General features: G+C 39.4%; 1 long non-coding RNA gene across 1 annotated transcript; it reads right to left on the bottom strand.

The window, feature by feature from the left end:
- Nucleotides 1-29,785: 29,785 nt before the first annotated feature.
- On the bottom strand, nucleotides 29,786-58,085 carry LOC135325150 (uncharacterized). The gene is made up of 3 exons (XR_010386329.1): nucleotides 57,998-58,085; nucleotides 30,223-30,402; nucleotides 29,786-29,810 (listed from the first exon to the last, which is right to left on the bottom strand). It is a non-coding gene; the product is annotated as an uncharacterized LOC135325150 (long non-coding RNA).
- Between the last annotated feature and the right edge of the window lie 14,004 nt (nucleotides 58,086-72,089).

Here is a 72,089-nt window from a genome sequence, read left to right as displayed (position 1 = left end):
TATTTCCATGTTGTTCCTACCAGTGATTAAATGTAATCCCACTAGAGATTTTTACATCTCCTAATCTTTCAGTTTAAAAAAAAATAGTATTGTACTTGTTTAGGATAGCATTTTCACAGTTTCATCAATAAATGAAGCATTCTGTTTGGAGAATAATTTCAGACCAAAAGCCCCACAAGAATTCTGATGACACATAAGGGAGAATGATTTGGGAGGCATTGTTGCATATTCACAAAATAAGCACAAAACATAGACTTTATACAAAAAAAAGCATATTTAGGTATTTTGGGGGAGGCTGTTCAGTTTGGCTTTTTTTTTTTTTTTTTTTTTTTTTTTTAACCAATGGAAATCTTCAAACAGCAGGTGTAAATACAATGCAGAAAATAGCAGAAAACCCAGACGAATGCAACTGGAAACAATGAAAAGCTAATGTTATTTGCAAAAGAGCTGAATTGCTGTTACTTCAAAGTACTGGAAGCCACACAGTGTACCTACCAGAAAAAAGGCAAATAAAGCCACATTGAAGCAAATAATGCCAAGTGGCTTTCCGTAAAATAAAACATCTCTAAGAGTTCAAAGAAAGGGCAACGGTAGCAAGACTACAATGCTCTCTAGTAGATGAAAGCATTAGACTGGTAATTTAAGAGTGCATGTATTGGTATTTATCTTTTGCAACTTATGTTCTTTTACGCTGTATTAAAACTGTAAGAATGAAATCCTGGAGTTGATTGCTCCCATGAACAACAAGATTTCAGGCAGGCAGACAGGATCAAATACTAATCCCAAAATAGCATCATGATTAACTGTCATATATCAGCCATAAATGCTGTATCTATGGCAATCATCAGTGATTCAATATTTACAAAATTTGAGGAAATAATTTAACATGCAATGTTTGAATATCAGGGCCACAAAAACACAAAAATCATTTGGAATCTTTTTTAAAGAATCTTTTTTGAACTATTAAAGAGTTAGAAAGCACAAAAGGATATGTTAAACTGGTCAGATGAGTTGTGTTTCTGAGGGAAGGCTTTTCAACTTAGTTGGCTGAATTTAACACAACTGAACTCATTTCTCAACTTGTAGAAACAGAAATTGCTTGACAGTGGAACCTAATCCAGAGGTTTGGAGCTGACAGGGAACAGACCCCTGCAATAAAGACTTACAGAACTGCACAGTAGGCAATATTATGGATCAGTCAAGGAAGTTTCATCCTCTACTATTTTCCTATAACAATTGTCTTGTGACCATTATTGTGCGAATATACATCCCTTCTTATACAAATCTTCATGCCACTGGATTTATACTTGTTTGTGTAACATGCTCCCTCTAGCTCCTGCAAAGACGCTCACCTTCTTGATTTCACATACTAGTGTTGCATGTATTAATGCACTATAAAGTATTAATGCACTACATAAAACGTGCTTCCATTGATCAGTTTAAAATTCCAGTCTTGCCTGTAACCATTGAAACAGCAGCAATTCCTTCTACACAAGGTCAAACTCCTTAATATTTCTCATCTACCAAAAATGTGAATCTACTTTTCAATCTTCTTTTATCTACAACTTGAGTCTGGACTAAGTGTCTCCTTTCTTCTGTTGATCCCACAGATGAAACTTCAAAGAGCACTTCAGAAAAGCTTTGGCAGGATCTGTATTTTTCTGAACACATTTTTCAGGACCTCCCTTCTGCTTTTCCGCACATCTCTGATACCAACACATATCTCATCTCTCCACCCAGAGAGAGTAGAAATTTATTGGATGACTCATGCTGTTGGTTACTTTCTCAGTCAGCACATTAGCAGCCATCAGTATTTATACGCATATAAACTCATATAAACTCAGTCACCTGTCCTCTGTGATACATAGGAGCCCATGACTTGGTGCAAACATGCAAGCTCCTAGAGTCACCTATGGAAAATTAACTTTGGCAGTACCTGTCAGAAAATGGGTCCCAAGTACAGCAGTTTGCTGATCTCCCCTATTGTGTTTCCACATCCCTCGTGTGAATCCCTTTTTCAGAAAATCAGGGACACACTCCTCTACAATAATGTTTTGTATGCAATTCCAGCCTATTTCTGTATTTTGGCTTTGATACCTTCAGGGCACACACACACATACACCATTTGGCCAGCAGCATGCCAAACAGTAAACTGGATGTAATCTAGCGCTGCTCTCAAGCAGAAATTAAATGGATGGCTTCACTCGTTCATTGAGTTCACATTTTATCTGGTTAGGCTCTGCTGCTTAACGAAAAACTAAGGCTATTGTAGTTTCTTTAACACATTTTATTGACTGCAGTCCGCTAAAAATTCTCCCCCTCATCAGCAAACGCAGTCGAACTCCCTTGTGGTTACGCAGTGTTGTCAGAGGCTTTTCTCAGCCGTTTCACTTTACAAGATCATTTGTCCCTAGTAATACATATATAATTCACATATGAAATGGAGTAGTTCCCCGAAAGCCATTTATCCCCAGAGGAAACTGCTCTTTAATTGTTTGTTATGCCCTCACAGCAGGGAGCCGCACTTGCACCATACATGTGCATCGGCTTATTTAAATGACATCCTACCTTGCTCCAAAACCTGCCAAAGCTACTTGATCTTGTTCTACCAGGGCCGCTGACTACACAAAGTCCCCCGAGAACAAAGCGGCAGATGAAAAGAAAGTGCTGTTGGTTCAGGCAAGTCCTTTTAGCAAGAGCTGTACCCACAGCAGCATGCAGCAACAAAACACACACACTTGCAAAGCAATCACAATGGCTGCATCTGCCTATCTTCATTTAAGGTCGACATTTTAGGATTGTTTCCCGTCACTTGGCACAGAGAACTGCAAACCCTTGAGCGTTAACTGCAGTCCTCCAAAATCTGCTTTTCTCCCATCACCTTTCTTGATCATGCTCTCTGCTTAGGGACCCCCCCAAAAGCATCGCCCGGGAAAGCGGTGAGGGCGACGTCCCACAGCAGCGTGTCTCCCAGCCACTTCTGCTGTCACCTGCCCTTCCTGCCTTCCCTCTGCACCTCGGTCCCCTCGCTGCATCGCTGGCCACCTCCAGTTGCACTGTGGCTCCTTTCCAGCAGGATTTTCCACCAGGGGGTTCCCCAGGCCCAGCGTTAACACCAGCATGAAGCCACACGACAGCACAACGCCATCTTCGTGCCTTGCAAGAGAAGAGCACCTTGCGTGGAGCGGCGCAAAAGCTGAACAAAATTAGCCGTTTGGCTTGACAGATGTTTAAACAAACCGTCTCTTCACTTTTAATATTTGGGAAGTTGTTGCCTGAGGTTTGCTTTGATTTTCATGCTCAAATGAAGCATAAAAAAAAGAAAAAAGAAAATACCCCCAAAGCAAAGCAGAATTGCTGAGTTTCACTGGGTTTTGCATCTTAAGCCTTAAGATCACCCTAAGGTTTCTCAAGAAGCTTTATGAAACCTAAAAAAAAAGAAAAGAAAAAAAAAAAGGCAGGGAGAACCTTTCCCTGAACACAGGCTAAGTTTCAAGTCTGTAATGTAACGCAAAACTAGGCAATTTTTAGGTTGTTTTGGGTTTCATAATAAGCTGTAGTCAATAGGTTAGATTCAACCCTAACATAATGAGTAAGTACATGGGTTTATTATTTATTATGAGCCTATATCTCTTATGATGATAAAACTCATCATTAATAAGAAAGATTATGCAGTTTTTATTTCAGCATTTTCCCCAAATATTGCCTACTTTATGGAGTCTGAAAATAACAACACACAGATTTGACATACGCTTCTAAGGCCGTTCCCTGCAGGTTCTTGAGCAGGATTATTGAACAAGCAAAGCATTCCTCTTGAGGAATCGGGTTGCATGAGCAGAGGAAACACCGAGGCAGAAATTCAGGAGGGTGGTTTTACACTTCCCCTGGCAGTGCAACCACTATTGGGAAAGGTCAGAGCCGCATATGTCGGTGTCTCCATGCAGCGCTGGTCGGAGGGACTTGTCACAGCCGGCTGCACCAGCACCCTCCCCTTCAGAGGCTGGCCAAGGTGCCGAGGTGTTAAGTGCCCGCTACCAGTCGGCACTGTTAAAGCCGCCGGTCGCCGCGCCAAGAGCAACGCCGGTTCCATGACTTCCCCCCGCGCCAACAGGAAGCCCCGGAAACATGGCACGGATGAATCGTCCTGGCAGCAGCTGGCAAAGACCTTGGAAAAGGATATGCACAACCCCAATTCCCCATTATGCTATTATTGTCATTCCCAACAAGTCTGGAAGGCCAAAACACCCCTGCCAGACAGGCAAAGGATAGCATACGTTCATCAGGTCTTCCAGTTTTATAAAAGGCACGGATTTATTTTTTGCATTTATAAGCCAGTTTCTTCTTTGCAGACCAGTGACAGCCCACAGAGCTCTATGCAGATTTGCCAAAAATAATTACTCTGGTCACTTAGCAAAGCAGAAGACCTGTCATCTAGAAATCTATTGCCTAGCAACAATTCACTTATCCTTCTTTCCTTGCTCTGAAGCAAGTGTTACGTGCCCTCCCCACAATCCTTTTGATTTTATTGGCTTTCTGGCTGCTGGCGGAAACAACTGCTCACCTGAACAGGGTTCAGCTTTACATCCCAGCCCCACTGGGGAGCATTAACACTCCTGAGAACCAGGTGTAAAACCCCTCAGGGCACCGATGGGGGTATTTTCTTCGCTGTTTAGGTCCCAGTTGCACATCCCATGTCCAGGAGATGCCTGGGATAGTCCCAGAAAATACTAGCTGTCCAACGAAAGTGCAGCTCCTGCCTTTCGTGAAATAGCCTGACGCTAAACATAGATCAAAGTGACTTCAAACAAAATCCTCAACGTGACAATTCTGGGCAAACAACATTCGGGGGGGGGGTGAAAAGGAGGAAATAAAGCCAGTTATATCAGACAGGAAATTATAACAGCAGTGTGAGAACACACCCACAGCCATAGGACATCTAATTTTCCTCAAAGGTTTTTGATTAGTGCAAATTTTCTTATTACCATAATGTCATAGAGCTGTAAACTGCTTTTTAATTTTGTTTCATATGAAATTATTTAGACAGTGATTTATGGATTTATCACTGTACTGCTCCTCCTTCCTCTACACAGGCAGCAGAATTTGCTTTTTAGCACGTGATTGTCATTGGCGTAAAGGGTTTTTTTTTTGTTTTGGGGGGGTTTTTTTGTTCTCAAAGCAGTACTTTGGATATTTGAATGATTTCTTTTGCTAATAACTTTGTATAAGATTCTATGAACGTTTTGGCCATCTGAAAGCTTTCCCCAAAGATTAATTTAGCACGGTACAACTTTTGCCGCCTTCTGCACCACCCACTTCTCACTGCCACGTTACATGGGGCAAGCCGCAGACCTGACAGCTGTTCTTACTCTCACTAGCAGCACAGCTGTTAAGTGCCAGCTCCTCCATAGCTGTATCTACATAAGTGATGCTTATCTAAGATGATACAAATACCCTATATTCACCCTATAGCACATCTGTGCTGCTGCACAGAGTAAAATTACACATAAGCTGCATCTATATTTGTCACTGCTTGACGTGCATGTAATAATAGGTACGTTCTGAAAGTTATTTCAGGTTTAAGAATGTCAAAAGATCCTCACACTAAACATTTTTTTCAGCTAGACAGAAATGACTTAAAACAACCATAAACACATGGAAACTTCCATACATCTTTTGAATTGTGCCAGTACTCAATCCCTAATGTCCAACCCCCAAAACACTATATACCAGAAATCAATCTTTGTTTTAAGCACTGTCATATGCCCATCTTGAAATATACAACCTTGAGATGAGATTTTAAATTGAGTTACTTTTGAGTGATTTAATATCTAGCATCTCAATCACCCAGTAAAGAAAGGAGATAAACAAGAAAAACATAAATAATCTATATATTAACATTTGGCTACTCTGATTAATGGAGTGTCCTTTGAATAACAGCACAATGCCCTTGAAGCCATTAGCTATTATGTTTTAGTCTATGCTCACATTTCTTGGAAATTGTTTCAAATTCAAATTTTAGGGGATGCTATCAACTGATTTCAATATAGTTGTTACTTTATTGTTTGTCATAAAATGCTTCTGTCTGAAATAAAATATCTTTCCCTAACACTCTTGTCCCTACCCACTTGGCAACAATTTTATCTTTTGTTTTTAACACCGCAAAAAGCTAACATACTGTCCTTGTTCGTGTGCCAGCATCTTTGATTATTTCAGCTGGAATACGAACAGCTTGGGGAACAGCGTTTCGTAGTTAGCTACTACTGAAAAACCTGGAAAGTAAAAAGAAGAGTACAAATACTTGCTTTAGAATAGGTCCTGTCATTATATGGCACCTGTTTTTTTTTACTTTGCTTGTTTGTCTTTCCTTCAAAAACAAAATGGAAGTTCATTAACTAAAGCGTTGCAGAAAATCCTTAGAATACTCTCTGTTAGGTTATAACCACTATAATAGATATTAATTTCAGGTCCTAAAAGCTGACATTTTCTAATTCTAAACTACTTGGCACATGCATTGAAGACATACTATATATATGTATATATATACACACACATATACATACATACGTGTATATATATATATATTATACACGCACACACAAAACATAAAAGCAAATGCTTCTAGAAGAGACTATCATTAAATATTACCATGGCTCCTCCATCCCAGGAATTGAAGCTGTTTTTATAAGATCTTGTGTCTCTATGTTTCCTAGTTAAATTGTTTACTTATAAAAATAATATTACAGGTAATAGGCATCTACCTACAGGTTTAAGGATGTCTTCTTAAATGTACTTTGGTTTCCACATCAACATCTAATGTATGTAACATGCATTACATTAAGTGCAAATACACATCATAATGCATTCATTATCTCAGATGTTAGTAAGATAAGGCTTGATCCAGCACCACAGACACCTATAGGAGCTCTGCTATTGCTTCAAAAAGAAACAGAAACATACTCATATTCAATTATCGAGTCTATATACAGACAGGAAATCTGAAACGTTTTGAACACATTGCCATACAGAAGAACATTAAACTGGAAGAAGTGAGGTTCACATTCAGAATACAAAATGAACAGATGACATGGGTATTAAAACAGGGTAAAGACAGGGCAAACTGAGCATGCATATTGGCAGGAACAAATCCTATTTCGCAAAGCTCTACCTTATCAGGCACCCCAATGTACACAGCTCTAGGGACATGAAGTAGCAGAAACAAACAAAACGCAGATCGCACAAAACTTCAAAAACAAGTGCTCTTAGATGGCACAAGAAACGTGCATGAAACAAAATACAGAGGTGTTCTATTTCCCTGCTTCGTGTTTCTCACTAACCTCAAGTGCCCTCTAGATTTAGGTCACAGACTTTAAAGGAATTCAGGATAATTTCTCTTCCACCAGCACAGTTTCTCCTCTCAAGCATGCGGTCTCTTCTCACTTTTGCTGCCATGCCATACTCTAGTATTGAACTCCAGTCCAATCTTTCTGGTTTTCAGGCTGAGACACACTCTTAACTGATAAACTTCAAATTCATGTGACTCACCAGTCAGCTTCATCATCATCAGGTAATCCAAGTCTCCATTTGACTGATTTCTTATTGTGTTATTACCCAGGCAGTTCAAACCTGAAGAAAAGAAAAGGGTGAGCCTTAGGTAGCTGGAGTTTTTTCATTCAGTACTGCTCCATTTGACCAGATCTCAACAACTTTGTTAAGGACCATGTTACCACTTATTAAGAGATTTTCATTATTAACCCACATTGCTCTCATCTCCAACTCAAAAACTCCAGTGTCAGAACCCAAACTCTGCTGGACCTAGACCCCATAACCAGCAGCACAGAACTGCCCCAGACTGCTGTGCACCCAGCTCTGCGCCAACACCTACAATGGGCATCGACGTGGACCGGCCCACTCTCACCACCAGGAATCAGCACTCAACACTGATGGAGCAGAAGAGGACTTGTTTGGTCTCTCTGAGGGCTACCAACATCACTGGTGCCTGCACCAGTTTCCAACAATGGAAACATTTCTGAAAATTTTCAGCGCAGGCAAAGCGTAACAGGGTTGAGTATATCCACATCCAAGCTCAGTGCATTGCTTAACTGCTTGTTCCTGCCCTTTGTTCCAAAGGCAGACACTACATGAACAGCAACTGATTTTGTTCATTTTCAGAAATTTTTGTAACCCAAACAACCTTCAGCTTATTGTATTAAGTTAGCTTTTGTTTTGAGCCTCACGCTTGCTTCTAATAGCGATCAGTCCACACAGTGAATGAGAAGCAGCAGTGAAGAGAGAAAAGAGCCTGCCAAAAATAAGAGGCTTAGGCCATATGGAGACATCAAGGGATATCTCTGATGTGCATGCTGCCAGCATAGCTTCTTCCTCACTGCCTGCCATTTCTGAGAGCCACCTTACACTTCAGAAACTCTCCCAGGCTTTGCTGGAGAGCACAGAGGACCGTTCTCCAGTAAATGAGACATCAGAGAGCTCCATCTTTTCCAAAACACCTGGAGAGCTCAATGAAAAATAAAAAGCAGACCTAGGGTTCTCCCGCAACTGCCAAACAGCCGATTCCAATGGCAGACTCAGATGCCTGCGTAGCCTCTCTGAAATTAGTGGGACAACTGGGAAGGGGAACACATGAAATAGGGGTAAGTGGCTACAGCAGGCACAAGAAACCAGAGCAGAATTACGATCAGAGCAGTGACTCCCTGTACAAAAAATTTTACCATTCCTGAGACTGGGTATTTAAATCCATGCTCATTTGGCATCTATGCTCTAATCAAAAGTTATGATCAACTCGCAAACAGCCATGATGCCATCCCAACGAACAGGCACGGCTGAGAGACTGAGAAATTGCATGTGGAAGAAAACTAGAGTAACGGAGTTTCAAATGGAAATGTCCAAACAACTACCCATTCCCATCTGATTTCCTATGGGTAAAGAAACATGCCACTGCTAATCCAGGTCTTGGAAGCCTTAGCTTAGAAATATAACATAGCATAGCCACAGCTGCAAGGCTTTTTTTTTTTTTTCCCCTGGTCCTTGGTGAGCCAAGCAGATGGGTGGGGGAAACACCTCCCACAATAATTTTTCGTCTGAGTGCTAGTCTCCCACAGAACTGAACAATACAAAGTTATGTGCCCCAGATGGCTTTGGGTTTAATTAGTTGGCAGAGAGCGGTACAATTTCTGCGGGATTACGTGTTCATGACAGGCACAACATTTTGCTTGAATTGATTTCTTGACAACTGATTAAATGCTGAAAGATCAAAAGTTCATTTTGGAAAGTATTACATTTACTTAAACAAAAGTTTTCTTAACCAGGTGTTTGCTCTGTAGTCCTGACTCCTATTGAGCCTGTAAATGCTCGCTTGTAACACTGTGTACAGATCTGCTGCTGTATCCATTATTACCTACAGTAATGCTACTTGTAACATTATTTAATGTTCATATTAAAGCATTATTGCTAGGATTGGATTCTCACTGCTAAGTGCTGTGCAAATACACTGAAAATGATCTGTCCCTTTGGGAAGGGAGCACAGAAATGGGAAAGCTGGGAGATACAGGTTCTCTTGCTGAATTTACCATACAACTTTAACCTTTCTATAGCTAGATACACCATTGTTGACAACTATTCAAGGCATAACTCACATATATCATGGAAAAAAGTGAAGAAAGAGTGTCTCAGAGTCTCGCAATCACTGTTTATTCCAGCAAAAATGCGTCTTTGCAGCCCAGCAGGTGGAAGTAACTTCAGTACATAAATGCTGTTATTTTCAGCATTGCGGGTATATAGCTAGTCACACCAAACCTTTCCAGGTATGTCTCTGATAAAAACGCTCCCCACCGTACAGAGGAAATGAAATCCTTGCATTAGGAATAGCCATCCATCTTTTTGCAAAGTAAAACTTTACTCTTGCATGTGAATATGAAATTTAAAGTTGTGATAAAAAATAACATACATTTTATCCTACATAGAAGAGTAATATAGGAATCTGTTTAAAAGTATAGAGTTTCTAATAAGTCCAACAGAGGAGGCAAAGAGGTCTGACTACTGTAAAAACTAACAACTCTGAAATACTCCTTTTCTTTAGCTGCTTAAAAACCCTTGCCTATTTACTGTAATATTTTTCACTTGAGCACAGTCAAAGAACGCCAAGCATGGGTTAGTGCCTCTTTGTATGGCATGCAAACAATTACCTGGACAGAGGGAAAGAATAGCACCATAGAAATTACTGCTAGACTTTTCCGTCTCCAGTAACCACAGAACAGCATCTCTACACACTAAACTGGCAAACAAAGGCACAAATCCTGACTGTAAGCAAGTGCTTTAATACTTCTTCCATTTCATCCTTTTGAATTCAGTAACACCAACTCTTTTATGATTTATTTTTTTTGCCTAAGGTGATCAGGAAGCTTATTTTTGGCCAGCTGCCTTTAAAACAGAAGGGTTGCCATTAAAACACTTCTTCGGTGAACTTCTGCAAACCTACAAACAGATAATGAGATGAATTTTCAGTGCAGAAGACACACATTGCAACCAGAACTCCTGCATGCAGTAAGGTCTTCTTCCCCATGAAGGAAGAGTTTCTCTGCAAAATCCACTTTCCAGCCATACGGTAGGAAAGCAGGCAAGCCCATTTCCATGCACACTGGAGCGCTGCCAGCAGAGACAGCTACTCCACTCACAGAGGTGCATAAGACATAATTCAGGGTTTAGGCACTGTTGAGACATATAAGTTGATACAGAAATGTAAAGCCGTGCAATTTGCCTCCACTCTGCCTGAACAGGCACAGACAGAACGAAGCCTCAGGACACATGCTCCTTCGTGTTGAATTTCAAGTCCAGAAGAACAGAAGGGAGGAAAGCAGGTTTCTGTGCAATCCCTCAGTGCCGGCCCCATGGCTGCCACGCATCCCGCAGTCTCTCGCAGAACCAGCACACGGAAACGAGTATCAGATCTGAGATGCTTTGCCTGAAAGAGTCTGATGCTCTGCGGAAAAATATTACGGGACACACAGTCAACCGATCTTCAGATGAGCCTACAGTCAGCAGTGCAAATGTCTGGTGATTCCCTGCTAAGCATTATCATTAAAATACTTCTGAGGTGTTAAAGCACTTATAAGGTGTTCTGTGAAGATATTCATTAGACCATCCAGAGCATTAAACATCCCTGGACTTTGGAAAGTGAGAGGTTTGAGGGCTTCATTCATTTTTGCTGCATGGTTTGTGGGTGGACCAGCTGATTTTTATTACCCCACAAGGTACGAAGAAAACCTTAAAATAGCCATCGCTTCCTGGGCAGAAGTCTGAAGGATCCTAGAAAAGAAACTGCCGAACTGCAACCTGGTCCAAATATTTATATATTCAGGAAACATTAGTCTTCAGATGTATGCTACAGAGTCTGTACAGATGCTTTCTTTGGCAGCAGTGTTGCATGCTGTAATTTCTCATTAGCAGCAAAGTTCTCAACTACAGTCCAGCTCAAGAAAACTGTAAATAAATTTTAAATTAGGCATTTTGTTCCTCAATTATTTTCACATGTTGCTAATAAAGCTTCCTGCTGTGAGGACCTTTGAACAGGAATATGTCCAAGAAAAGAGAATGTGCTCTTGCTTGATTTTCCACAGAAAATGAATGACCACATCTAATTGTGGCTATGATGAGCAATGATGTTTTAAAAGAATATTATGTCATGTAATTTGAATGATAGATTGCCATTATGTAGTGAAGCAGTTAAATAGGCTCTTTGACAGGTCAATGAGGCTGAAACTTTAGATTTTTAAAGAACAGAGTTTTATAAATTCTCCATTTTTAGTACACTAATACTGATAAACAATGCTGGTGATTGTTAACATCCACACTGTTATTTACTTTGTTGCTGCTTCTCTGCCAGAAGCATTTAGCCACTTGGGGATTATGGGTGGACTGCAGAAGTGGAGACAGAGATTAAATTTCTACTATTTCCCACATTCCAGTCCTAACCCGTACTTTTGACCACTTCTAACCTCCACCAGCTCTGATTGCTTTGGACTCTGCTTAGCAGTGCCACTTCTCTTTGAAATGTACATTTACATTAAGAAGCAAAATAGCTCTCTTTCAAGAAAAAATGAGGAAGTAAATCCTATGGAAATATTTCTTAAGAGTATTACTTTGCATGTCATCTTTTCTGCAACAATTATTCCAGCATATAGGTTATATGGAGGTGAAAACAGTGGTTATTAATATATTAGCATAGCCTTGCCACTGCAATCCTCACCATGAATATTTACCACCATGAACCCAAGACCTCCACTCTACTCATTTCTCGGCCAGTTGTCCCATACCCACTCCAGGCAGTGATGCTACACTGTCTGGCAACAGGAGGCAAGAAAATATTTGTTATTTTGGCTTTTATATTAACCTCTGCTTGGTGGTTATTTGATCCTACAAATTTCCTTTCTTTCCTCAGCTGCCTATGCCAACCCTCACTGAAGGCTTTGCACTCCTTGGTACTGCTATTATTGAAATTAACAATGATGGTTTATATAAATATATACAGCCAGAATTTCTTGCATCTCAGCCTATGCTATGAGCAGATCTGAAATTCTTACTTATCCTAATTCCTGCCAAATAACACCAGTCTCCAGTATTCTCAAAGCGATAGCCCTATTTTCTCTAGCAGAGAGGGCAGACTTTATAGGCAAAGTCATCTTTATCAGGTTTGTTGTTAAATATTAATGTGGAAATTAAGCAAGGTTTAAGCACTGGGTTTTAAGATTTATTTTTCATTACCTCTGCTATAACAAACCTTTATTAATATGCTGTGAAATGAGAAATCTACAGCATCACTAATAAAACCTTTTAAGTGGTAATCCTTCAGAATCCTTCCTAGTAATGGCTGAGCATTTGCAGCACTAAACCAATGAAATTCACACATACTGCAATGGAGTGGTGGAGCGATTATTACAACATTTTTTCCAAAGTACCTTAGGCTTTAGATGATTAGAGAATAGTCTTATGTTTTAAACTTTCTGCCAACAGAGAGGCTTTAAGTTGAGTTGGATTGTGGATAAATTGTAGTATAATGTATGTTGACAGTTTAATAACATGGGTTACTATCCTTAGTTTGCTTTATGATGTAATACATCTTTATAGGAGTCCCTGGAGATTTCTACTATGATTTTCAAGGCAGAGAGAACTCAATAAACTAAAATACTCTGAGTAAGGTTTCTATTTCCTGTATACTTTGGAAATTTTCCTGAAAAATAAATAGGTGCTACAACTTTTAAAAGTTTTTCTGACATGACTTTTTGTTTTTCTTGTCATGTAATAGATTTTAAAGGTACATTTCTTATATATTTATACTTTTTTTAAAAAAATAGTTCCTTTTTATAATAAATGGTTTATTTTTCAGATCTCTAGGGGAATTTCCTTTTCTATAAAACACTGTAATTGGTTTTCTTTTCCCCTCTTTCAATTCTCATTATATATGTATTTAGATCATATAATTTGCAAATGTTTTCTGGTAAAGGTCACATACATTTGGACTAATTATTCCTCAGGTTTTGACAAATATATGCACTGTAGTGGTTAAGTATCTAGAGGCATAGATACAAATAATAAAATCAAATATAAAAATTCTTCAATTGCTTTCATTTCATTTTTTACAGGTGATCAAGAAAAGAAACTAATAAGAATGGAAACAAAATACTGATTTTGATCAAATATTAGACTAATTGAAAACAGCTAAAAATCTTCAATCCACTTTAACATTAAATCTTTGGGATTCGATTGTAAATTTTGACGATATTTCCGCAGTACTAGAATTCAGAAACTACTTAAAAGGAAATTTACTTATTTAATATATTTCTGTCCAGGCTGTACACAAAGAGACATTAATTTTTGAAGCGTGATTGTTCTTTTTTTCAGAATTATGCCTACAGACATGTGCAAATGCATTTCAGTCTGCAAGCACATGATTTGCTGTGATCACGGGGCCTCAAACATTTGCCTAAACGGTTGGTTATCTAAATAATACAGTATTCTTTCCTATTGCAAACAGGCTGACCACACAGAAAGTTTCCAAGACAGTTTTACAAAGCACTCGTAGTGTGGCCAATTCGTATGAGTTACACTGCTATATGCACCCAGGTATCTGTGACACACACTTTCCACACATACTGCGTCAACAAAAACCTGCTCGTTGGAATGTTTGCAGAAAGCGCATAAACATAGGCATAAGAAACACTGAAATAAATGAGCACTGTTTGTCAAACAAACGTTAGCAAATACTTCCTTAAAGTACTCACGAGCTCTAGTTTCCTGTTAAAATAAACCTATTGTAAAACACGCCTCATTAGGAAATTCCTGAAGGACACATGGTAAGACCACCAGTACAGCGAAGGTCGACCGGTGTGATTACGGGCACTCAAAAGAGACAAAAAGCAGAAGCTAGAGGATGTGACCTAAAAGGTCTCTTCGCTATCATTTAATCTTTTCCCTTTCATCATCCTTTTGCTGAATCAGGATAAGTGCCGCAGCCAGCGAGCTCCCTGAAGCCTGCCATGCCCCTGACAGGAGAGCGCTCAGCTCAGCTTCCGCGTGGTCAGGGCTCCGCTGGCCTCCTGCCAAGAGCCCGCCGGCCATGCCTAATTGACGTTCACATCTACATACAGTTTTATCCCCGAAAATACAAGCGCACACACGACCGTGACATTTGCTTAGGCTAGTACCACTGACGAGAGATAATCCTCATTGTCTGAATTCCCCGAAAGGCACTGCGTTTGCCTTCGCCCTGTGTAAGAGACCATTAAGGACATGCGAGCTGTTAACGTCTCGAACATTGTCACAAGGCAAATTTTTGCAAACAAGTTCTGCGTGGCAGTGACGAACCATAAAGGAAGCGTGCAAAAAAACACGGCACAGGGCCACCCACGCCTGGGAGAAGCTTCTGGAACCCGGCGGTGCAGCGCAGTGCCATCGGGCAACATGGGAGGGGGTGCACCGGAGGGCGCGCAGTCCCGCTTTCTGATTGGCCCTTACATCGCAACGGGGGGGGGGCACAGAGACCACCAGAGACCCCAAGAAGCCCCTAGACCTTTCTGGAAGGTTCCAGGAGGGTGGACTGCACATGACAGCCAATTTGCATGAGAAGCAAGGAAGCGCCCTCCCAGAGATGGGGCAAGAGCCTATAAAACCTGTGTGCCCACCTCCAGAGGACTGCCATGCCTGTTATCCACATCACGGGATCCAAGGGTGGTAACTCTCTATCTCTCACTCCTTTCTCTGTTTCTTCTTATAAACATTTCAATAGGACCCAAACCAACCATTTACACTTTCCAGGTTCACGTTGCCTCCAAGGCAACGTTGTTTCTAAGTCCATGTTAACAAATACAGCACGTAACCAACCGTTCGGTGTCGTTTCACCTATTTCAGCCCAAGGGAATCACAAAACCTGGATCTCTACAACCCCAGATCATAACACCCTGCCTCTGCTGTGCACCCCACGGCATTTGACCATCCTGTGGGCCAAGCGTTGAGCAAGAAACTTCCACAGCACCAGACCCACCCAGGGCCAGATATCCGAAGGCACCTAGAAAGCTAGGCATGCAGATGGGCACCAAGGGGAGTTTGAAAAGCAGGTTGTTCAACCCCACCAACCGCTGTTAACACACGGTATTGTTAAAAATCTGGTTCTGTAACCCAGAAATCTTAGAAGCCTACTGCAGCTTCCTAGTTCTGCTCCTTTTTTAACCTGTTACAGAAACACCAATCCTGCCTAGTCCCATGCTAGATGTAAATGAGATGTGTCCCAGTGGCATCAATGGGTTTGTTGAATGACAGGCAGCCTTCATTATTATTTCTGTGACTGATCATATTTCTCACTAAGCCTGCAGATCCCAAGAAGGATGCCAAAAAAGCATGCTATGGTGAAGGCAAATTTAGCTGGGAGAGATGGCAGGCTTTATACTGGAAATTATTATTGTTATAAATGCCGTTTTTACTGACAAGCAGCCAGTGCATAGGCATGCATGCACACTTCCCCCCTACTTTTATTACTGTATTAGACATATGCTTTCAGACTTACGTGCATCGCATGTGTGACCAACTCCCTCTTGATCAACACATAGGCACCCACCAGGGCTAGGGCCGCAACTTATTACCACTTCAGCTCCAAGGCTATCTGGGAAGAGGCAGTAACACCTCGCTCCTTCTGTGAATCATTACAGCGAAGAACTGCAGGACTCAGTTGATCAGTCACCACTAGGCTACACACCACATATCTCATTTTCCCTCGCCAATATTATGAATACGTACTCCAGGATCAGCTCTTGGTTTCCGGATCAGGAAAAGAAAAAAGCCTTGCTTTCAATACAAGGTAGAAACTGAAAAAGAAGGCAACCAATTAAAAATTAATCTTGGAAACAAGACGGAGCTGTTGCAATTAAACTGTTCATTCCATTTCATAATATTTATAGCGAGCTTAGAGGAAAATAAATGTACATTATTAAGCAGTAGGCTACTTTAAACCTTCATAGGGACTTTTTTTTTTTAAGACTATTTCAAAGTACAGTATGAACTCAAATCTCACAACAGCCCATTTAAACTTGGAGCACAGAGAGGTTAAATGTTCAGAATCACAGACTAGCACAGTTCAAAACTAAAGCTAAATCTTGCCTTCCAGCTTCTTCCTATCCCCTGCCACAAACACCAACTTTGTAGCTGAAACCATATATAACTGCTAACACCAGCATTTGAGCTGGTTTAATATTTTTATTAGATAACAATTTCAATTAAAAATTAGACTTTTCACAGAAGAAAATCCTGTTTGTAAACAAATTCTCTAGCTTGTGCTACATAAAAAATGATTGGAGGCAGGGAAACTGTCAAATTTCAAATTTTAACATAAATATGGTGCATTTTTCAGTTACTATCTTTCACTAAAATAATTTGGAAAATTACAATTTTTTTTATTTCTTTCTGATTCTTATTGTCAGAGGAAATCTAAATCAAACAACCAAACATTGTTTTTAAACTGACCATTGTGTATTTAGCATGCAAAAGCTTTTTATAGATATGCTGATATAGGTAGACATATTGAAAAGATCATACTCAATGTCTAAACAAAAACATTTTTGAAGCACATTGATTTGATGCAAATTACTTCTACAAAAAAGGTGGACAACTGTTTTATAAATTGTATTTCAAAATATCACATTAAAAGTATGTATCAATCACATACAAGCATTCTACCAATAGATTACTCTAGCACCAAGATTTTTGAGCTTACTACAGTCTTTAGAATATGGCATAGAATATCATTAAAAACATTTAACACCTATAGACAGGATAGACTATTCTAAATACATCTATATTCTATTCTTTGCTTTTTTATCTCTTTGAAGATGTTATCTATGAAAGGTATTAATTGTTGGATATGTTTGGAGGTGTTAATTGCAGGAGCTGCTTATTTTGGGTTTGTTTTTTTAAGGATATTTTATGGGCCAGATTTTTTCTGCTACCAATTTTACTGTATGGCAAACAGAGATTCTCCTAATACACATGAGCCTAAGTAATAGGAGCTTCAGACTCTGCAATGTGCAATTTCTCTTGGTAAATATTCTCAGCCTTGTCCCTGGAGCTGAGAGTGAGTTTTCTGCAGACACAGTGAATCAATGCCAAACACCTGACCCACTGATCTTTACTCTTCTTTTTCCATTACTAATAACAGCTGATAAATCCGCTTTGTTGAGAAGAAATAAAAAGCAAACAGCACAGGACTCTCTCATTCGAAATATTTGTTTGGTCCACAGAAGCTACCACTGTCACTGACTCTGAGCCGTGGCAAACCATGATCCTGTTTCAGCCAGCACATGGGACAAGTACAGCAAGTAAGGGTTACATTCATGAGACTGAGAAGTTCAGTCAGTCTCATTGTAAACTGAAGCCCCCAAACAAACAAACTGGGACTGTAGGTGGGAGCCATTTGGGCCTCCAACTATTGCTATCTAATCTAAATACATTATTGCAGGAAAATAGGTAGATACTGGAGAATTGAGTAATAGGGCTGCAGAGAAAAGGTTGTCTATAAATACTTGGGTCACACAAAACAATACTGTTTAGAATAAGATGTTGATGCATTGAATATGTAAATGATTAGATTACAATTATAAAAGTCATTGTGAAGCATTAAAGACATAATTGGCAGAGTTCCTACCAGTTAAAACTGCTAATCTCCAATACACGTCAGCTCTAGCTTGGCTTGGCTTGTTAGGTAAACAAAATGTGTCTTGACTGTCATTGCCATAAAATATTAATGCCCTGGAAGTCTCTAAACCTTGCTAAGCATAAGGCCTATTATCACACTTAAGAGCAAAGCAATCTAATAAATCGCTGGCTGTATAAAAACTAAGTCAGCTGGCAGAGACAGTAATCTCCCTAAGGGATAGTAAGAGCCTAATCTTCAACTACAGCAGCTGCAGTTCCAGAGAAATTACGTTTCTGCTGCTCAGTAGAAATACATTTGTGCTGAATTCTGTTATTTAAACTCTAATGGAATCATTAGGAGTATCCATACATTATCGGCAATACAAAATTAACTAACAAAATCATCTGTGGCATAGGCTTATTACAGCCATTTTTTTTATTATTATTATGCTTCATTTTTGTTGTTGTTGGTTAGGTCCAAACTAAAGCTAAACCGGATGCTCCTAATACACATTTTCTAAAAACATCAAGCCCTAGCTCATACATAAATAATCTTGTGTGTTTACTGAGCACTGAGATGATGTCCTTAATTGAAAACAACTTACTTGTTTGGCACTGGTATGAGGTCCTTGAGGCTGTATTTAACCATAAACACAATATTGTCATATACTTTGTAATAGAACAGATAACATCATGATTATGTTATTTTTATGGTGTACTTAAGGAACATACTGTGGGATCCAAGAGAAACAAATCACTAGAGACGTACAAGACTGCACATAGAGAAAGCACTTAACAGACAAAATATCTTAGCCAGGATATTATCAAAATTATTTATTTGTTACCTTTGGAATTAATAGGAAATTAGTCTAGAATGGCACTTAAATTGCATGAATTATGTCTTTAGACAATACTAAAAGACTTCAGAGTAAAAATGTGTACTGAAAAAAGAATCTTAAAATATTCTAGAAGCAAACATAGGTTGTTCCTGAAGAGGGTTTTGATAAATGGTTATACGTCAAAATAAATTACTTCATATTGCATTTGATTGCACATTCTCTATTAAATTCTACTTTAAATGGATATTAGTTACTTAGTTGGTAAGCAGGTTACATTTTTTAGTCTAAATACTATGAAATCAAAATCATTCTTTTCTTGAACACCGGAGTCCACTTAAGTGGGCCCCACATAAAACCATAGAATAGTTGAGGTTGGAAAGGATCCAGGGATGTATTTAGCTCAACACCTGCTCAAAGCAGATCCAGTTAGACCAGGTTGCTCAGTGCTGTGTCCTGGTGAGTTCTGAGCATCATCACGGACAGAGATCTTACAATCTCACCAAGCAATCTAGTCCAATATTTGATTGTCCTCATGGCGAAGAAGCTTCCTTCCTTCTAAAATAGAAGTCCTCATTTTCCAATTTCTGTCTGTTGCCTCTTTCCCTATCACTCTGCACCTCCAAGAAAAGTCCTACTCCATCCTATATCCTCCCATTTGGTAGCTGTAAAAGGCAGTAAAGTCTCCCATCAACCTCCTCTTCCTATGACTGCACAAACCCAGCTCGCTCAGCTTCTCCCCATACATCACATGTTTCAGCCCCCTGACCGTTTTGGTGGCCCTCCGCAAGACGCATTCCAGCATGTCAATGTCAATGCCTATCTTGTAGCAGGGAACCAAAACTGGACACAGAGCTCCAGGTGTGGTCTCACAAGTCCTGAATAGGTGGGAATTACCAGTTTCCTCAACCTGCTGGCTACATTTTGCTAATACATCTTTTTTTAAAACCTAAACTCCAGCAGCTAAAGTCATCTAGGAGTTCTGAATTTGGAAGCCATGTGAGATTGTGCTAGGATGGACTCCTAAAATTAAGGTGACTGTTCATGTAAAACCAAGTTTTATTTTTAAAATTACCGATATTATAAAGTGCAAAAGGCAGGTAGAAGAATAGAAGAGTGCATGGATGTGCAGTGAAAACCCTGGGAATGATGAAAAGATAACATTAATGTAACTATAATATTTAAAATTCCCTGGCACTGTTCTGTTACATTTTTCAGTTGTAAAACATATTTCCAGGATTTCTTCCCCTTATAGGGAGACTGCAAAAGGTACTCTTCTTTCTTCAGAATGCATTTTTCCCTTTCTTAGTGCTGGCATAATATTTTTTCTGTGGTATCCTGACCAGTTCATCAGCTTTCTGTCTTGAACTTAATTTTAAGTTTCCCAGAAAGGCTCAGAGACTGCAAAAAGAGCTATTTATCCACTTAGGGACATCAGCTCATAAAACTACAAGAGAAACTGAGAAAGTTGGAGCTGCTTAGATTCAAAATAAAACAGATGCATATAAAAGCATCTTTGGAACAGAAAGCATACATCAAGCGGCTCCTACGTGGCGGCATTCCTCATAAGAACAAAGGGGTATGAAAAGACAGAAAGGCAGCAAATTTTAAACTGATAAAAGGAAACACTTCTCTTACAAAACTCTACCTGTAAAAATCATTGGCATAACGTATCACTGGGAATGAGCTCTTAGCAGGATGCCAGATTAGGCATTACAGTAATACTAGCTATGATTACTTACATTTAAAGTTCCTTAAGGTTGCAAAACCAAGCACTCAACTGTTAGGAAAAAACGGGATGCAAAGCTACTTAAGCAACCTTAATTGGCTCCCTCGTGCATGTGCATTATGATACAACCTTCATGATTACCTACCTACATGATTACCAGGTATTGCCTCAAATACTGATAATTCATAACTTTCAAGTGCTTGACTTTTCACCCCTAGTAATGACTTTAATTGGTTTCCTTTCCTTTAAATTGAAAAATAAAATCTCAATATGAAAACCTAAAGGAACTTCAGGATGCTGGAACACTTATTTCCACCACATGAGCACGCAGCACTGAAACTAATGATGTAACTGGCTACAATAGGAGGTGGTACACTACTAAATCAACTCGTAAAAAAGGGACCACACTTCTTGTCACCGAGTTTCACAACTGTTTGCAACGCCAAAGAGAAGGTGAAGCCTCTGGTTCTAGACTCAAGTGTACAGCACTGACCAGCCACGTCTCTTAATTGTAGCAGTAATCCTCTCTATCTCACGGCTCTGTACTACATCCTTACCTTCAGCCTCCCTATTCTGTGCCTCTCTCCAGCTTATCCCTACACCTACTCTGCCCATTCCAGCCCTCATTAAATTTTGGGTTACTTTCTCCCACCGTCTTCTGACACCTTCCCTTTCCACCAGCTCTGTTGGTCCCCACAGATCAATATAAATTTTGCTTTCTAGTCAAGAGAAAATTTCCTGGAAGGATCCCAATGCCATTATCTGAATCTTTTGGGGTTTGCTTATGTTGTAAATCAGATACAGAATTAAGTGGCTCCCTGAGCCTGGTAAAATGTGGCAACTCGTGGCTCTCCCAGGCGAACTATTAGAACAGATATGCCTGAGTACAAATGACTGCAGCGATTACCATGCAGATCAGGCGTGCTGTGTAGCATCACTCTCACTGCAGCTGGTATGGTCACAATGAAGGATGACTCAATGAACTCTCTCCTTCCATAATAACCATGCTTTTCTTAGGTATCTAGTTAAATATGTGGACCAGACAAAGGCAGTATAATAGAGGTGAGGCAGAAGAATGATTTGTAATAATACTGTAGCTCCATGAACAGCCTTCTCTGTTACAGTCCAGACACAAGTCTTTATATATTTCCTGTCAAGTCTGACCCATGATTTGCAAGTGATGTTCATTTATTCATATAGATGCCTAGATAATCAAAAGCATCAAGTTATTAAGCAGCTTTTTACTGAAAAGTGACCTGGAAACAAACAGAGCTTCTGGGCTTTCATTACTGAGTAGTTTTATCAAGGTTGAGACACACCAGACTACATTCTGATCTTGTTTACAGAGGCATAATAAACTCATCAGTTTCAGCCCAGTGAGAAAGATGAGAATCTGGCCCATGAAGTTGAGTCACTGAACGATTGCTTAATTATGTTTGTTTAAAGTAATAGCAAAACGGTGGCACCTGCCTCCACAAGGAAACAGGGAGACTAAAAGGAGACATTATTAATGTAACACTCTGCTAAAGTGCTATTTGTGTTAGGCCAGCTGAATGGAATCAATTTGTCAGAGACCCTGTCCTACTAGTTAGTATTTCTTTTCCATCAAAGGGGAGAAACTACTCCCAGCTGCATTTTATTCCCAGGGGTGTGAGGGATATAATCCTGACACAGCAAGTTCACTCTCTGATTCAGCCTCTCTTAAATACACAGACCAGAACAGTGGTACAGACTTCTTTAGTGCTCTGAGGTCTCATTTATTTGGGGAGTAGGTGTTGATGATGCATTTCTTTAAGATTTACTGAGTCACATGTGTAACTTGAATGCAGATATGCTTACTAAACAAAGAAAGTGTCTAATATCAGTTATTGTCTTGATGTTAACTATAGTACCTTGCTGGCCACACTCAATCTTGTTTATGAATTCTAGTATTTGCTGTCAACCACACAGTTCTGATCAAGAAGAAAAGAAATTTAAACAATTGCACTTACCTTGCCTTCACCCATAAACTAACCAATCATTTGAAACAGCTTCCTAAATACATTCAAGCTGGTTTTGTCCATCTTTTCCATAGACAAGTAACACCAGCTGGTTATTTTTAACACCATAATCTGGTATTTTCTTGGATCATACTCTTAACAAGTCTTTCACATAGCTGTGTAGAAGCAATTGAAAGAACGTATGGAATAGTCTGTGATACTGACTCTTTAAAATCAGGAACTGGATTTAGAGGAGGTATTTGTTGCAGCTAGCATAATCATCAATCTTCCTTCCAAGTACTATGGTTTTTCAAAAGTCTTTGTACATTCAGGACAACTTTATTGATTTCATATCACCCATATTAGATTTCCTGCAAAGATTTATCTATTCCCAAAAGATTATGTCAACAATGCTAACACAGGATAATCTAAGTGCAATGACTTCCACTCCAATTCAGATGCTGAAGTGATATATGTCCTTCTCGCGGTGATACAGCCAAACTTAAACACAGGTAAGTGGAGCTATCCCATTTCTAATATGGGCAATATAGCCTTAATTGCTCCTTACTAAAGATGTCAAGTTATCCTCATTCTATTTACTACTGTATCAGTACCCTTTTGCCTCTAGAATTCCACATTTTGTGCCAAATTTGGGAAGGCTGACTATTGTAGCAGTTAATATAATGAAACAGCTGATAGTGCTCAGCCCCTTAGCATAACGGAGAGCCATCAACTGTTCAGTAGTAATGGTCCCAAGTTCAAAGGTTTCAGGTAGTGCTTCTGAAGAAAAAGATTATACATTTGAATAACAACCAGATCTCACTGTCTCTCTTGCAGCCAGGCAGCAGATATCAAGGATCTTGTCAGAAGTGCTCACCTGCTCATCTGCATTCTTGATACAATATTCCTTATTTTTGGAAAAGAAGTTGAATTAATATTAGGTTCATAAGAGTATCTCCACCAAGACCTGAGCCACATCTCCAAAAGCACGTTTGAACCAGCAACTGCAAAAGGGAGAGATAAAGCATTTGGAAGCACAAATAAACAAACAAGTCATAACTTAAGAATTCATTTTTTCCCCCAGAAGGCCAGATGTTCTATCAGGTGGAAAAGTAATTTAGTTGCTTTGCATTAATCTGTGAATCAATTTTGCCTCAAAGAATCCAGAAGAACTGAAGCAACCTCCTGTACTCTGCAGTGTCAGATGGACACCTGTACAAAAAGCTAAATCTCCTGAAAACAACATACACACTGCTAACCAAAGTGTCTCCAGTTTCCTTATGGCACAGGATCAGAATTAAATAGCTGCCTGAAACTGCAGGCTCAGTTTGCAGTAGGTGACATAGTAAGTTTTGCTAGCACCACAGTAAGTCTTACTACCTTCACATCAGTCCATACCCGTTTGCATCTGTTGTGAAGCAGGGAAACAGCACCCACATAAAGGATCTGTCTGAAAACTCTTGTGCGTTCACTCTACTCATTTCCCGCACATCGTTAATAATAGTAAAACTGAAAAGTAGTCTCTGAAGTTTTGCATATGTGATACAGGCAATCCAAGCATGCTTTGGTGGTCTGTAAAGATATTCTGGATACTAAATATTATATGAGGTAGCTAAAAGTGTTCTCAGTAAACAACCTGCATCTAAAAAGTCTGATCTGAACTCCCATCTAATCACATTTTTTAGTGAAATTGCTCTTCCAGTGAGCTATTTTAACCACTAGAAACAATTTTACACTTCACATTACCTACAGTGAGGATGCCAGCTTATCTGATCTAAAGCACCTTGTCTTTAAAGAAGTTTCTTTTCACCATAAGCCAAGAAACGTCAGTCTATTCCAGTCAGTATTGCCACAGTGAGAGCTGCTACCTGTAGCGGACCCCTCACCACCACTGTCCTGGGCACACAACAGGGTGATCCCAGTCCTCTCCTTAAGGTCTTTTGAGCTGCTGTTACTGACATCTCCTGCTTACTGTGCTGCCATAGATATTCCCTATTTAGCTGCATTAGTGAGCAATAGCTCAATTTGTCTAGAAAATCAGGACAGTATTATCAGCAGTAGTCACAGAAAATATATTTAGACATTGCAAAAGCACAGCTTTTTTGACTCCAAAAAGTATTAGTCATTTTCTACCCTTTGTTCAGTTTCCTGCTTCCAGGCTCTTCAAGAAGACACTTCATTCCCATCAGGAAAACCTTTTACATAAAACATGGATGGCCTATCTGAAAAGCCCTTTTCTGCTTGCTCGGTGAAATTGTACACTCCCTTGAAAGCTGGCTGCCAGTTCTGCCCCAGTTTGAAAGTTTTAAAACTGAAGATTTTGCTGTAGGAGAGACACAGTTCCTTTTAAAACTTTATGAAAAAAAATTCTTTATCTTTTATCAGTAAGTTTTCCATGGTTAAGCTATAAGCATAAAGAACTGTTAATGCTCCAAGCAAGTTCAGTCATTAATGCACTGGATGCACTCCCATAACCTAATCACTGCATCATCTGTCTGAGTAACTAATTACAGGATAAGTCTACAGTTCAATGCCGTGGAATAACTTATTACATAAGAAATACATCTGTTTATTTCATTTATTCTGATGTTCCCCATAGCATTCCAAAGCATATTACAATCTATACAGATGCTGCCATACACATGCATTAAAAAAGAAAAAACTCCACGTGCTAAGTATAAAGCTATCCTGGAAATTTAGGATAAATTCCAGTATTACAAGAGTGATGCTCTGCTTCAAGAAACAGGAGTAGATTCATAGCAAAGACAAAAGCTATTCTGCACAATTTTGGAATGAGACCAGGGTAAAACTCAGCAAGTGACACATTTTACAGAAAGGACAGCAAGCAGTACTTGTTAATGCCATGTTTTCAATGGTTGTCTATATCCCCAGTTAATTAAGCAGTTGATATAAATCATCCTATGTTAGAGCTGTGTAGTAGTAAATAAAAAAGCAGATAAACTGACCTGTTTGATGTATATCACAATAAGTTAACCTGTATACTGACCACGTTTGGTGCAAGTAAATTCCCTTTTCTGGTGGAAGTAAGCCTGTGCACATTCTTATAACTCAGACTTTGTATAGGCCGTGACTTTATGCTACTCTTTTATTGAAATATTTTATTTTATAAAGAGATAAGTAATATTTTACTAAATCTTTGTTATGGAAACCTCTTCCCCAACAGAAAGCAAGGTAGTCATTTGTAGATTGAATATTCAATTTCCCTTATATTCTCAAAAGAGACAAAGGATTCGTAGGAGTTTGTTTAGAAAACCTGTTAAGAAATATAGCATATGATATACTTCCTGGGATACATCCAGGCAAAATTTTCTCCTGCCCAGTTTAATTAGATGACAGAGGGTGACTTCCTTCTACCATTTTTTGAAAGTTATTCAATGACAGGTATGAACCTCAGAAGCAGGCAGAGAAAGCGTATTGCTTAGCCAACCCCCTGTCCCCCTGCCGAGCCCCACACTCCAATTTCAGAGCAAATACCAGGCAATTTCAGAGCAAACAGTGGGCAAACACTGTGGATAAAGAACTCTGTCTACAGTTTCCCAAATCCCATATTCTTTAAGCTGACGAGCCCTTTCCAGCCTAGGAAATGTTTTACTACACTCTTTACAACGACGCGTAATCCTGAGTAAATTAATTTTGGTAAGACAAAGCCTCACTGCATGAAATTCTAACATAGTGCATGTGCTCTGACCATTGAAGCAGCTATTTTACAATGCTGAAGGTCTGGTTAGAAAGAAAAAGCATCATACCAAAGTACCAACATTAAAAAGCTGGTTTTAGTTATTTTAACTTTTGAACACAACTGTACTAAATGCAAGCCTGTTTTGCTGACAAAGGGTGTTCCACGTGAAATTGGAATGGAGAAACCTTGGTAAGGCATTAGCTGGCAATTACGTTCAAGTTTTTAGTTACCACTGTTGAACTTAGAGTTGACAAAAAAAAAAATCAAAGAAAACATTCACATGAGAATTTTCAGATTTTCTGTGATTCATGCAAAAAAATCACCCTTTGCTGATTAAAGAAAACTAGTTGTCGATTTCCACAAAGTTCTCAGAATATCTCCCAGTAACCCAGGTGCTACTGTCACCCAAGAGCTAACCTGGGCGGAAGGCCCGGTGAATCATTTTCTCATCTATGAGTTACTGAGAAAATAGCTCAGCACGCTGGGCCTACAGCTTCAAGATGAGATGGTTGCAAGTTGCCCTTTCAGAATGGCTCATCTCCCTCGAGGAGACGTGAATAGAGAGTACTAGGTGTTACTAGAATACCAAGTAGTAGAATACTAGGTAGAGAATACCAAGGTGGTTTTTTGGTTGGTTGGTTGCTTAGGGGCTTTTTGCGCAGTGGAAAAATCGGTTTCCACTGATACTGCTACTCTTTGGTGCATAGTTAAAATGCATGCATTCTTATTCAGAAGATAAGAGTCTGGGATATAAGTTTCCAGAACAATCAGCACAAAAGAACAAGTTATTGCCAGCGATGATTTATTTGCCTCACCTCATTAGCAAAGGAAATCTGGTAGCAAAATGAACCCTGCCACCACCAAGCAATACAAACAGTTGCATGCTGAAAAGCCTTACAAATGAAGTATTTCAATACCATTTTAATACTCTTTTAGTATCATTACAAAAGCTACGCCTACTTTTTGGAGGGGAAGGGATGAGAGGACAGAGAAGAAAACGTTTTGTCAGCAACAAGAGTTTCCATCAAGCATTGAGGCTTCTAGTCTTCTTTGCTACTGCTTGACTATCCGAAGCCAAGCACGGCCCCTTGTGTACATCTGAGAAGTCCAATACCCCAGCTGTAAGAATTACTGCAACCCACTATAACTCTGCCAAAACCTTGCTGTAAGGCCTATTTAGGCTAACATAGGCCTATGCCATTGCTTGGGCTGATGCGTACACTTCTCCATTGCTTACTCATGAGTACCATGAACTCTACAACTCCTGTTTTGCTGACAGCTACAGCTGTGGAGAACAGTTTTGCTGATACACAGGATTTTGCTTGTTGAAATGAAACTGCTGCTGACACAAAAAGCTCTGATACAAAATCAGGAGAGGATGACCTGAAACTAGGATGACTTCACTGCCTTACCAAATATATGTATACTGACAAGATCTATCATGCTTTGATCATCAGGGTGTAGTAGCCCTCCCCATCACCATATTAAAGAAAGAAAAAGAAAAAGAAAAAGAAGAAAGAGAGAGAGAGAGAGAGAGAGAGAGAGAGAGAGAGAGAGAGAGAGAGAACACATGTATGAAGTTCCTATCTCTCCCACTGAAGAGAACAGGATCTGGCTTGTGACTTCTTCAATTCAGGTGACTCAGGGAGCGGGTGTATTAATCAGTGATATATGGTGTCAAACCGCTTATAGCTTCTGATGTTTTGCTATAGTTACGCCCAATATATCCTCACTGGCAAAGATCTGCAGCGTCCTTACTGCTGCCTTCCATTGTCATCTTCATACCAAACAGCGACTCTTGTTGCACTGCCTCATACAGCTTTAAATAACCTGCAGCTACCCATAAACCCACGAGGAGTCCCGAAATTTAGGGGCTGCCAAGGACTTCCTTTTTCCTATGAGGCCAGTTTCTCTTCACAAAGCTGCAAGGAGGTATCATATTTAGGGAGTATCCAAGGAACAACATCTATCTGATCCCAAATATATCTTTGCCCAAAATAAAATCACTAGCCTTGCGACTGATACATGTGGATGAGGAGTAGAACTAAACACACATGCAAAAATTCAGCTTCAGCATTCATCCACTTGAATCTGAACCGTTCTTTAACAGTGTTGCGTTGAAGGATCGAACGACATACTTAGTGCCATCCAGATAATTGAATCCAGAAATAGAGACAGGTCTCTTGCTTTTACAAGTCAGAGTCATTAAAAAAAAACACCCTATGGATATGGAATAGGAGCCGACCTCTCCCTTTTTATTAGTAAGTCATGGTCCTTTGCAATACTGACATTAGTGCAATAACAAGTCATCTTAATATATTTATCTCTATTTTGGTCTGACTAGCATTAGTGCTATTCCTTCATTTTTGGGGGTTTTTTTCTCCCCAATTTTGTTATAGTGAGATCAGTTTCTGAAATCTTACAGTTTTCTATGAATTCCTGCTATAGTACGCACATGAATCATTTGACCCACACTGCTAGACAGCATTCTTCAGAGAGCAAGAATTTCATTTCTGGCAGCTATACATTAACATCAATTTTAACTTGAAAATATTCTTTCACTATTTTCCAGTTAAAATGCAGATAAAATGCATACATATATAGACAATAGAAAGAGGGGAAAAGGGGATATATAGAGACAAAGCATACGACAGAAAGAACTTATTTCAATATCAGGTCAGTAGGTTATAATATAAAATTAAATTCCATGAAGTTACTCTGGAAACTACTCTATAATTTGAGTAAAAATATTCAAAAATAGCAAAAAAAAACTCCCTTCTATTTCTACTTAGCATCTGAGGCAGATAAAGCACAGAAGTCAAGGGTTGCTAGAACCAGTCACAACTTCAGCCTGTTAAAATACTTAAGTATTGCTTGCATTGCAACAAATCACAGCGCACAGATTTAAATCTGAAACAGACTATTTACAGCAGCTCTGAGATTTCTACTTTATACGCAAAACAGCTTCCATTTGCAATATATATTAAAGGTGGTATTAAGAAAATCAAGTCTTTAAAATATATACATCCAAATGGCACATGGAGAAGACTGGGCCTTTTTGACTTTATTCCTGAAACCTGCAGCAGGCCAATAAAATTTGGCATAGACAAGAATATGAAATAATACTTCTATAGTGTAGTTGTCCAAGAGAAACTCCACCAACCAACTCAATTTTATGCTAGTTTTGGTGGAAACTACTTTAGCTGTATATAAAAGGAATCCTCAGAACTCTTACAAGAATCAAATAATGTAAGAGGAGCAGTGTATACAATAACGCAGAGAACTGAGTCAGGAAACAAGTTCTGGACTTACCTCTCCCAGAATGTTGATTTGTGACTTTTGGAGAGACATGTAACTCTTGTGTCACTTGTCTCCTCCTGTGTCAAAAAAGATGTGTCATGCTTACGCATCTTTGTAAAGCGATTTCACTTATAGATCATGTTTAAATGCATACAACTACGTCCTAAGGCATTCAGAATTCATGCATTCTACACTCTTCCCACACTCTCTGCATGGGAGAGAGTTCAATATGTATTAATGACAGCTCAAGAGCACCAGGTTTTCTTTTTTTCCCCCTCTTTAACTATTTTGCACCAAATTACAAAAGAAAAAAAAAAGAACATCTGCTAAAGATAATTGGTAATTAAAAACTTAGGAGTTTTGTCAGTGTCTTTGGGTTTTGTTTGTTCATTTCAGCTCTTTTCCCAGGAGCACTTTGACAAACAATCCCCAAATACACTGATGTTTTTTGTTGTTCTTTAGATGCAGTAACCAGCACCGGCTCCTCACCAGAAGGGACCTGACGTTGGAGAACCGTCAGCAGGGCCCACAGCCACTCGCCTTCCGGAGGGAGTCTCCTGCATCGCGCCCGGGCAGAGAAGTGGAGCACTGCGGTTTTTAACACAGCTGTCTTTCTCCCCATCTGGTTATCCTCATTCCTTCCATCTTTTCTTCATCTTTTTTTCTAGCCTGGACAAAATGAAAGAAAAGAAAGGAGGAAAAATATCAATGGGTATTTTCCAGTTCCAAATAACATACCTCAGAAAGAACATTCCTCAAATGAACAACGCTTCAGGTAGACAAAAGCAGAAAAAAATCTGTTCAGAGACTATTTTCACCACTGTTAATCTTAAAATGGACCCAGCGTCACACTCCATAAAGGACTTCTTAGCAGGTGGCTACTGAGGCATCTGAGTTTCCTGGGGATGTGCCATGCAATGCAGTGAAAGAGTTAATTTCCTCAAAATGGCTTCCAAAATTGCTTGCTTGCTGAAATGGGGCTGCCTCCAGCTAGCCAACAGCAGGAGAAGGAGGAGGAGGAGAGGAGTCTTAAAACCTTGTGCTACAAATGCCCTGCTTACAGGTGACAGTAGATCCCTCACGGGATCCCCTGCCAAAACCACTCCATGAGCGTGGGTGCCCGTCACCTCACTTTCAAAGACTGAAGCAGCACATGCCATTCCTCTCTACCAGGAGGCGAGGAAACGCCTGCCTCTCGTAATGCAGATCCTTAGACATGGGGCTAGAAACTTGCCAAAGAAGCAGATGCTCCGTATTCAGTCTCCACTCGCCAGATGGGGATCCAGGTGGGACCCAGACCCCTTGCTGCAATGCACTCTGTGAGGTTCTTGCTTCCTGGCTTGAAGAGATGCAGTTGCATTATCTCATCTCACTCTGTATGCTGCATATTAGCTCTATATAAGGCACCAGTTTGTCCATGGGGACTATAAAAACTGGACCATAACCAGGCATGGTTGGGGGTAGAGACTGCCCTCCACACTTTTGCTGTTAAATAGTACCTTGTGCAGAAGACTGGTCTGGAGAAGGAAAAGATGACTCTGGGGCCTAATGTATAAAAACACGCTCCTGGAATGGGGGAAACCAGAGGTCGGTCCCTGAAAAAGTGTGGGAGGGGGCTCTGTATTCCTCCGTACAGAGGACACAGCAGGTCTTGCCACTAGACCTTACATAAACAGGAGACCCCTTTCCTCCCCTAACTCTGTTATGATTTGATTTCTCATCGCTGGTGCATTCTGCATAGAAACCAGTCTGCTGACCATTAAGCAGGCTCCAGAAAGCATTTCAAATCAAGACCCACAGCAGACTACAACATAGTCAGGCTCAGATGAGATGCCCAATTAGGCAGGTGATAAACTGCTCAGCCCTGTCAGTATATAGGCTCTGGAAGTAAACCTGAGCACCTCCAGGTCACCCTGCAGGTGACTTCCATGCCGTGCTAGACTGTTGGCATGAAAAAATATTACTATTTTGTTCTAGAAACCACATGAAAAAAGCAGGAGCTTGTGAAACTTGGGCAGCCAGGAACAGTGTCCTTAAGGTCCTGAATCAAGTATTTTCTTTATTTTTAGATCACATGAGTGTTTCAACAGTAAGTACATTAAATTAGAACTTGCTGTTCAAACAAAGTTTTAGTAATTACAAGTGCTGACAACAATTAATATGTTCTTTATTAAAAAGCATTAACAGCAATAGCTCCCTTGGCTGAATGTTTTCCTAGATAATGGATACTAACATGCTCCCTGAAGTAAATTATTGCTGCTGGAGCCCACAGAAATTGCAACAATACTAAACTTCACTTGTGCACAAAGGTCATATATTTAAACATGATGGTATTAGTGTGGTTTGCTTCTCTATTAGCGCGTCAGGGACAAAAATGATACATGAAGAGGCAAAAATAAACAGTGAAATGATACTTTGCTGCCTTAGCCATGAAGCTCAGTCCCGTAAGTCTGTGGTCAGAGGGATCTGTTAAGTGCCATGAAACAGTATCTGTGGAACCACATGCAGATGCAAGCTGCCAAGCAGCAGTGGTGTTCCTGCTCTGACTCAGGCACCCCAAAAAATAAATATGCCCAGGAGACATTTCCTCAAGGTGAGCACAGTAGAAAAGTTACACCACCTCTCTTACTGAACTCTACCAACCATCCATGCAAAAAAAAGAATATTCTTAAAAAAAGAAACCCTTATGCTGCAACAAATCTCAGCATTCGGCTGTTCTATCAGCACCATAGCAAAATTATCTGCCTAACTAATGTTTCTATCCCAAAAGCACAAAAAGCCATATAGATACCAGCCTGAAGGCTTCTGCAGCTAAGTGCGGTGTTTATAACGCTATGTACTTACTGTAGTCAACGTAATTAGAAACTATGCCCTTTTGCAACACCTTCCATAAAGTTCTTGCTTCCCGGCCTAGAGAGCTGTGGCCGTCTTAACGTCTTACTGCATTGTCCATCAACTGCACACAAGGTAGCAACTTCCCCATGGGGACCACAAGGCCTTACGGTTCAGATTCTGGTCGTGTCGAATGTTTGCTCTTTAGCCATGCCTCCAAAGTAGGAATTTTGCCATTACTAGTTATGATCACTACCAGTCAACAATAATGTGCAGTAAACTTTGCTAAAGGCCAAATGGAGTCATTATGAAAATATATTATCTGGCCTTCAACATAGCCAAACCTAGACTTTTACCCAATAACCCCTGCATCAACTCAACAGCCAGGGTCCAACTACAGCGTTTTCTCTCAAACACACCAAACCTTGATTTGAAGACTCCAAGCAACCAAAAACATCCCTCCCCCCAGACTGTTTTGTTGTTAGTTACCTTAGCTATTAAAAATTTTCTTGATGCTCTAGGCAGAAAAAGTGATGCAAAACCTTAGGATAAATCCATACCAAAATTTACCTGCCTGTTTTCAAAAACTTGACAAATGCATCAGAAAATAGCAACTTCACATTGTTCATGTGTTTTCCTTTCTCCTCAGACAGGACTTCCTCAGCTCTCTTTGTCATTTTAAGTAAGGCTAGTCTGTGATCATTTTTTTCTACTTCATAAGAATATAGTTTATTTATCTGTCTTTACAGAAATTTTGTTGTGATCAAACTGCTCTACCATTCTTTTTCCATATGAGTTCACTAAAATCCTCTCTCTATAGGTAATATTTTCACATAATAGTAAAATTGTCCACTAAGTCCTACTGCTTTATCCCTGCTGTTGAGCTATGTATAAACCAGATGGGTAGGTTCTTTCTGGGCTCTCCTCCAAGAAGTTATCAGCTTCATTTCTTGTTGGCCAAGCATATCACCTTCAATTTATAATCACTATCCACTAACCCAAGGACATCAGGACTCTTCCTAAGTCATATGTCCTTATTGCATTTCTGCCAACCACCTGACAAGGAGGGGATCCTTGTTCCCAAGCACAGAGCACTCGTGCAGTCTTTGTGCCATGTTACAGCTGCAGGACATGCACCTGTTTCCATATATGAATAATTTTTAAGAATTTATAAAGATGGAAACAGTTTATGTTTCTCTGATTTTTTTTAAGTGAAATACAGTACTTTTCAAAAGAGGAAAAAAGCAAAATACCAGGTTTTATCAAACAAATCACATTGGCAAGAGCAGCCCAGTGTTGAATTTTGACAGACTAAATAGGAGGAGAGTTAAAGGTGTTTCACTGACAGGGTTTGGTTTCTGCTACAGACACCTCAGCACGTTTGGTTACTGTAACAAACACAGTAGGAAATACATGCCAAAGTTTGTATGTCTTAGTGCATAACAAAAGAAAAAGAATCAAAACATGACAGAATATTTTGATATCAAGCAGCACAAACTTAATCAAAACTTATCAAAGTCTCTTTTTCAGAGAAGATAACTGTTCAAGTCTTTTATTCTGTCAAGCAGTTCTACTGAGGAAAAAAAGAGCTAGTTCTGTTGTTTAATTCTGAGTTATGACTGATAGGTACTTTTCCTGCCTTTGATAAAAAAGTGGGTCTGAAAGCGGAAAAGATCAACATTATAAGAAATAGAAAGATCAACTGCCTGGTTTGGTCAGGCCAACTTCACCAGCTTTTTTTCAGTTTATTCAGTGTTGCATCACCTGTGTCATTGGATGCTGCTGTCACCATAACCTGGGTTTCTGGACCAAGTGAGAAGGAGGGGGAGAAGGAGACAGAGGAGCAAGTGGTGGAGGTTACTACATCTCTCTCTTCTTTTATACCTTTAGCATCAGCATTTTTACAGATACGTCAATATTTAAATTTTTATTTTCCAGTTTGGGGGTAGAAAAAATTGACTTAGAAAGTAGTTGGTAATTGCTACAACAGATACGCAATGCTAGTAGCGGTCATTAATCCTACAGGAACATCAAAAAAGCATACTGCAGGTCTTGTGAGAATGAGTCTTGTGAGAATGAGCTTTACAAAGGTATCTCTGGGGATGGAGAACAAACCTGCTGAATCTGGCCAGCTTCCTGCTCTTTAACTGGATGGTCTCTCTTTGCTTTGTGCCATGCCTTCACATCAGCTTTTTTCCCTGCCCACTCTCCCAAAATTAAATCTTTTAACTGTCATCAAATACCCAGCACAGAAAACTGGCATGAAACTCCAAACCGTCCCAGTATTTTGGCAAACAATTTATTTTGTAAGCGTTCCTGAAGTATTCTCTGATAACAGCCAAAAGCTGAGCTTGCGGTATTTTTAATCTATCACGCACAGCATGTAGGTACAGGTGCATGCTAACATGTGATATGAATACAGAATTGCTCAATGGTCTGGTTCCACGTGTTCAGCTTTACAGTATTGGATAGAAATGTTAAAGGCTCCATTTTGGGGATACAAATCCCATTTTGGGGATGCAAAGGGGAGCATACATGTTTTCACTAAAGATTTTGCCACTCGAGGTAGCACACAAAGCTTACTCCCTAGCCTACACAGCTACACAGCATTAGTCCTAGGGTAAACACATTGGTTCAACAATTCTATAGCACGTGCATATATGAAAATCGCTAAAGTTTAATGTACATTAAATTACAAGGACTAATGTCAATGCGGAAGCACTCCTACTTCCTGCTACATTCAACAGCTGCCGCTGTGCACCACTCTGCACCCTGCCAGGTCTGCTGCCTGTCTCCCCTTTACTGGTCTGTGGTCACCAAGTGGCTTCCTGGTATCTGCTGAATGTTGGTATCCAACCAAGCGAACATGCAAAAACCCCCCGTGAAGAACTACCAGAATAAATCATATACAAAACCAACTTCAAAGAAATGCTAGGAAGAGACCACACCTTGATGGGTTGAACAAACAAGAAGGCACTGAAATGAGTTTAAGGAAAACCACCTTTAAGAACGATTTCACCTTTGGCCACATTTCAATTTCAAAGCACCACAGAAGGATCTTGGTTAAGGATGCCACCTCTGATATTTCATACAGCTCAAAGATCCAGGAGCAAAGAGACTCACAGGAAAGCATCTGCCCTGTAAACCAGATCTCTTCCAAGCACAAAAAGCTAGAAAGAGTCCACAGGCATCCACAAAGCACACATTGTCTGAAAACCCCTCACTGTGATGAAAGCATTTTAATAGTTAGCATTCAGTAATCAATATACATCTGGGGTGTTTATTTTACTATCACTAATTTGCCTGGCTGATATCAGGTGAGATACTGTTCCCCAATTCTTTATTTCACACCCCACATTAAAAATGGTAACCAGAAATTGAGAGAAAGGTTATAAAGCGCATTGTTTCCCTGCGAGTGTGTACGACTCCATTCCTAGCCAGACCGCCACTCACTTTCCATCTTTTTTTTTCTCTTTACCAGTTGAAATCTCTGAGGAGTTTAAAAAACTTCCTTGACACAGGCTCAAGATATTTGTTGGTTTACTCCACACCACTTTGTTTCAGAGCAAGTACGAGCAACAAAAACTAATTTTTATTATATGCTTATTGAGTGCTGTGTAAACTATACAGTATCCATATTAGTTTACCTCGATGTTTGAGTAATGTGTTCCTGGAGTTCCAGACAGCATCAGGTTTTTCTTTGTTCAATAGTGGTTTGGAGTGAGAGGGAGTTAAGCTACATTTACAACACTGGAAAAGATTTTATTACATTTATTATTTTATTGTTGTAGGTTATGGACTGAAGTACAGCAGAAGAGAATAGTTTTCTTTTGAGGAAATATTTCAACAGCATGAACACGTATAACATGTGAAAACGCACAGGGATAATATGGCACCAATGAGACAATAAACTCAGAATTTTGCCCCAAATTCCAAATAATCTTTGCAAAATATTTACAGTGAACTTTGTACGTGTTTACAGGGGATATAAAATGAAATTTAAGACTGACAAAACCCTATTTCAACCCTAATGTTTGAAGGCCAGGCTGCCTTCACTTATCCCAGCATCGTGAGCTATGCCCTTTGGTCCTGTTGCATCTCACAGGGGACCATTTTGGTTACTGACTCATGGGCAATGCTGTTCTTTATGCACTCTGGGCTCCCTGGGCTGGCCTCTGCCTTCTTAAACAAACATGTCTCTTACTTCCCAGGCAAGCAAAGCAATGACACACCCTCCAATATAACAAGCACCTGGAGAAGTGCTGGTACTATATTCCTAGCCTGTTTCCATGCTCTGTACGCCATCTTTCCTGCTTCTCTTTGCTCCTCTCCTTCCGTTCTCCACTGACTCACCTCACCCTCTAAGAGACATGCATGCTTTCCTGCCACTTGGACTTGCTGAGCAATCATGTACTGCCATACACTGCTAATAATTTACCCAAATCATCCAGCCATCCCACAAACTTCCCTGAACTACAAAAAAAAAAAAAAAAGAAAAAGAAAAAAAGAAAATAAAAAAGGAGCTCTGTGCATAAGGGCTCCAAGGCAGATGCTACAGTTCCCCAACCCTGAGAAGAAGCTCTGAGGATGAGATCTCAGTTTTGAGATGGAAAAACATTTTCCTTTTGGTACCATGGCAACTGAACAACAAACAGTAATTGCCCGATGCTCTTCTCACCTCCCATATTCACTGTACCTGCGAGTTGACTTGCTTTTGAGGACTGGACCTTTAGCTACCTCCCAATGCCTGGCAAATACGGGAGAAAAGGAGAGACACAAAAGCAGATATCTTCAGAAAACTCCTAGCAGCCTGAGGAAATAAGGCCACCCCACTCCAGAAAGATGGGAGCTCTCCTGGGTTGAAGAGGAGGAGGACAGGGCCTCCCCATGACTCACAACTTTGGGGAGTAAAGGAAAAGCAAGAAAACGCAGAGGCCAGGAGCAGGCAGACTGTTATACTTGCAAATGTGCTACAGCCATAGTGCTCCTTCTCGCTAAAGCACCTGACTGCAGAGTACAATTTTTCAGGAGACAGACACAGCTGAAAGGCTGCAGTTCTACCCAGCTGTAAACCGATAGTCCAGAAAGGTTACACGCTGCACTTTTAGATAAGAACAGGTTGTCATGATTTTCTGGTGACAGGCTTATGACACGGCTCCACTGGTTTAAGCGCCAGCTCTCCCCTTTTGTTGTTGCTGGTTCAAATATTTACATTTTGGCACAGCTGGATGGAGTTTCACTTGCTATTTAAAAAATACTGAATTTTGTAGAAACGTGACCAGCTGATATAAAACATGATTAAGGAAAAGCATGATTTCATGAAAAGCACACTTCTCAGATGTGAAAGGATACTTCCCAAACAAACATACTGCCATTTCATAAACATTTCATAAAATACTGCATTATTTCATGCGTTTTCATGAAATATATATATGGGCTGAATATTGTATGAAATATTGCAGGAGAATTATATGAATTATAATAAAATATTAAATCCCATATATATTTCATGTATTTTCACAAAATATTGATGTACTACTCCTCAGTGGCTATACCTAACACCATACACAACTTTGATGAAATTAATTTTAAAACTACATGAATACCAGTTTTTATCATCAAAAGGAAAACAATATAAACCTTACCACACATCACCAGGATGGATTTTTTGCTGAGTGTTTTACCAGCTAATCTCAGTAATCTGAAAATGCCTGCACACTTACCATCTCAGTCAGAGTACCTTAGATACTGTGCGAAATGGCACTCCTGTAAAATAAGCCAGGCCCTAGCTTTATCATCAGACAAAAACATGCTTTCTAAGATCAAGTATCGTCAGCCCCAGTAAGCAAGGACTCCCAGAACCTGAGGAAATTTCAGCGCTGCTGAAATTCATATCTTTAGTGCTCATGGAAGCAAATCTCTCTTCATCAGCACTTCTGCACTATGAAAGCTGATTCTAACAGCAGTGCTCACCTCCAATTAATTTTCTGGATAGACAGCCAAATAAAAATAAATAAATAAATAAATAAATAAATAAATGTCGTGCTCCCAAAATGCTGCCGCAGAAGCTGAGCTCTGCACACATCCCCATAAAAGTGTCACTCGCCAACCTAATCTTTCGCAGCCAGTGCTGGTCAGCCCAGGTCTTGAGCTCAATCCTTTCCCATTAGTCAGCATGTGTTGCACAAGCCCAGAAATGGCTGTGCATGGAACAAATCTGATCCAGGGAAATGTCAATCCAGATCATCCTCTTTCTTCTCCTGCTCCTGCTGCTGCTGGCAGGGCAGCTGCTTGTGCTGCTCTCCAAATTTCTGCAAAAAGCTGGTCAACAACGCACCTGCTGACCTGCAAAGCTGGTGTAAGGCAATGGCATCTTTACAAGCCTCTCCATTTCTGACAACCAGTGCAGAGCTCTATCATCAGGCTATCTAGCAACAAAATTTGAAATTTTAGTGTCGTACATATAGAAAACAGATCATAGGATATCAGAGAAAGAATTTATGCATTTGACCCAGATTCCAGAACTGCTCCTTGTTTTTAGGTGACTGCCCCAAGGAAGCCCACAACGCCCTGCAGGCAGAAATCTGCAGGATATAGCCAGCAGTGAGACAGACTTCCTGGTATACCTACACAGACCATTATTTAGGGTGTAGTTAGATACATCTGGCCATGTGGACACATCTCTCAAAGACCATCTCCTCTGCAATAGTTCATATGCCACAGATCATTGCAAAATAAGACCCCTATATAGGCAAAGCTTCAGCTACACACCAGAAAAGCATTCTCTCTCGATTCTAACACAGTTGTCCCTTTCTCTAACAAAGAAGTAATTTTCCGATTTTAGCAATAACAAGAATAATATAGTTTACTCATGCAGGAAGAGATTTCCCACAAAGCAAAGGAAACCTTAACAGATCTACTATTTTGCTATTGTTCATATCTCATATGCTTGACAAAAGCAGCAAGTTCTCACAAATAATAACAGTCTTGTCAAGTTTGTTATTGCAAACTGCTCTAAAATCCCATCCTGTAATCCTCCGTGTATTTTGTGTTCTGTTTCCCTGATATGCTCCATGCCACATTTTGTTTGGCATACCATGTGGAATTTGAGAGCAATTTGAATTCAGTTACTCAATGATCATATCATAAATGTACAACAAATAAAAAACATTACTGATAGGAAGTCTGAGATACATAGATGACAAGGCTGCTTCTGCATCCACCAACAGACAGAATTTTTAAGAATGACAAAAAGCCTTTTAGAAAAAGGCTTTTGACTACTCTATATGGTAATATTTCTTGGCACTGCCCTTCTTGCACTTCTTTTCTCCCATCTATATTTAATGAAGTTCTCCTGGTACTAATAACATACCATTCAGCACCAGTTTTCTTTCTTCTTGGCATAAGACTGAGATATTATGTATTGTTTGCACTACAGCTAGCACTCGGGGACTGCAAACAGCCAGGTGTTGCAAGTTGGAAAGAAACAGATTGCAAAATCTTCTGGGAGGGAAAATACCTACTCCCCCCACCATTAGGCAAAAAGATGCAAGAAAAGGAGGGGTCCTTCTCCTGTTTATTATAAAGGAAGTTGAGACAGAAAAAGATGAAAGCTTGGATTTCTGAGGAGCTAACTAAATCACATGAGCTTAGATTTCTGTCCAGGGATTCAGCCAGGGAGCCCTGTATAGTCGCAGGGAATTTTGCAGCAGAGTCAGGACCAGCAATGCCCGTCATCTTTCCCAGCCTTAATCACTGCAGACCACATCTACATCAAGCAACAGAGCTGCAACGACCAAGAGGAAGGGCATTTTATCTCTAGCATGGTACCATGTTAGTACCTTTATACCAGGTTTGGAAGCCAAGCTCAGTTTTCCATGTTGCATCACACTGTTACGAACGTACCTACTCAGCTTGCGACTGCTTCTTGGAGGCAGCTGCACCACACTCCACCATGCAGTGTAAAACATCTAATAAATGTCACCTGGCTCTAGTGACATTTCAAAGTCAGTAAGACCTTTTCCAGCTCAACAGGAACTGTCCGGAGTTCTTCCAGAAAGAAAAACGGTCCCTTGTAGTTAAACAGTTCCTCTGTGTGAGGGACTTTTCATCACACGTTCAAAAGCCACCTGGTTTGCGTGGGAAAGAGGCACTCCTTTCCATCTTTTTTTTTATTATTATTGTTATTACTTATTTAATTTCATGTTAAAACACTTACTATTGTTAATGCAAGAGGACTTTGCAATATTGCTTCTTTCTCGTCTTTTCTCCAACGAGGAATATTTGAGCAATGATGTGTAACTTGTTAATGCTCCATGCCTCATCTGTGGGCAATCTGTTAGAAATGCTGCAGTTAGCATATCTTGTTTGCTACGCATTTCAAAAAACAACATTCTCCTGGGTGCTAGCGAGGATGATGGAAATTTGCATTCTGGTGACTGTTAAGCAATCTGTAGTAAAAGAAAAAGTGTTTAGTATCACTGTTCAAATTTGCTATTAGGTCTTTCTCAAATTTCTCTCTCAACTTGATTAGTTCCATTAACTGCCTTTTTTTTTTCTCCTCTCCTCTCCTCTCCAAGCTGCCTCTTTTTGTTCTTGTTTTGTATTTGTTTGTTTGTTTTACAGTCAGGACAAATGGTTTTATCCCAGACGAAGAGCTAAGCGCTCTCGGAATAACTGAATCATTTAGTAGTGCTTGGCTTCGTGTGTTTGTCAGCTGCAGATGACATTTAGCACAGGCTTTATCTCAGTTGTGGTAATTACTACACTGACATGAGCTCTCATACACAGCACAGATTGTTTCCAGCAGATGTAACCAAGCAACTCTGCCTTCTCTGGAATAGTTTATCCAGCTTCCGGAGTGCGACAATATTCAGACACACAAACGCGCATGCACACGCGCCCGCTTATAGACAGAGGCACACACGTGCGCACATAAAACTGGTCAATGCCATTTTTATGGCAGTATCTGCTCTTTCTCGGTTCTGAGCCTATTGCATTACCCCATGCAACGATAGTATGGGATCGCCCAGTTGTATACGACTACTGCATTACATGCTGGCTGTGCGTCTTATTATACATGAAGGTTATTGTTATTGTAATGTATCTCAGTGGCATACCAAATGTTACTTTAATTATGTAATTAATATGCTTGGATTTACCATCTGATGCTCTTAGGCACCACTTGCGTTAGCATGTGATACCACCCACTTCAAAGATACTTGGAAACAGCAGCTTTTTGTTAAGGGAGTTGGCAGAGAAAGAAAAAGGATTAATAATATAAGTCACATCCCCTAACAACACTTTAAAAACATTTGTGTCAGATGTGTTCAGCTGACATGAGAACTGAGAGTGATGCTGCCTCTGAAGTTTGTACAATTTGCATTATTTATACATAGTTGAGCTTTTATTATTATTATTTCTGACTGTAAAGAACAGCAGTAAAGTCCTTAGACAAGCTGAGTTTTGGTAGCGACAAATCAACCTTTCTAGATTCTGAACTTTGCAATCAGTTGAACATGTTTTAGGATAGACTGCCTTCAGTATCAAAAAAATGTTAATGATGGCTTGCTTGATAAATTATGCATACAAGCAAGCAAATGTTCTTTTTTTCCCCCCTCCAAATAGCACTTCTTTCCTCTAGATAAGATAATAATTAGCAATAATACACAGTTACCTTAGGGTAGCAGGGCCCACACCTAAAGATGACAGACACACATACAGTAAGGAACTAAGATAGATGCTGAATTACACTCCCTCAGCATGACTATCACTCATTGCCTGCTATCCATATACAACTTTGTTATGACTATTATTATTAGAAAAGCAATTATGAGCTTAAATAAGAAATAGTATAAAGCCTTAGGTATGCTAATAATGAGCAGAATATAAAAGTATCCAAAAATGCAGCATGAAAACCCCAAAATTAAAATGTTTTTCTCAGTCTTTACTCTCCAGCAGAGAGATGTCTCGTGTTCTTAATAACAACAATTTTTTGTATTATTTCCAATTTTACTCTAAGTCACGTTAGAAAGATCCAAAGAATACTTTCCCATTTTCCATACAGAAACCACAGGTTTGTCAAAGAAATAGAAAGTCAGAGAAATGCTAGTACTGAGTTTTGAAATATGCATATCTTAAAAAATAAGGTTGGCTAAGAAGATGAATGCCAATTTAAAAAATTGGAGTCCAAAGAATATGGGAAACTTTACAGTGAAATGTGCTTTCTTCCATTTGATAGATCTATCTAGACAGCTGCTATTGTACTGCCAAATGCTTTGAGTTGACCTTACACAATCTAAACCTTTTGATTAAATAATATTTTAATTGGAAAGTATAATACCAAGAATTTTAATTGCTAAATATCAAATTCATGAATGCCATCACAATTTGTGTTTTCCATGGAAAGAGATATCTACAGGGGGATCTTTTCTTGCAGGAAAATTTATAATGAGTTAAATGCATCTGCCAACTATTTAACATGACATGGAGAATGCAAACAATGTTCTATAAAATTTCTGGATTCAAAATATATTGTTTTGATACTTTTCTTCATCTTCTGAAGTTTCTCTTACAATAGTCCATTTCTTGTGACCACACTTGCTGTTCACAGAGCCAAAGTTTCTTTTAACAAGCAGTGTTGAAATGAGATACCTAGACACTTGAAGTATGCTCTTCTTAGAAATACAGAACGTGCTCAAAGTATTTTTTAATCTTTGCCACTACTGATATTTGATCTCAAGACCACTGCTGTTTTAAAATAAAGAGACACACACGCACACACATATACGAATGCATCACAGCACAGGAGGGAGGCAGGAGCGGCCTTTCGAACTCTTCCCTGGTGAATGTTTTGCCTGTGGATTGGTGCCAACTGACACATTCTCGCAGCACGAATAACTTGAGACTGAGCCCTTGGAGCAGGGCATTCTTTACGTGAAGCATCCATGCTGTTGGAGAAACAGATTTCAAATCTTACGTTCCAGTAGTAAACCTTTCCAAGTAATATTTTAGTACCCTTGCTTTCCTCCACCTTCCCCATACATATCTTTGCACATACATAAAAACATATATATTAAGAGGCAAAGTCCTGTGAGAGGCCAAACACCTAGAACTGCAATTAAAATCAGACTAGCAAGAGTTTGCAGCTGCTTATATATCTCAGCATTTAGACCAAGACGAAGACCAGTGGTGGGGCTGAGGACTTGTATTCTTTACTGAACTCCTCCCACAAACCTCCCACATGCTGCAGCACTACACTTAACCCCTGACATTAAGAGAGCACCTAACAGTGCGAAGAGCTGCAGTTCAACCTACAATCTCATGACAATCAACATTTTTAAAGGATTATTTAACAGCCAAACACAAGCATATTCTATAACCTTGGTGCAAAATAGTCCTGCAAAAGCATCAGTTACGTGATTTTAGAGCTACACGCTTGCCATAAACGGACAAACCATTTTTTGAAGGCATCTCTCATACCAAAACACACTGACGTCTCTCCTAGCTGCACAGAAACAGAGCCTGCGTATTAAAGAAAAAGGCCTACTCAGAACAGAAGCAGAGGGCAAAAGAAGTTTTCTCATGAGAGCCAAATCTTTTATTTTATGCTATATAGATATTGGGTTGCTGGAGTCCCATTTAGGTAAAGTGATCCAGCTAACAACCAGTGGGAAGTCAAACACATGGAGAATGAAATTATGAACCCTCTTCAACTTGTTAAAATCACTCAACACTTCAGAAACTTTGTAACTAATGCTTTCTAGTTATGGATATAAAGCACCCCTTTTTCCCCAGCCCGTATTTTTTGTTGTTTATATAAGTGCTTAATAGCAATAGATAACTGCAATAATAATTTTTTAAACCTTATTCCTACAGGAATTCAAAAATAGCAAGAGGAATACTGCTATGATGGCAAGACTTAAGATGTTAAGTTTCCATTATTTTTATTAAAAAAAAAAAAAAAAGACTCAAAGGCACCACATTACAATGAATATTTACTAGAGAAAGAGCGACTCCAAGCCTCATTTTTAATATTAAAGAATACTTACTACATCAGCATCTATACTTTCTTTCAAGGTATAGTATTTTTAACATAGAGTGGGAAGACTAGAAAGCAAAGCCTGAATAGACTGTATTACTGTCAGTATAGCAATTTATTCAAGAGGCACCAAGAACAGAATAATAATCCAGGTAATCATTAGCTGTTGAAAGGCATGGCAATGAAATTCTACAACAGAACAGGCCAGGCAAAAGAAAAGACACTTGATCATAAATCTAGTTTTTAGGTGGCTATTTGTTTATTCTTCCCTCTGAAGTCCTCCACTTTTCTCCTACAGTCACTCCTAATGAAAGGTAGGGCTGGATGATGACTTAATCTCCCTTTCAAAGAGGCAGAGCAGCTGAAGCAGCCTAGTTAAGGACCACAAATTTTCCTCACTGTCTCCTTTGCCTCAGGAGGGAAATAGTCTGCTTTTGTCAGTGTAAATGTAGGCTAGTAGCTGATTATTCCTCTTTATCTCCCCTTCCTTACATGCCAGCTCAGCAGTACTGTGAGGTGTGCATGTGGGCAAGGAGGAGATATTTTATTCAGAGCATTTTATTCTCTATTACAATACCGAAAACTAGCATTAAGCAGTAAATTCATCTGGGGACCAAACTTTCCTCTCCCACATAGAAATCAATGGCTGCTTTGCTACCGGCTTCACTAAGAACTAGATTGGATATTTTATGCTTTGGGGAAGAAATTTGGAATACATTCTCATAATAAAATACAAATCCCTGAGATCGCAATATTCTCAAAGATATGCAAAGTGCTGCTGAGATTCTCAACTTGCTCCAAAAAGGGATTCAATTTTTAATTTATTTATGCAAGTGCAACAAGAAAAGCGGTTTCACGGACATATTCTTTGTCTCTGTATCCTGCTTCTCTGTTTCTCTTGCCAAGGGCTTCATCACCCTTGAAAATTATAGGGCCCTTCTGCTGTAAAAAAGATTGAATAAAGAAATATGTAGAACAGAAGTTTGGAGAACTTACATGCTTTTAAACATGGATCAGTGGCAATTTCATAGGTGGACAATTTTTAGAGACAAAAACAGTTTTTCTTTTTTTAGGAAAGGTTTTATTGGAGAACTACAAAATTTCTTCTGAACTTACAACTTTTAAATGTGCATTTAAGACCAAAAATTAGTGGAATTAGTAAAAGTATTAAGACAACGTAATTCAACCCACAGTAAGTATAACACGGGCATATTAGCATAAGTGCTACATTTTTGTATTTGCACAGGAGAAGCTTGGGGAAAAGGGAGAAGAGGACAGATGAACAGCGCAGTAAGCACACAGAACTCCGTCCTAAAGAGCTTTTCTTCAGACCTTGCTGTGATAGCCAAATTCATTTTGCTTTGCCTCTTTTAACGCAGAAATTAAAAAGAAGCCTGCAAAACAACCTATTGGTGGGGCCATTAAAGGAATTACCTTGCCCACTGAATACCATTTAGCTTGGAACCGGTGCTAGTACTATTAATTTCTACCTTTTTAATGCACACTTTAGCTAGCACATGACCCATACTGTGTAACAGCAGTTACACCCCAGGGACTAGAGATTAACAGCATGTGCTACGAGTGGTTTATTTTACAATTGCTGTGAAATAAAAGCTGATGGAAATGAGCCACTGGTGAATTACTTTGCCAGCAAAATCAACAATATTTTTATCGCCATGGAAAAAAAAAAAACTTCTTCCGTGTGCCCCCCCTGCCCAAGCCTGGATTCATAGCAGAACACAATAGTTAGGGGAAAGCTGGGGGAGGGGAAAAGCAGAAAAGCAAGATGCTGCACTCAATCCTGCCATTTTCAGTTTTTGTTGCAGCTTATCTGAATAAATTTTACCAGCTAAATCTCTATGTCACAGTTAATTAAAACACAATTTGGGCATGAAAAGCAACAGTCAAATGAAATGAAAATTATTTCCCAGATAAACTCCAGTCAGTCAGCTTTTCATTCTCATTAAAGAAACATTAATGCGGCTGCTATGCCCGTTGTATTTTTGGAGTGCTAAGGAAGAAGAAAATTAATCACACAGCAGGGTATTTTGGGGAGGTTGGTTTTGTTGTTTTTTAACCCACAATATACATTCATTCTGAACTAAAAGAAAGCTGCAAACAAATTCCACTTTTTTCCTCTACAGCTTTTCAACTTCACAGTAAATATGTTTTAACCTGGAACAAAAGATTAACGTAAAACAGTTGTCGAGAAAAACAAAACATTGTTGACAACCGCATAAGCAAGTGTGTGTGCCCTGACCACTAGGATTCTTTCAGCAAGGTGATTAGAGCCCTCCCACACTTAACTGCGTTATTTTCCAGGGGCACAAGGAGGTTCTCCCCCCCAACAGGCTTCCTCCAAAAAGAAACCTATATCACAGAGGAACAATAGCTGATGAGATTTATCTTGTCTAATGTTAAAACATACCAAAATCCCACTTAATAACTGCACCTCCTTAAAGAAATATCTGGGGGAGTAATGGAGAAGACTAATGTTAAGATAGACACCAAAAAAGGTACAAACATAATGGTCATTTTTTCTGCTACCCAAGAAAGTACAAACGTGCACATATATTTTGTCTACATTTAACTGGACTTTTTCTCCCCTTTAGAGAAATTTGCAAGGTGGTTTTTTTTTTTTTTTTTTTTTTTTTTTTTTTTTAGCTTTACACTCTTGCCTACATTTATCTTCAAGGAAATTATTATTCATCTCTGGTCTTACTCCAAGTTTCAGTGCAAATCTGAAATTTTTATTTATCGCCTGGGCGTTGGTCCGTAGCATACAGCAGTTATTACTAAGAGAGACAGCTGACTGCCTTAGCTGCCCCTTTAGCGCCCCAGAGGCTGTGCATACCTTCCTCAAGGATACCAGCTAATGGTATGTGGCACGATTTACATGTACAGAATTCAGAATTCATTGTGAGCCTATTTATAACTGAGAGACAAAGATGATTTAATAGATATAAGGATCCTTTGACAAGGCACGTTAATACCAGAGCCTTTTCAAAAGCATTGCAAACAGAGGTGAGAAGACACAGATCCCCATGCTTGTTTTCAAGTTTGGTTCTTTCTAGTCATTAGCAATTTCCTTTTCAGAATTGGCAATCACATTTTAACTGTAAAATTTTATGTAATGAGCATACTCACTCTTAGGCATTGCTTCATCACAGAGGGCCTGCCATTTAAATCTCCATCCAAAATTTCCCTGACCTATTTAATTGTAAGAATAGACTTAACGGGCAAAGACACCCTGGAGTGGATTAAAAAGAAACTCGATTGGGGCAAACTTCAGCAAAGAACAGGTTTTCTAGTTGAGCCTCCTATCCCTAAGAAACACCTCCTTTCCCTATTCTAGCTCACATGGAAGATATTTTTCAGCATCGTTACTTAAAACGGCCAGCCCCTTTCACCCCAAAAGGAGAGTTTTCCCCAATCGTTCACCCAGCAAAATAGATTCTAATATCAGCCTACGCAACTTGACTGTGTATTCACAAGACCTGCTGAATTTTTCTTATACAGCCATTTCACTATTAATTTTCCCCCCCAAAATACTTAGCTGCACCCAGAATGAAAATCACTCTATAGTTTGATCCCATGATCGTCTGAAGTTACCTTACCTCTGACAAGAAGAGCTAGACAGAGTACATCACTAAGAATGGTCTCCTGTGTTAATAAAGCTATGGTTTATAAGGAATTAAAAAAAATAAATGAACACCTGGAAGGTGAACACATTCAAAGCTATTTCCTGTTAGTTTTACGCAGCCAGGCGAGCTGGCTTGGGGCAAGCCCGCTGTTCGCCATTCACTGGTGAGTAAGTGTTTAATTACGTTTGGGCTTTGTGCTGATATTGCCCATTATTTCCGTACGGCTGTACTCCGGAGTTCATGCAAATCTACCCGAAGGCGCTTATTGAAGTCTAAAATTGGGAGCAGCGTAGAGGAGTTTTTCCCCGCCACGACTTTACACAGCAGGGTCTCAGATACTTGATGGGCGGCATACAGGAGAGGTGGCCCAGACGAAAAGGCAGGTTTCAGCGCCAGCGACTCCGACCTGCAGTAATGAGGACAGGTGTACGGCACAAACAAGGAGCAAGATACATCAAGGTCTGAAGGACGAAGCACAAGCGAAGGGGAAGCACGCATTTGCCTGAGTACTCTGGTCCCTGGTATAACAGAGGCACACAAAAGCTCAAACAGCACACCGTTAATAACCCAAAGAATGTTTTGTTGGTGGGGTTTCTTTTTTTTAAAAAAAAAAGCTTTTTTCCAAAGAAATCAGCTATTTTAAAAAGGGGAAGGCAAGTAAGGAAATAAGCAAAATAAATATAAAGAGAACACAGTGTGTGGGTACACCACTGAGCCTTGTTAAAGCATACAACACTGTCACTTTGCTGTTGCCTGTTTCTCATTATGTTCTGCTTGTATACATCTGAACGTCATTATGCAATTTCAGAAACGCTACGGGGACACGGATAAGCACAAAAGCACTCGGGGCCATGCTAATTTTGTTCTCTACAGGCACTGACAAGGTAGAGCCAAGCCTACTCACCTCAGCTCTTAGATGGTGTAGTTCCAAAAGAGTGTGGCTTTATTAAAAGGAGACACGTATTTCTACTAAAAGCAGACAAGGTCAGTTTTTCTAATTGGCTGAATAAAATAACACTATGGAGAATTTCTGAAAACTCAAACTGTATGTCATAGCATGAGAAACAAGTTTTACAGTGCACGATGATCTACACAAGTGATGGCTGAAAGGTGTCCAGTTATCTTTTATCGCACAGAGGGTGTGCTGGATGAACTGCAACGTGATAGATAATCTTTCAGTAAGGGGAAAGAATGCACACATAGCTTTTAATATGCTATCTTTCGGCACAAAGATACTTGGCACTGGCATGCTTTGCAATTTTGAAGAATACTGCAGGAATCCAAACACGATGGCTTCTACCAAATTCAATGAAAAGCGTGCTCAGTGCAACAACGCTGAAATTTCAACTGCATAAACATCAAAATATGTAGAATTGGAGTAAGGAAGTTACTCTACTCAATCCCTCTAAAACATGAGCTTAGAAAGAAAGCAGCATAGGCCACAGCTAACCTAACCACAGGTATATACAGAGGGAAAACAAGCTAAGGCATAGAAGATTACAGGCCTCACAGTTTCATTCACCAGTGACAGAATTTTATGCTCAGTGAATTAACACTGGTATGGAGCAAAGTTGTCAAATTCCAGTTTTAGAACCTGTGATTGTCACAAGCTACATATAAGATGGATAAGCAACAATTCATGCTTCTTTACGCAACTCCGTTAACACTGAAAATGACAGATAGAATGATAGCACCCTTTACTCTTTGCATTTAAATACTGACACATTCACAATGTTTGGCAATTAATGATTTCTGGCGTGGTGGACTTAGGAGGCAATGTTCCAATGAAGTTGCTCACAGACTACAGATGTGGATATCATCTACAAACTGCATCAGAAAGTCAAAATGTTAATATTATTCATAGGTGATGACTATCACCACTGAAGTGTCATTGAAGGTTTACACATTGAGAGCTACAGCAGACAGCAGAAGCTGAAAAACTTCAAAAATTAAAGAACTCCTCAGCTCAGTTGCTCCGAGACAGGTCCTTAAAATTAAACCCCTGTTGATGTAAACAAGCTATGTAAACATTCGTGTGGCAGAGCCTTAAGCACCTATATTCTCCACTTACCCGTCTTAGAGGCAGTACACATAACTATTCACTACTGCTGATACCCAGGTGGCTACACCTCAGAAGTCCCCTTCCACTGCAAGTTTCGGTATTTGAGATACACAATCATACCAAATTACAACACATCTCTAGGCACTGAAAAACAGTCCTAAAAATATATGGGAATTCCTCTCACCTGGAGACTCGCACAATACGCAGATGTTTCACAGGTGCAGGCACAAGGATTTATTTCATGGGGAACACCTAAAAAGTTGTTTCTTAGAAAGCTGTATGATTTGCAAAAACCTGTTTTATACCAGTTCTGCTTTAAATGTCAGGACTCCAATTTGTTTTTTAAGAGTAAAGAAAGTTGTCACAAAAATCTTATTAGCTAGCAATTAAGGTTTTTATAGTGAATAACATAAAATGCACGCATTGAACATTACAGCTAAATAAGTATTTAGAAATGTCCTGTCAAGGTAATTTACACAAGTCTGGTATTAAAGTTAATCCATTCAGTAAATCAAAATATTGAAATGTGAAAATCTGTCATTCTCCTCTCCTATTAAAATCTGTTCTAATTTACAAGATGTATTACATTGCATATCTCAATATACACATTATGAGTAATTGCATAATTTATACAGTTCCCGATAAGTGTATATTACACCCATCTTCTAATAGAAGATTTCATAAATGCATCTTGTAATGCTGATTTAAAGAGGCAACTGAAATGAATACAGTGAATATTTATGTGTAATTGCTGCAGCAAACAATGTACAAACTAAGGATCATAGTAAGCTCATATAAATTATTTTAAGTTCATCATTACTGTGATTTTATAAGTGGATCTGGATTCCCTCCATCACTCCTTGCTTGCTATTTCTTCCCCTTCGCTTCCCCCTCCCTCTCCTGGGGGAAGGTGAGGCCAGGGACAGTCAGTCAACGCATTATTTTTCCTGTTCCTCGACTGATACAAAGACTTACCTAGGAGGCTTGAGACTGATGCCAAACTGATGCTGGCTTACCCTGTCTTTCTCCCCACGAATCTTCATGATGCTAGCATTCATTTTCTGCCTTTTCAGTTTCAGGTTTGCTGCTGCTTTATTGATGTATGTCCTCTGGTGAGGTTTGGGACCAAAAAGTGGGCATGAGTCTCCCTAGATGCTCCATTAAATTCACATGACCGGTACCCAGAGCCACGCACGAGCCTCCCACTTCTAGCACTTACCTAACCTGGCTTACTGGGGCCTTCCCTTACATAATTGCTGAAAATAAGAGACCCACAAGAAAACAAACAAGAAAAAAATCTAAACAAGAGGTCCGTATTCTCCCCCAAAACACAGATAAGCTTGACTTTTCACCCCTGAACATATTAAGAACAGAATTTCCTGTGGCCAGTCAAGCATCGGAAAACAATTAATTGTAATTGACCTGAATGCACTGAAACTAGATTTTCCTCGAATTCCACAGACCTAAAGTAGTCTTTTGATGATCCAGAACCAATAATGGAGATTGATTATAGTTCTTTGACACCGTGTATATTCTAGAGATCCACTGAAAGCAATGTTCTGCCTGCCACAAGGCAACGGGCTTGTTAAACTTGTGTAGCACAATAACCCTAAATTAAATAGCACCATTAAACACATTGTTACAGCATGCAAGTTGGCGGAGAAAACAATCAGTCATGCATTTGCAGAAACACTGCGGTTCTATTCCATAATAAATCACCTTCTGGACAAAATTACTCAGACAGTATTCCTCACAAAGAAATCAAAACACACATTAAAATTGTTTTGAATAATCCTTATTTTCACTAAACTTCCATTTTTAAAAAAGTCCAAGTCTATCCATTTTTCTCCCTAGTGGATTTTCAAAATTAGCACCTCTTCCAACAATGACATGTCAACACACTTTCTTCAAAACATTCAGGTTGGCTTCCTCAAGGAGCTCTCTGAAAGGCAGCAGCTATCACATTTCTGCTTTATATGCCAGAACCCTAAAGCAGAAACTATTTACAGCCTCCTTTCACACATCTCTCATAAGGAACTTAATCATGTTCCAAAATAATTATACATTCTTGTCTGCAACAAAATTTTGGACCAACTTGCTGTCGTCAGAGAAATTTTTCTGGTGGATCTGAAAGTGCTAGAAGAAGCTTGAACCACTCTAATCATAAAGATAAGGCACACCTCACTATAACTTTATACACACAGAGACAACACAATTATTTCTTACAATGATGGCAGTATTTTCCCACTCCTCACCATCATTTTGTCTCTCTCGCATTTATACCCATTTTCTACCCAGTTCCAGTGATTTGTTAAGATCTATTAGCATTTGCTGAATGTCGTTAGGACTCTCTTTAAACTCCAGTTTCTGTAAGAGATTTATGAGACTACTAAATACTTTCGCATCAGCTATCTAAACCCAGGCTTCTGCACCGATATTGTTTCTGTGAAGCACAGGGAACCTGCTAAGCCACAGGGAGTAAAAGGGTCCCAAAGCGGCTGGGGAACAGCAGGCTTTCATAGTTGTTACTTTAATTTGTTTGGGGGACTTTATTTGTTCAACCCATTTCAAGTCTGGTAAGCTAAGGAGGAAGAGTTTCAGGCAGTAAAGTGAAGTTCAGACTCATGAATTCAAACCACGTCTCCGGGACAGAAATTGTGAAAAAACTTAAGCACATCAGTTCATTCCTTTGTGTCTTAGTATCTTACTCCTAAAAATAGATTTTCTTATGATGCTTTTGTCCTGTTGATTAGTCTGTAAACTCTTTGGGACTGGGATTGCCACCTTTGGTGAAAGTATCAAGCACAAAGTAGAATGAATTTGATTTTAGCCCAAAAATGCAGGAAGAAACGAAATACTACAACAATATTTCAAGTAAAATGCATAGTTGAACTTGTAAAGACTTCCACAAACTGATAGTGGAGGTTTTCAATATTAATTGAAGGTTTTATGTTTTTTAATCTTCTTCACTACACAAAAATAATTCAATCTAATGCACAGTCTGTTGATAAAATGCAATAGCGTCATTGCTGAGCTTATTATCCCTTTCGAAAAGTTTTGCAATAAGCTGGATTAGGTACTTCTGTTGACTATCTTCTTTCCCCCATGCATTCCTAGTATAAATGTTTAATTACTGAAGCAGAAAAAAAAGGAAAAAAAGAAAAGAAAGAGAATGACAATGTTTATTTTTTGAAATGACTGTGCCTATACCATTAAGATGATAGAGTGAATCTGCCAGGTCAACCCGTGGTCCTGCTGGCCTGCGTAAGTCAGGAAATCCCCACACTTTACACAAAGCAAGGATGGCCGCAGTAATACTGCAACAATGGCCAGAAGATTGTTGGGGGCTGCTGGAAGACCGTTTTTCCTAACATCCTCAAGCATAATGTCGCAACCATCCCCCATTTCTCCCTACTCATGGAGAGACGCGTGCTGGTCTCAGCCTTCCCAAGAATTTCCGTCTTGCCACTCACATCATATTTTGTTGTATTCTCCAGGAAATGTCAGGTGCAGCTACAGTTCCTCACTTTGATAAGACCTAGGGGTTTTTTATTTTTTTTACTGCTCATTATTAAATGTTTACCACAATGTATAAACCCATCATCAACCTCACAGACCTAATTAAGGAGCACAAGCTCCTTCAACTGGGCATGGGAAGAAAGTGATACCACTGAGGGCACTTCTGATTCCCGAGTTAGGCAACAGCCAGGTTTGAAATTCAGGTACTCAAAACATTTTTCTCAAGGTACTACTCCAAACTGAATATACTGTGAGCCTCTGATCCTAGATTAAGTGCTTGAAGCAGCAAAAATTCTCTCCTGCATCCTAGGTGCATCTATACTTCAGTAATGAAGAATTAGAATGGACAGAGTAAGAACAAATGCATAACATTACATTTTCTCTAGGTTTTTTTTCCCAAATAGACAATATCATTTTTACTTTTTTCCCCGAAATACATTATATAGAAGAAATATTGTAACTATTACAAATGTAGGTAAATGCTCTTTCAGTTTTATCAAGGAAGCAGAAATAAAAGCCCATATGTTTGAAGGTTTTCATAAAAGCTCTTACAAGCTCCCTGCAGTACGTTTCAATAATCACATCACTTTAAGCAACTTAGTCTCATCCTATGTGTCTGTGATTTATTTTTTTAAGTTATTTTCACAAATAAAACAGCAGCCAGATAAACAGACCTTCATTTGTCATTGGCCTATACAGTTGTTCATGAGACTTGGGGGGGTGAGGGCAGGGGAAGGAGGGAAGTGTCAGCATACATTGGCTTGGAATAAAACTGTATTTCATTTTTATCAGAGACTTTTCCCAGGGGCACAGCCAAGATTCAAGCCAACCATATTTCTCAACCAGCTGCCCAGAACAGCCACCCCTCGTCACACAGCCAACTCATTTCTCTATTGTCATCAATACAAGGAAAAAAGGAGATGCAGCATTCTTTTCAGCTTTTGGAGCTATTTATTGCTTGTGAAAAAAAATGCAGCCTTGCTATTTGAAGATCATGACAGAGATGAAGCCAAGAGTATTTCATAAGGCTGCAAAAGTACAAACAGAGGTTCCTGTAACAGGGAGTGCAACCAGTAATCATACAGGTCTATAATGCAAAAATGTTATGTAGCTTGTAAAATGTATTCTAATAAACTCCAGCATAGTGACAGATACATTAATGTGCAAGCAGAAGCATGTAAGTAATCTCATCCTAAAGATAAAAAAAATTCCTACTTGCAGGAATGTTTAAGCTATGTTCCATAATGTTCATTAAATAAACTTAATGAGGTAATTTGTTAAAAAAAAAAAAATCATACTTGACTCCTACAGACTGCCCTTAAGTTTACTGATATGTTATTGATCTAAATTAACCATTCACTCATTCACGTGCGCAACTGAAAAATGAAATCATAACCTTCTGTTCAGTTCTAGGAATTATTTCCAAGATATTTCAATTTGTTACAACAAGATTTCCCAGTTGCTGAAAAGTTTGTGATTTTGGAATACAGTTTCGTTGGATATTTCATTACATGGGCCATGCAGTAAAATTCTGGGATGGTTTTCAGTCAGCAAGATATGCAAAGAACAGAGATCCTAAAACACTGCCTTACTAAAGCAGTCTTTCTTCTATCATTTGTTTGAAACATTTTGAGCCACAGTTTGCATCCAGACCATTCATTTTGAAACCTCTGAATAGACCTTTCATAAGTTTTTTTTGAAATGACCTTCTAAATCCATTTGTACATTTTACCTAGCTAAGAATTCCTCACTTCAGTAATGAATAGTTTGAAAAAGGACTCGTTCCTTTTAGTTTTAAGTCTCCTGCAGAATAATTTTACTGGACACTGCCTACTTCCTATAATGTGAACACTTGTGAAAAATAATTCCCCATTCACCCTCTCCATACCATTTGTAATTTTATGGACACCTGTCAAAATCACCTTCAGTCATCTCTTCAGTCTACAGTCAAGACTGTTTTGCCACCCGGATTACTTCATATTTATTGACATTAAATATTAGCTGTCACTTCATTAGTCACTGGCTCATTGACAGCTTTCTGCAACTCTTTCCTACCTTGGATAACTTTGCAATGTCAGAAAGCCTTGCCACCTCACTGTTGACACCCCAACTCTGGATCTTTGCTGAAAAAGAGCACTGAACAGCAGTGCTGCCTGCAGAGGCAAGTCAAAGACCTGCACTGCTGGTGTACATTCACTGTGAAAACTTTTCAGTTTTCTTTATTTTACTCTGTAATTAATTCACAAGACCTTCCGTCTCACCCAGGACAAGCAGTTTTTCCTTGAAGAGCCTTTGGTGAGGGACCTCCTCAGCAGCTTTCTGGAAATTCAATACTTTATCAAGCAGCTCCCTTTACCCACATTTGCCAAATTGACTTTGAGCTTTCTAACAGAAACACAAGACTAGACTTCTCTCAACGAGTATCAGGTTGGCATTTCACTATTATTTCTCAGATGTCTAGCTAACTCTGTTCTTTGTTATAGCTTCTAACAGTACAACCAATAAAGTAGTAAGATGCAACGGTCCGCAGATGCCTAGATAGGCTCTGGAGCTCTGGTTGATGCCTAGATACGCTCTGGAGCTCTGGCTGAAAGCTGGTTCGTATTTGTTTGCTTCCTCTCTTCATGTACTGGGACTGAGCCAGCAAGGTTTTACATCACACGGTAGCAATTGCACTCCAGAATTCCGCTCTGACAATTTGTTACTCTCCAGGTCTGCTGCAAAATCTCTTTCAGTGATGTGTCTACCGAAGACAGCTCCTCAGCCTAAACTCCATTAACTGTAAAAGTGCTATCTCAGTGCAGGATCTCCTTTAAATAACTCTCTAATGAGCACAAATATAAAGAAATCATTTAGATTTTCCTGCTATTGCCTTGAGTGCTCAGCTTATAAAGCAGCCTATGGAATCAGAGCCAGCTTCCAGTTTCTGATGTGTTCAGAAACGTTTTTATTAGTTGGTTTTAAGCTTGAAAGAATTTGTTCTTCAAAATCGTGTTTTTGCTTGCCTTATTAGGTGTGATTTCACATTTAGCATACCAGAAATTATATTTCTTGTATTTCCTTTGTTTGGACACAATTTTCAATTTTTTGAAAGATACCTTTTCACTTACAATCACTTTACTCTGCTAATTATGCCTAATGCATCTGTCTCAGAATATGGCTCCCCCCCCCCAAAAAAAAAACAAATTAAAACAAAATTATTCTTTTTTCTTTTCAAATATTTTTTGTCCTTGCAACAACATAAGCACTTTCAAGTTTTTTGTGAGTTTATCCTCCCTCTAGAACTTGTAAGATTCAAATTCAGATGTCTACCTTTGATTCAAAAGCAAGTATTCAAACACCAATTCAAGCTATATTTTGGCAAAAATCAGACACCAACTTGAGAATTTCTGAATTAAAATAAATTTCTCTATAAACATACTTATGGCCAAAATTTATACGCAAACACACACAAGAGAAAAATAGGATGGGGGAGAGACCCCTTCTTTTCTCCAGCGCCCCCCCCCCCTTTTTCTCCTCAGATCTTGAAAAACCTTTTGGCCACACCATAGGGAGCCTTATTATTCCTACTATTATCCAACAGATCCAGGTGACAGGCAATCAAAATGTCAGCTGGTGTGTAAGGGGAGAAATAAGTTGCAGTTTGTATCCTGACACCTTTTAGAAGTGTAACATCTAATTTTTTTTTGCATTGTTCTGTTGTGGTAATTACACAGAAAACATATGATAAACACATGCTAATGAGATAAGGCACCAAGAAGTGTGCCCTCACTAACACAATCATAAGGAGGATGGTGCTGGAGGCACACATAACAGGACTTGTCAAAAAAATGTCAGGACCTAAAAAATAATGAAATGTATTGATGTGTTTTATATATGCCGTAGTGTTGATGCAGGCTTGTTATTTATACAGAGCTCCCAGTAGACAGCGGGGGTAGCACAGTGACTAAACAATAGCTTATGTTCTGATGAGCCATTTCACCATGTAGTTTCAGTTAATCTGGTTTATAAACATGCCAGGTGTTAAATTTACTCTTAGTATCTTGATGTTTTGACAAAAGCAACACAATCACATATGCATATAATAGTCAACAGAAGCGATCAGGAGTATTATTAAATTTCTAATAAATCAGGAAAACTGATTTGAATTGGAATTACTTTACCGACCTGGCTTTGGAGACCTGGAAGGAGTTCTTCCTCACCTAAGTCAGTGGCCCAATTCCACGTGATTTCCGTGATGGAAGAAAAGGATTCTGCTTACAAGAAAGAAACAACAACAACCTCTCAAAAAACTGAAACATTTCAAATATGAAACTATTCTGAGAGCTGAATATGAGCAAAAACCTAAGTAGCTCAGAAAACAGAAAAAATCTGAAAGTCTGATCATTTTACAGTCATCATGTGTCCTGGTGTTATGCTCTATGCATCCTGAGGGAAAATGTTTTAGAACCAGATAGCAGTTTTCTAGCTGAAATGCATTTCACATGATGGATCTTTACCTCAGGAACATCACTGACTCCCAGTCTACATCAGGTAACTGCATTTGAACTTGAGTTAATGACAGACATGAAAGAATGCTTCCGTTTCATCATTTGCACGAATTCAGCTCAAACGACAATCAGCTTTTCAGGTTTCAGTGTCCGGATCTTAACTGTCCTAAACTCCCTGCATAGCCCATGGAGTAAAGAATGGGTCTCCAGATGGTATTTTTCATCCTAGCAGGCTGAATCCTTTCTCTGTTGTCTTTAGAGGAAGGCTCAGGCAAGCCTACTCCTAATCTGGGAGCCTCAATAAAAAAATTTCAAGTCACAGAAGCTGAATTTAGGATTTCATTTGCAGTTGCTACCGGGCACCAATTTGTTTCTTACAAAAGAAGGCAGCTAAAGCTGTCACCAAAATAAACAAATAAATAAATAAATCTTCATTCAACAGATTTTTGTTTTCAAATCTGATTTGCATTTTCTTTTGAGATTTGCTGGCAATCACCAGGAGCTGGACAGTTACTGCCAAAAAGCAGCGCAACTGTATCTTTAACTACAGTCTCCACAAAATGTAAATCTCACCCCATGGATCTTGTTTAGGTATCGCCCTTCAAGAAGCTTGGACTATGGTTTTAAAACCACTGTTAACAGCCTGGATAAAAAGATAAACATCTCTCTCTCTCTTGCTCATAGCTTTTTCCTTCACGTTTTTCATTAGCCTACTGCAATATTACAGAGTAATTGTTATAAACACCTTATTCCAGGTCTCCTTAAACATTACCTAGGAACACTACACTTCTGAGGGACCCCCTGTGCATTTCTATAGGAAAATATATCAGAAACCTCTATCAAAGAAAACGAAGCTTTCAAAACCTGGCCCCCAATAGTAGAACAACACACTGAGGGGCAAACTATGGAAAATACACTCAGTCGAGAATATTTTGAAATCAAAGAATAGTCTGGATTTTCAATTTAACTTTGTAAAGAAAATACTGTTGCAAGCATAACAACCGATGACTAAGACTCTAAAATAAGAAATACCCACAGATTTCACTGATTACGTAGAAAGCAAAGAAAACAATGGAAGAATCCTTGATATTAATATGAGTAGCAGACTTACTTGGCCATAAGTTCGAGAGCAATCTCAAAGTTTTAAGCATAATTATGTTAAGTATTACACTCCCTAGCAAGAATGAGAGTTTTGCTCTTGCAGTTTTTCATTTCATGACAAAACGAGTCACGAAAGCAGCAGCAAAGCCCTTTTCAAAAGCATAAAACTTTAGCAAGCACCTGTCAGTCAAAAAAAAGGAAACCAAGGCACCTTGCAAGCAGAAAGGTTTCACTAGACAGCCCCTTCATAATGCAGGCTGTAATTCACATGCGTGGAACCAAGGGAAATGAGAGCTATCGGATGAGACAAGCTCCAAAGGGTCAATTCTGGAAGGCGCTAGGCACATTTGAAAAAGGCGCTGGCCCACGCATCCTGTATTGAGTGCTGTAGAATGGCTGAATACTTAGTTCTTTAGGGAGTACAGAAAGAGTAGTCTAATTAGCAGCAGGATGCCCAGCTGTACATATAATCTGTGTTCATTTCCAGCAACTGTGGCCTGTAAAGTGTTTAGTCAGACCTGCTGGCAAGAAGGAAGAAAATTAACAACATTCTTAAGCTTCACATATTACAAAATCCTTTGTTTCTGCCAGTTTCCATTCATGGCAGGACCACGAATTTCAGAGAAATTTAGCTGACATTACAAATAAGGTTGCTGTGGAAGAAACTGGTGAAATCCTGACTTCATGGAATTCAGCTTCAAGGCGCCCACGGATTTCAGCACAGAGCAGACTTCTCCCATGGGATCTCCTTAAGGTTCAGTTACATACAGAAGACGGGAAGAGAAAGTCTCTTTGTCCAGGATGCCATCTGGTATCTGGGGAATGGATTTGTTACTTACTAGATGAAATACTGCCCCAGTGAGTAGTTAGAAGTTCTACTTTTTAAGATGCCTTATATTGAATATTGGCAAAATATTCAATATTGAAAAGTGGGCAGTGCCCATAACTGCCACAGTGTGCCTCGAATTCAGGATTGCCAGGAGGACTTTGCGAGCGCCCACCGGGCTGGAGGCTCAGTCACAGGGACATACATGGAGAGAATCCCCCAGACCTCTTAAGACAAATTAGCCCCTGACATACTCAGCTCAGTGAAGGGGATGGTGCTTTTGGGTATTCGCAGAAGAGAATGCAGGATTTATTAGGCCAGAAGGGAATGAAAAGGCCAAGCAGGTTATAACCTAATGCTTAGAGCAACTCTTTACGGATAGGAATACCTTTATTCCTGTCCACACTCTAAGGACCACAGATGCACCTTACATTAAATTATCAGAGAATTTAAAGGTATCTCAGTCCGTTATGGATCTGGATCCATAGGCACCTTTCCAAGGCACCTTCATGATTCCCTCTCACCGGACTTACTATTCAGCTTCCAGCCTAACCCTGACCTAAAGGGTCAACAAAATCCACAATCCACCATTCTCATACTACATTTGCTTGCATGTCTATGCTGTAACACAGCAGCATGATTCTCAAGTGGAACAAAATTCAATTCTGCACAGAGTGAAATCCGACCCAAAATCCAAGATCGATATTCTGGTGGCTTTCTGCTTTGAGGTATGAAAAGATTTCAGAGCTCATGAACCTTTTGATGACCTTTTCCTTCAGGCAGAAAATCCTTAGTAGTAATGTTCAGTTTCTAAAAGTACTTCACAGCTGACAATAAGAATTTCTCCACGAGCCAACCACTAACGCATTCAGATAAGCAGAGCTAACACAACAGTATCTCTAGAAAACTGCCTTGTCATCGCCAGGAAAGGTTATGTTTACAGTGTATACTGCAAGCCAATACAAGCTTGCTCCTGCTGAAATGCTGGGCAGAAACAAGCTTGCTCTGCACAGATGCAGGAAAAGGCCATGTAACTGCATTCAATTGATAGCAAACCCGAAGTAATCACCTAAAAAATCCTACTAATGTGCTGGGGCTCTTAGCTGATCTCATTTAGCACTGTATTAGCACTTCTTTACCTATTGCTATCCTTACCACTTTTGACCCTATGGATTGCACAAGAGTATCAGCCTCTACATTGAATTTCACACTGCTGTTCAGTTCAAGTCAGATGATGCTCTGGGCCCTCATGTTTCCCAACAATATATATTTTCACTCTTCTAAAGAGGGAATAAAACACACTTTAATGTTTCTTCCCTATAAAAGACAAATCAGTTTCCAAAAGGTGGCTTTAGAAAGAAGAGCTGTGCAAGGAAAGAAGGCACATATTTTCTAACATCCCCTACTAGTATAGCCCTTCCCTGCTCATCGCTCATGAAAGGACGATGGCTATTGGGTAGGAATTCAGGAGCTTTGTGGCTCACCCTTATGGCACAGTCATTTTTCTTCCTACAGCGAGCTTCCAAGCTACATAGTTAGTTCTGGATGGATAAAGATAGGCACCACAGTTATTTATTGTCATCTAAACTTGCAGGTTTTTCTTTCTCCCTCAATGAAAGCATTATAATAGAAAAACAAGACAGAAGTAGAAATCTGGACATGAAGACCCCCTTAAAATCAAAAACAGGTATCCAGCGCCATTTGAGATGGCTAAACATAACTTTATCAGCCTTCGACTGCTAACTAGAAAATTAGGCTTCTCCATAGGTCTGATGTCCTATGGGTCATGCTTGTACTGATGTCTCAGATAGCTAAGGGCATCTCAAATGGTGGTAGGCACCTACAAGCGAGCAAGTAAACAGAGTCCAACATGTCAAGGGAGATGGTAAAGGGTCATTTTCAGAACTGATTAAGCTCATGCACTGTCATTTCAAGGCATTATTTACATGCAAGCAGTCAAGAGAACTTTATCTTCATATCCTAGCATCTGCTCAACACCTTTCTGAGTCAATTTCTTATTTTTCTTCTCAGTAACTCATGCTTGTTTCTTTGCACAAAGAGGTATTGTGGGAACAAAACGGTGACTACTGAAAAGGGACAAGCCATACTTTGCAAATAAAAATACATTCTGTACTTTGCCTTTTGAACTGCACTAAAATATCGCAAAAGAGTCCAAAAGCCATGAAACTAATTTTACTTGGCTGCCTTTACCCAGCCAATCAGCCTCTCCCTGTCACCAGGGTCTCATATGGTTGGAAGCCCGTTATTTCAAAACACCAGAACTCTGTAAACATTCAGTACTTCGGTCCATTAAAAGTTTCAAAAATAGTAGACGAGCTAAAATTAAAGCTGTCTGAAACACCCTAGCAATGCTGTGCAATGCAGCTACATTCTACAAGCTACAAGGGAATCGCAGAGAACTTTCCACTCTGGCATCAGACAAGAGAAAAATGCGCAAGAACTGATGAAACAGAACAAGCTGGGACTTTGTAAATGACAGAAGTTAGATATACTCATTTTTATGAGCAGACTCTTAATATTACACAACCATTGTCACCCTAAGTTAAAAATATAAGCATTAGGCAACACACAAGAAAAACGCTTGCCTTAAATAATTGTATTAGTCAGTCACTTTCCACTAACCACGTTCTTAGATGTCAAGCAGCCTAACACAGACACCTGTGCAAGCCACAAAAAAACAAGTCATCCAGACCCCACTGCTTCCAACTGACCAAGTAGTAAACAATAATTTACTCTCCCCACACAAAGCAAACATCAGAAGGCTGAAAGACCTCAATCAGTTTAATTTATTAATTCAGATGTCAATTTAATTTGCTATTCTGAATATTTGGAGATCAATATGGGTTAATGAGCACACACGCCAGAGGTCAGTTGTTTTTCAGTCCTAGCTGGTAAAGCTGTTCAAGAAATAGCCACATCATTTTCTTCTTTAGAAATATACTACCTGTCAAAAATAATATTTTTGTGAAAGTGTCCAGTTGTGAGAAAATTTCCATTCAGAAAGCTTAATTCAAGTCCAAAACGACACTTCAGACCAACAGATGAGTCAGGCATCTCAGAGAAAGAAATGAGGTTGTTTTCAAGACAGCCACTCAAGAAACAAGTTGTTTCATGCATTTCTAATCACCAGCCTACCAAACACCTGAAACCAGAAATCTGACATTCAGTTTTCCTTCTCTCTTTCTCATGCTTTCACCCATTTCGATTTCCACCACCTCAGTTTCCTCATGCCCCAATAGCTGTTTCATATGAAAACATGAGGGAGAAGCATAAAAGCCTGTAGCACTGACAGACCTGCTCAGAAAATGTGATCCTTTTAGCATGGCTTATACAGCAAAACTTACAGGAGCCTGACCAGATTTAGAAGAACGCTGACTCCATCAAACAATCTGTCAACTAATTTGCTTCCTTTTAGGGAAAGTCCTTGTCGTTATTGGAAGAATTTCTAGATGGCTGAGAATTTTGCTCTATATTGAACATATAACTACATGGAAAATACGGTTTGCAAAGCAAAGTGATAAAATTGTTCACCATCACTCAGCTTCCCTGCTGAGAGAAGGAGCTTCTCAAAAAAAGACAAGCACCTAGTAAAGCTGGGCAAGCTAGAGTTACTCCAGCTATGTCTGAAAATACTCTTTTGAAAGAGAAGTAGGCAAACACGCGGTACTACCTATAAGGCAAGCAGCCTCTCTTGTTTGTAATAGCTCAATCATATTTACATAGAAACGTAGCCACTGCTATTCTAAAGCAGAAAAAACACACCACAGCCCCTCCAGAAGACTTGCTCTTAGTCAACAGTAGTTGCCAGGACTTCAAGAGGGACACAAACCCATTATAATACAGCTGCTTGTATACAGCTTGATATACACATCTGTGAAAGCATTTCACTGCTGTCCACAGTAACTGTGTGTGTTTTTCCCTGGAACAGAAATACTACATGCCATGAAGGCAGCTTGTCTGCTGGAAAGCTAGCAACAAAGAACCGTGAGACAATCTCCTCCAGTGCTACAGCCCACTGCGTCATGTTAGACAGCAGTAGCTTATTTGTTCTAGGCTGTGGGTAAGTAGCTGTTTGCTCCAGCAAGACACAATTTGGAAGAGAAAAAACATTTAGGATTGTGTAGGAAAAATGTGTTCCCTTGAAAGCAAGCTTTTCATGCTCTAAAATTATTCTAGAAACTGCTACTGTTTAAAAATACTTGAGCATTACCATAAAGCTAGTTTAGAGATGATCACAGTTAATCCAAACAACAGAAAACATGTACATAACGCTTTTGAGATAAAAGGGAAGAGGTGCCAGAAAACAAACACCTCAGAAGTCAAGTTTCTAACTTGGGATGTGGGAAACCCTGCGTTCAGAAGTCCTGGTTCCCCATCTCAAAAATGGAAATAATTCTTTACCAATCTCATAACAGTGTTCCTGAAAATACTCACTGAAAATACTGTGAGAAGCTCCAGCATCATGGCAATGGATGTCTAAAGGAAGAAACTTTGAGAAGAGAGAAGGGGAAGCAGAAAAATAAGCTTGAATACTGGCAATAATTTTATTGAGGAAAGCAGAAAACATACTTTCTTTCAAAATGGATTAAAACAGTAAAAACAAAAGGAGAATGAAAGCCAGGAGACAGCTAAAAGCAGACAAAAAAAGTGCATACTAGGAGGTTCCTTATAGAGCAGCAAACAAAACTGTTAGGAAAACTGCTTTTAAAAGGAGAATTACTAAATTTCAGAGATGTATGAAAAGCTAGGAGGTTTGTGTTACTTCATGCTCCCAGACATAAGATTATTTTTCCACTTCACTGTATTAAATTAAAACTTGTATTGCAGAGCCTTTAAAAAAAACTTCAAAGAACAGAAAACCTTAAAGATCAAAGACCATCATTTCCCAAGTATATATGCTACTTCCAGAAGTGTGTATCTAGCAAGTTTCAGCAGCCTGGCGACAAAATATTGGCACAAAGTCATCTTTAATTAAGCAAAGACTGCAATCGCCTAATTACACCACTAACCTTAGCCTTGCACTGATTCACTGGGAAGGGATTCAGACATCCGCCAATGGGGAGTTGCTGCCTGTGTCCAGATAAACGCAAACACTTACTCCGTTATTTGTTTCTGTTAGCAAATTAATTTGCAGAGATCAATCATTGCACAAAGTACTTGCTCGCTGGCAAAACAGCATGTGTCCAAACAGGCGGGATTGCACTTGCATTTAAAAGAACATTCACATATTTAAAGATTTCATCAACTGGCTCTTAGAACCATATGAGTCTCATTTGTTTTGGTTCACTTTGGGTTCAGTGATCTCTGCTTTATTCGTTTTCTCCCAAGTCTGCTTTGAATTTCAGATATGAACAAATCAAATTGGCTATCCTTCCATCCTGTGTGACTTCATCCCATTCCTCCCTGCATTTATCCTCCTGCCTTCATATATGTAGACTGATTATAGCCACATTCTGTCTCCATATGACTGTTGGGCTGTTTCAAGGCTCTATAAAATAGAAAAAGTAACCCAGTTACTTTTTTTCCCCCCACAAACCAGGAAAACAGAAACCACCTAAAACTGCACACTTTGGACTAATTCACTGAAAATCAGCAGAGTTCTGTAGAGTTATCCTTGTGCCCTGCTCTTGCATCTAAACATAACACCGTGCCGATCAACATCAGTGGGTAATTTTGCACAGCAGGAGAGATCAGCAGCAGTTGGTACTGAGCATCCAGCACCTGTTATTTGCAGTCTGCAGTTTTTGCTTCAGATTACATTTAATCTGATCCCCTGAATTAGCAATCCCCACCTTGAACACTGTTCAAAGATGTGCGAAGGGTCAATCATCAGTTCTGAACGCCTTTAGAGGGGTACTGTGGCACAGAGCTCCCGGTTTAGCTGTGTCTGAGAAAAATCTAGCACGCATGGACCAGACCGTTCTGCCACCTGCACCAACGCAACATGGGGACAGCTGAAGATCTCACTACAAAACTCCACTACTGCTCCAAACAGAAAGGCTGATCCTCACTCTGGCAAGATAACACAAGAAAACACGAAAATGTAAAGAATCAACCTGAACCTAATTTTTTGTTATACAATGAATTCTGCAACCAGGCATCTCAATGGCTGGTGTCACAAACAAGAGTTTGCACAGCTACTGAACGGCACAGAAGGGAAGGAGACTCTTCACCACCATCACAGGTCTAGTGGCAGGTGGCCCCACAAATCCAGGCTCTGTACAGAGCCCATCTTGTCATCTCAAAATACTTCTCAAGAACGTGCATCAGTTACACTAAAACATCAAAGAAAACTTACCAGAACATCTAACTCAACGGCGTCTTTATTTTGACATTTGTATCATATTAATTTAATTTGAAATTGCAACATTGTTGTTATAATGGTTTCTCTGAGGTTCCCAAACCATTTTTCAGTTTTCATACAATGATAAATTGCCAACTTTTTAAATTCAGTAATTGCCTCCATTCCTGAGTACAGATAATCTCCCTTTCTATACATTACCTCAGAATCCAAACATGAACCATACTTTCAGGGAGCCTTTCTCTCCTCAAAAAAATCCTACTTTTTACTCCTCAAAGCAGAGACTCCCTAAAATAGGCTTCGCAAGGCTGGCTGAATCAACCATCCAGGCTGCTTGCACTGTGTAAAAATGTTGTTCAAAGGAATAATATTCCTACTACAGAGCACAGCTCATTCTGGGCTGCATTGCCACCACCGCGACATACAGGGCACTGAGTCTCGGTTTGTTTTTAAGCCTGAAACACAACTCTTCCAGGGAACATGCCGAAGGATTCACCAGTCAATTGACAGGAGAAGTCACCGCTGTTTGTTCAAGGTACCTGATACCCTGAGAAAATGAAAGGAAACCAAGTGCAGACCGCCAATAGCGTTTTTTAAAAAGCTCAGGGTTGGAGAAATTCTCCATCTATGCAAGCTAGCCAGCAGAAGGAAACCCAAATTCAAAAGGCAATCCAGAACTCCAAATTCCCAGACTGCAATCAGTGCATTTCTATGGAAGCTGAAAGCCTTCGCTTCCTGGGTTGGCTTCACACAGGCAAATATCCGTCAAGGAGCACAGCTGGAGGAACAAAGATCCTTCCTCCTTTACTGCCAAGGAGACGTACTGCTACCAGGTAGCCTGAGTACAAGGGGATTAAGAGACTGTCAGCCAAAAGAATAACGTGCATCAGAGCAGGAACTGAACTCCCTAAGCAAACATTTCACTGCTGCAACAGTGAGGTAATTTAATTGAACATACACCAAACCTACCTGGAAAATATGAGATACCCAAAGCACTAATGCAGTTTGGGTCATAGAGTTCTTTTGAGAAAAAGGGAAGGTTGGCTTGTTTGATGGTTCTGTTTTTCTAAATGAATGTCTTGGGCACATACCCTGAGGACATCAGCATGCTCTTCTCTATGTCCAATAAAATTGGGTATTTCCAAGAATAAACATAAAATATGAAATACCAGTAGTATTGGTATTATTATCCATAAAACACAGACTTATGAGGCAGAAAAATAATATGAAGTAATACTACAAAATTGTAAAGACTACTAGTAGAAGCTCCAAATTTTAAACTTGTGTGGTTAAAATGGGAATGCTTTTTTAAGAATAGGAGGAGATATAGGAGACCAGAAAAATCTTTGTAGGCTATACTGTAGACCTTCAAGTATGTGAGAAGCATAGTATAAACATATTATTTTCCTCATATAAGAGAATTACATTGACCTTTTTGGTAGAAAACCTTTCTGGATAAAAAAAACGCTCTGAAAATTCAAGCAAGCGTTCTCATTTCTGATAACTTTAAAAAATATCTCATTAATATTTCTCATTAACTCATCTCAGTAAATCTTTGCATTTCCCATTTCCTTAATGGGAAACGGGTTTGTTCTGTGCATAAAGATATTCCACCAGCTTACAATCTTCAAGATAAGCTTTCACCTTTTAACTTCCATGAGGGAGAAGGTCTGAGAAAAGCGTAAGACTTTATTTGGCCTCCCACTGAAATCCAGCGTTGTTTGCTGCTCTGCTTCTGGGGGCACTGGGTTAGGCATGTAACTCCCGGCTACGGAGCTAAAGTGTATTATTACGTCCTTAACAATTGACTACATCGGGGAACTGTCAAAAAAGAAATACAGCTTCCTACTGACCAGGAAGCACTGCTAATGATTTTCAGTCAATTAAACAGAGCGTACTTATTACTCTATTGTGTTGGTATGGAAGGTATTCAATAACCACTTCCTTGTTATAAAAGGAATATGCGAGCTAACTTTCATACTACTCTCACACACAAAACATGCACCATTTTGTTCCCCATAGAAGCTACAAAAGGCTAAGTCATCACTCTCACATTTGTTTTTCGTTTTCTTGCAATGAAGGGCAGACTACCAGCATTGCAAACACATGTTCTTTAAGGCAGCAAGCAGCTTGAAAAATATAAGGAAGCAGAAAGAAAGAATACCCTTCAAAAGGTATACTTACTCGAACTTGAATGCTTTTAAATAGTATTTTAAGCAAATAGAGTTACTGCAAAATGTACAGGTGTTTTGCTGTCCTCATTCAGCAAGAGTTTTCTTCCTACCACTAAGAAGGAAATGCTATAAGCCAAAGGCACATGCTTAAAGAGTTTTATATCCTTGGGTAGAGGGAGGGAAGGAAAGCAACATGAAAGGAGGGTAGAAAATAGATGCATACTATTACATTTCAGGTAAGAAGGCAGTGAACAAGTTGTTTTGATTAAAAAAACAGACATATGTAGGAAAAGAAAAAAAGGTGGACTCTTTTCAACAGCTGAACTTGAAGAGCTGTTTACCAGTTGTTACTGTATCAAATATATTCAAAGTGAATCATATAAGCCACTAATTGGGTTTGAATCATTCAAGTGTGCATTTGCTGTGACAACAGAATTCCCTTTACAGATCATTGCTGAGTTTATAAAAGGGCTGAAAAATTAACATTTCCTGCTTTTGTCAAACTGAAGCATATTTCAATAGGACTCTGAGAACATCTGAAGGATTCTTGCATCCTGAGATCATTTGGCTATTATGTTTTGAAGTGTCATTTCTTCATGAACTATGAGACAAAGACACAGGATAAGTGATTGCAGATTCTTTGCAATGTAAGAAAAAGTTCACGGAAAACTGGTCATCATACTTCATCGTTTCTGTCAAATACACATTGCTTTGAATTGTCTTCTCTGAGCTGGGCATTACAGCCGCGCCTATTCACACAGCCTTATCTATCTGCTTGGAAAAATGTCACTGCACAGTTGGAGCTCAAGGAAGGCAACAACCTGAAATAGCATTAAACATTCACTGCTGCTTAAATACAGAAGAGGTACACTGCCTCCGCTCCATTACCTCTTCAATGCGTCTCTAGCCAGTTATGAAGGGATCATCTGTCGGAACGAGCCTTCATCCCGACTGCTTATTCAGTACTTGGCCATTAGGCTACGATTGCCAGCAAGTACATCAGGTGGGGCAATGCCAGAACACAGTATGACTCCTTGAATGAATTATCAACTGATTTCATATCAGTCACCACACTTAAATCCTTAATTAAAAAAAAGATTCTGCACAAACCATTAGATAAGTTTCCTAAGACTTGCAAGGTACAATTTTATCTAGATTTCACCTCCCATTACTGAATCATGAATTCCTCTATGTAAACATAGCACCTAATTTATTTGCTTAAATAACATTTTGCTGATTGAGTTTTTCGGAATCAAGTAAAACAAAAACAAAAGCCAAAAACCCACCCCACCACAAGGAGCGTGAACAACCACTATTTTAAAATGACACTGAAACAGAAACACCAGAATAAGAAGATTCAGAAGATGAAAGAACAAGGGAAACAGGCCCAAGAGGGACACACTTCCAGGATTAATGTACTACACATAATAGAAACAGACGATTAATACATGGTGGGAGGCCCAGAAATATCCTTTAAGCTTTGACTTTCGGGGTTTTTCATTTTAAAAACCAACAAAAAAAAATCCTTTAATTCCCAAATAGCAGCTTTTAGAATCACTTTACCTATTGATATGGCCACATTTTCTCTTCTCTTTCAATCTTTTCTCAGCAAGTAGGTCTTAAAGATAGCATAGGAGATGCCCTTACATTGCTCAAGGTAGCAAATTGTAGAAAACTAGCATACAGAAAACAAGTGATCATTCAAGAAAAACGATGTCAAAAGACAACGCTCCACAACACAATACTACTGCAAAGATTTATCGTGCCATACTGAACGCAGGAAAACACAGGAGTTCTGGAGAGACACCAAATCAACTAACATGAAAGAAGACGTGCTGCTTCTGAAATAACTTTCCAGAAAGGCGTATTTTGAGAAAGCACAAAGTTATTTGACTTTAATAGGATGCTCAAGAACCTAGAGATAGTGGCAGAAAAGGCTTCATAACATGACTGCCAGAACAGGCAGGAACATGTGGGTGTTCCTGGTATCCTCCTTCTAATTCTGATGTAACGTGCACAGCTGTATAGCCATACATAGCCTAACATTAGGCCATCTTCGTATCACATTTACTGACACAAACAATATTCCATGTTCACAAGAAGGTTTTAGACACTTTTGTAGAGGTGTGGAGAAACCTTCCAAAGGAGACACGGATAGGGAGCCTATTACAACGGAGACTAGCTACACTACTTTCCAGCAAGAGAACTATTAATATTTCAGTGCGAAGTCAAGATCAAAGTCTGACCTTTTGGAAGCTGCAGAGGTAATGCTGTCCATTTTTGGACAGGAGGCAAACAGTATTTCACTAGGGTCAAAAATGAGAAAGTACATTCAGAGTCATCCAGGAGAAATGCTCACCAGCAACACCTAAAGAAAATATAGCAAGTACAATACATTAACCGGGCACAGAAGACAAGATGGGGAGGGAAACCTTTTAAATGCTGATCATCATGCCCATCAAGAAGGGATTTTTAAGAGCAATAATTGAAATGAAAATATTATTTCCTCTGTACATAAGCAAATAAAATCAAGTTATGTCCCTTACTGAGCTTCCTACTGAAGGTACACAGTCTTCAGTGAAGTGAGCTAGATGATAATGCTAAAGTGAGATATTTGGATTTAGTTATTATCTGCATAACTACAACAGCTCTGGAACTGTTATCCAGCCCTTTCTCACCAAGTAAACATGAGTAGTATTATTCATATACTAAGTGATCAGTTTTTGTCCATAAGAGAATTATGAAAATACAGTTACAAGGCCATAAAATTGCTCAAGAGGTACAGTCAAAGTAATATGATCTTGTTATGGGTACTCTCCTTGTCCACATTCATTTATACTTTCATATAAATCAAATCCTCTATTATTTTCTACACACAGTGTCCTCCTTATTTGCTAGCCCCTTCTCGTAAGTAGAGAGTAGAGAAGAAACTGAGCATTCAGTATTGATTCATGCAAGAATTATGATCCAGGATTAGATGTATTAAAATATTCAAGTCATGTTATAGCTATTTGTTCAATGTTTTATACAGACAAATCATACTATATTAACTATTGAAGGGGAGAGTTTTTGCCTCATGGGCAGTAGACAGGATGGAGATTTGAGAAATTCAAGCTTTCTCCCAGATTTTGTGAGTGACACATGAGCTTGAGGCACTTATCTGTTACCCTCATTAAAATGGAGCAATGGTAATTAATCATATTTTAACACATTTCAAGAGTGCCTGGCAAGAAGTGCTATAGCAACCAGAGCACTAAATGCACATTTGATATCAAGTGATTAAGCCCTGAAATTTAATAAGCAGATTGACCTGATACACACCTGCTAACACGAATGGACATTTCAG

This window comes from Dromaius novaehollandiae, chromosome Z (genome assembly GCF_036370855.1).
Source record: "Dromaius novaehollandiae isolate bDroNov1 chromosome Z, bDroNov1.hap1, whole genome shotgun sequence".
Taxonomy (NCBI): domain Eukaryota; kingdom Metazoa; phylum Chordata; class Aves; order Casuariiformes; family Dromaiidae; genus Dromaius; species Dromaius novaehollandiae.
This window is presented reverse-complemented; position numbering and strand designations above follow the sequence as displayed.